Genomic DNA, 66,863 nt, shown 5'->3' on the forward strand with positions numbered 1-66,863 from the left:
ATATCTATTTATAAATGTATAGTAAAAGAAATGAATTTAGCAAATATAATATATCACACATAACCTATAAAATGTTAGGACTAGAATAGGATTTTATGATTTGTTTGAGTTAAAATATTATTTTGTTTTATAAAATGTAATAATTCAAACTCTTTTTACTTTTTTAGTTGCCAAATGATATGACTAATTATACAGAGTATCATATTATGGGTAAAGACACAAGTGCGTATGAAACCAGGTTGTATACCAACGAAGTTCGAATGCCAAGAAGATATATGTTGAAAAAACAAAGTTTGTCAATAATCGCAGAGTGTTTGAAAGATCCAGAACCAAGTAGTACCCCCAGTTTATCTGCCATAATGATAATTGATAGCAACAATGTAGCGTTCCGCGCTTGTTTCGCGAGGTGTGACGTCACGCGACTCTGATTGGTGTTTAATGTCACGTGATTAAATGCCTCATTTTGTCGATTTTATTTTCCAAAAATATAATTAATCTTTTATTATTTTTGTAGAAAAGTTGTTTTTTTATTTACTAATTATCATGATTTATCATTAGAAACTCAAAGCCATCCGATTTATGATTAGTGGAAACAAGCCTATTATGACTACTTTAATTTTACTCCCAAATTTTCGATTTCAACTTCGCCACCATTGCAAACGTAATTTTTTCACAAAATAATGAATACTAACGACTATTCGAGATTCGAGATTATATTTAAGATTTTAACCAATGATATCACGCCAATTTAATGACAAATTTGTTTGTCGTCTTTCTCTGTGTTTGCGATACGCTATCGAAGTCGGTATGTTATAACGCCATCTAGCGGCGAGTTTTAACAATGTGGATACTATAAAAACTTTCCCTATAAAAAAGTACATACATTTACCAGCATTCAACACGATCGGTCAATCGGCTTCACAACCGATTTATCTCAGACATACGAGTACATACCGAGACCCATTTTCATAAATCTTACATCATTATTATAAATGCAAGATAAACAGTAAGTACAATTTGTAAACACGAAAATGTTCTTTAAATTATATTGTAATTTGTATCTGAATCAGCAAATGGAAACGAAAGAATATCGTAAAATATCGTCGCTCCGGTAAATGCCGTCGTTTCTACGTTATTTATACGGCGCTTTTGAAACGGCGCCGCTTTTAACGGCACTTTTAAGTGCTACCCGTGGCCGGCCAGGATTGTTGATCGTAACACACGTTCTCATTTATGAGCTGACAGCGATTTTTATCTATTAACTATTTTCCGTCTGTAGATTCGACTGGATTAACTAAGGGTCTGATTAAGGGTCCCGAATTAGTTTTAACTTTGTCTAGACGTAATACGGGTCAAGTGAAACAAAATTAATGATAATTCATATCAAACTTAGCCGAGATGGCCCAGATCAATCTTAATCTTTCGTGGTTTTTACGTCTTCTTATCCTTAATTCGGTTTATAATTCAATTTTGATCTTGTTCTGAATTTCGTGCTCGACCGTTAAGTAAAACATTGTCAGAAAACCTAGATATATGAAAAAGGAGATGACGATTATATTTTGTAATTGAGATATCACCATTAATCGATCTACGTTGGATTAGTATGGTGGAATTAGCTCCGTTCTTTCTCCTTTAGAGTAGAGAAGCGGAAAATAATAAATTTTCAACTTATGTAAAATAGTACAAAATCAATACAAATCTATACTAATATTATAAATGTATCTCTGTCTGCTTGTCACTATTTTCACTGAACTGAATTTGTTGAAATTTGGAGCATGAACTTCAAGGAAGGACATAGGCTACTTAGGCTTTTATACCAAGCAATAAATAAAAAGCGAAACCGCAGGCGACAACTATCTCATATTTTATAAAAAAATCATAGTCTTGTTCGTTCATAGTCTACATTCTAGATACATTCCCGTATCGTTTATTCGGTTGAGTTGGTATTATACTTTTAACTAGATCTCCCGCGAAACTTCGCGTCCATTCAACAGATTGTTTACGAATTTCGAAACCTAGGAGAGGTTTTGTTTTGAATTAATTTCATTGTAAACTGCAAGTCACTCATCTACATTTGGCGCCAAAATGATAAAACCTCTTTTATATGTTTTTTTTTTTTTAATTTCAAATAATATACATTAGTTCAGTTAGAATTTTGTTCTTATACAGCCGTAGTACCATTGTCAAACCGGTCAGCTACTTTTTTGGCTGTGTAAAATTAATTCTTTGTTAAATCATAACAATTTAGTGAATTTCCATCAAGAGTCCTCTTTAATTTTCTGCACATCTACGGCTGGAAATCTTCAAAATAAGACTATAACCGATGTTTTGTGCAGCCATCGTTCCATAATCACTGGGACAAAAATCGGCTTACGCTATTATTATATAAGATATACAATAGGTAGCATAAGACTCCTATTGGATTATTGTTATACATTACATGATATACATAAGTTAGTCTATCTATAAAAACCATTATAAAGCTGATTTATTTATTTGTTATGGCTACAACATGCTAATCACATCTACCAGCCCGATTAAAAATAAATTTTCTGCGTTAGCTAGCCTATAGCCTTATTCAAATTATGAATTGAATTCATATTCAGGCTGTTGACTATACGTTATTATGTGAGAAAATTTATAGACTAAGTCTAGTCTCGTCAGTCTAGTAGTACCGTGACGCAGCGTTACGTGAGTTAAACCGCGCGGAGAAGCTAGGAGGTAAATAATTTTGCATTAAAGATAAGGTATTTAATATTATCGTTCATAAGATTTTAAATACTGACATTTGAATATTTTTATTTTATTTTAATTAACTTGACGAGTTCCAGCCCCCAGAGCAAGCCGGCTTTCGATCAGGCTACAGCACCGTAGACCACATCCATACTGTTCGGCAGATTGTGCAGAAGACCGAAGAGTACAATCAGCCGCTGTGTATGGCTTTTGTGGATTACGAGAAAGCCTTTGACTCCATCGAAACCTGGGCAGTGCTCGACTCATTGCAGAGATGTCATATCGATTGGAGATATATCGAGGTACTGAGGTGTCTGTACAACGCCGCTACAATGACTGTCCACATCCAGGACTGTAAGACGAAGGCGATCCAACTGCGCAGAGGGGTGAGACAGGGGGATGTAATATCCCCGAAACTGTTCACCAACGCGTTGGAAGACGTCTTCAAGACGCTGGATTGGACTGGATGTGGAGTCAATGTAAACGGCGAGTGCATCTCACACCTTCGATTTGCCGACGATATCGTCATCATAGCAGAGTCGCTGGAACAGCTAACCGAAATGCTGCGTAGCCTAAGCGATTCTTCCCGACGTGTCGGTCTCGGTATGAACTTGGACAAGACCAAGGTCATGTTCAATAGGCATGTCGTGCCGGGGCCGATATACGTCGAAGGGAAACCTCTCGAAGTTGTCAGTGAATATACCTACCTAGGACAGGTCATTCAAGTCGGTAGGAACAACTTCGAGAAGGAAGCCGATCGAAGAATTCGCTTGGGATGGGCAGCATTTGGCAACCTTCGTCAAGTCCTCACGTCGTCTATACCGCAAAGTTTGAAGACGAAAGTCTTCAACCAATGCGTCTTACCTGCCATGACATACGGTGCCGAAACGTGAACACTGACTGCGGGACTAGTCCACAAATTCAAAGTCGCTCAGCGGGCTATGGAGCGAGCTATGCTCGGAGTATCTTTGAAGGATAAGATCAGAAATGAGATTATCCGGAAAAGAACCGGAGTCACCGACATAGCTTGCAAAATTAGCAGGCTGAAGTGGCAGTGGGCTGGTCACGTATGTCGTAGGACCGATGGCCGTTGGAGCAGACGAGTCCTAGAGTGGAGACCGCGAATCGGCAAACGCAGCGTAGGGCGCCCTCCAGCCAGGTGGACCGATGACCTCATGAAGGTGGCGGGGACCGACTGGATGCGGAAGGCGGAGGACCGGGAGCTTTGGCGCACCTTGGGAGAGGCCTATGTTCAGCAGTGGACAACGATTGGCTTTTGATTGATTGATTGATTGAATAGTCTCACCAAGTTGTAAATACAACTTAATTTCACTTACTCTTCTTAAAAAAGAACACAATAATAACTTCCTTATTTAGTCGCTTAACTTTCATTTACGATTATGGGAAGGCATACGTTAAATTTTTCAGTAAAAAAACAAATACGAATTATTACAAGTGCACTTACTTAGTTATTTGAAAATAGATCAAATGAAAATAATTAATTTTAAACTTAGTAAAGAAATTATAAATCAGTTAATATTTTTATGAAAAGCATCTATTGGCGCGCTTTGGGGGTAAGACGAACTCGTATGCTGTGACGACAAACAGATTGACGCTCCCTTATGCCATCGTACCCCCTCCACCACCGCACCCTTATGCGTGGCGCGTATATGATATTCAATATAATTAAAATAATAAGAGAAATAATTTTTTTCATCAACAAATCTCGATATTTTCTTATATTTTATACAATATTTATTTATTGTCATTTTTTAATTATTAATTATATATTTCAATAGCTATCAATTTCAATGTTTATCATCTGCCCACCAGATGGCGCGACCGAGACCACACATTACAGGCATTTAAAGGAACAAGATAAATAACATCTTAGCGCACGAGGTAAGTGGTGATAACTAATCAGACAGTCGAGTAAATAATTAAATAATAATGTGAGCTTAGTGTAGTGAATTTAAATTTATTCGTGTGCATTTAGATTAAACTTAATATTCACGTAGTTGTCTGTGTTGAAAAAAACATAATCAAATATCTATATCAGCGAGCTCTCTAAGCGCTGAATCTTACTTCTTAACGAATTGCTTAACGAAAACTGAGCCGTTATTCAGTTGGATGACGATAGCAGCTATTTCACCATCTTTTTCTAATGCCTATTGGAGGATACATACTGGTTTCCTCCACCACGAGGATGAAAAGAATTATAAAAACAGACCAAGGATATGAAACGTCAATGGTCTGTCCTGGTTTGAACTTATTTCGGTTAAGACTCACCATCTAGGCTCTCACACGACTTGTAAACCATTATTAATTATACTTATCCAACGTGGTGGTATTGCATTGTGCCAGCCGTCTGGGTAGGTACCACAGTCTCATCATATATTGAACGGCCAAGCAGCAGTACTTAGTACTGTTATGTTCTGTTTTGAAGGTTAAGTGAACTAATGTAACAGCAGGCACAAGGGACATAGCATCGTAGATACCAAGGGTAGTGGCTCTTCGACATGATGTAAGGATTAGTTAATATTTCTTACAGCGCCAATTTCCATAGGCAGTGATGGCCCATTTGCTCATTTGCCCACCTTTAACATAAAAACTTAATCTAATACTACTACTACAACAACTAATCAGTAAACAGTTAATTATCAGTACATAATTAAATACGATATCTCCAGTGACTAAATAAATTATATTAAAACGAAAACATAAGACAGAAGACAAAAGCAACATTGAGTACTAATAAAGTTAACGTAGAGCTCTCATATTTCTACAAGATCATACGAATGTGTGTAACACATGTGCAGCAAAAGACGACGACGTCGGACGTCGGCACTTCGGGCCTCACTTCAACCCGTGTCCAACAAACTCGTTAAAAGTTGGCGAAACAACGGGAGCACCGTTACTTGGAGACACTTGCGACTCCAGACGTTAAGTAGAAAAGTATAACATGACAATAATATGGAACATTTTGTTGCCAGACAAAAACTAACTTCTTGATATTTAAGCTGGGTTCGTACACACGACTGAGAAACTTCAAGTTTTCAATATTCGTCGTTGAAAATATGGATTTAGTATATTATTATAATGAAAAACATGGACGAGCCTTGACAAGAGTATTTCTCTCAAGTTGGCTTATTTTGTTCTTATAAGTAAGTTTAGTATTGTTGTGTTTCGGTTTGAAGGATTAATGAGCCAGTGCAACTACAGGCACAAGGGACATTACATTTTAGCTCATAAGATTGGTTGCGCATGGCAATGTAATGAATGGTTAATATTGTAAAGATTTTATAATGAATGAATGAGGTAGCCTAATGGTTAGAACGCGTGCATCTTAATCGATGTTTGCATGTGCTTAATTTGTGTTTATAATTCATCTCGTGCTCGGCGGTGAAGGAAAACATGAGGAAACCTAAATGTTTCTAATTTCAACGAAAATCTGCCATATGTGTATCCACCAACCCGCATTGGAGCAGCGTAGAGGAATATGCTCCAAGCCTTCTCCTTAAAGGGAAAGGAAGCCCAGCAGTGGGAAATTTACAGACTGTGAATGTTAATGTTATACTGAATTTGGGAAAATTGGCCAATATTTTTCCATAAACATTGGCAGAGTAAATGAGTGAAAGTGAGAGTCAACGCGCTACCTATATCGTTGTGCATCACTCACCACCCAAACAAATTGAATAATTATTAATTAAGTAGTACCCACCTAGGCCGTCTAAGTAAAATACATACATTGGTATATTAAATTTAGAAAAAAAAGTATAAATGTAAATAAAATAACTTTACATTCATTATAATAAAGCTTAATTTAATTAAATAATACAAAAAGGAAGTGTATTCAGTGAACAATAGCGGTTTAGTGGAGGAGGCGAAAAAATTATAAATATCCGGGGCCTCGCTAACTGCCCCAGTATTCCGTTAAGAGGATTCCCGAAGCTGTAAATTGCGTGAGCGAAATATTTACGAGACAAGCGTTCGCAGCATTACAACGACTATGTGCATATATTGTGCTGCGCGATTGTTGAAAAAATTCAAACCGACTATGAACCCTTGCATACACTTACAACATCACAAATAATTACTATCTATTAAAATATTACACACATGGAAATTATTTAAATCTCATTTGACTCGCATGTCACTTTTTTTTTTATTCTGTCTAAACTTGCAGTTCATTATTTCTGTCACTTATAGAATTTTTTCGGTATATGGTCTAATGTTAGCTAAAGTGATTGAGCGTCCGCCTCGCTTTTAACCATCAGCTATGATGGTGTATTGTGTTAGTGCGCATAAAGTTAAGAAAAGCCGGGCAAGTGCAATTGTGAAATATCAACAGACGGACATACAGGGCCGGATCTACCATATAGCTTTTTGGGCTTCAGCCCAGGGCCAGATTCAGATATGTCTTAGGTGGGCCCCTAAGTAGTGTTAGCCCAGGGCCCCTTAAGCTTACGGTCCGGCCCTGCGGACATATTAATGAGTACATTCGCATTTATAATATTAATACAGACAATATGCTTACAAAACTTTGATCACAGTACCTATATTTACTAAAATATCATGTTTATCTAAAATAATTTTGATTATTTTAATAGAAACAATGACAAACATTGCATAAAGACGAGAAGTTGTAAAGCCAAGTTTACGTCTCCGCAAACTTCAGTCATTCTTCCTCGAACAAGGTGTTCGTTTCCATAATAGAATACCGCAAATTAGCTTCGCCTATTAAAAAATTAGATTATATTTCAAAAATGTTTTATTAAATAAGGCATATTGCTTCTAAACAGAACAAGGTTAGTATTTCTCGTATATTTTAATGCGATTAATCTAGCATAATTATTTTATAGGTATCCCTATACCGTTTAAAAACAAAAAAAAGAAACTGAGTTTCTTGTCAATCGAATCTACATTCCGAACCGATAGTAACTTATTCTTACCAATTTATTCTAATCTTGTAATATGACGATTCAAAAGCGTTCAAAGCTATTGCTTACTTGAATAAATTATATTATTTAATTGACTAATTCATTGATATGGACATGGACATCAATTTTTATACAAAATTTTACGAATAATAAAAAGACAATTTTTATACAAAACAAAAGGAAAACTGGGCCGACCACCAAACGAGAATAAATTGTTCGAATTTGTGGCGTAGGAAAACCATGGAAATCTCAGTCAGACTGTCCAACGCTAAACCAACATTTAAAAAAGTTACGACCAACTCACACTACCTACTCTTTTATTGACCAATTTGTAATCCTTATTCATTCGTTAATCATTTTGTTATATTCTGATGGTTATCTTCTGCATATAAAATTGGTTAGCTCTCTTTATATCTAAAATAATTCAACTATTTTATCTCAGCTTAAGCTCACATGCCACAATCCTGGTTACCTTGAAGTCTTTTTCTTCCTTCTTTTTATGCTCCTAAACAAATAACTATTCGTTCGCTAACACAACCTTGCTTAGTTTGATTATGTCTGCTACGACAATTATCATTAAGTGTCACATCCATCAATAGTCACTTCTAAATATTTTTAGGGCTATAAATAAATAATAATATAATATTAATAAGAAAAAATAATAATAATTATTATTTTTTCTTATTAATATTATTATTTATTTATAGCATTAAAATTTCTGATGCCTCTCGAAATTTCTGTTGCAGATCAATCGATAAATTTTTTTAGAGTATTCTGTAAACCATCTTGAAAAAGACCACATGAATATATGAAATATATTAAATGCCTATATTTTTAAGGTTTATGAAATATTTATAATAACTTTATAATAAAAAATATGGAACATCATTATGTTTAACTTAACACAAGAAAAAAATTGCCATCCGATCAGATAGAAGTTGTTTTATTTGTACCTCGTTCAATTCAGAGAGCAGACAAAGAAGATAATAATGACTAATATCGAGAAATCGTTTGAACTACCTATCTGATTTCCATAAACGGATAAAAACCAGACGTCTGTCTATTCCGAGCTTAAAGTTTAGCGCAGTGAAACTTTAATGAGACCTGTCAATTTAGTGTTTTAAGATGTGATTTACGACAGAATTTACCTAACTACTTAGCTCGTCTTGGCAGTGATGGAACGAAAGATATGCTTGACTTACGATTTCTGTTTAAGCTACTAAAATTATTTAATACTTATTTTACACACTTTATATTAGCTTCGTTTTACATAACTGACCAATTCCCTAAGTAACTAGATCTAGGAAGTCTATTTAAACTTCTAATTGTCGTATTTGAAGCTTTAAAAATATTTGTAATTCGGATGACAATACATTTTTTTTATCTTCTACCTGATCTAATAACCAGGAATTGAACATTGGGCTCTATAGTGGTTATTAGTAAGACGTAAGACCAAATACAAATATACCAAATACTGTCGGTCTTACGAATAATAAATAGGTACTAATACTAATTAAAAATAAACAAAAGTGTGTCTAATATTGTTTTTGGGAATGTGAAAACAAAATGTACACTTTCATTTATAGTATCAATTGTAATGTATTTTTTATGGCATCGGTAGGTAGACGAGCATATGGGACAATGTTATTGACATTATCGCATTTGGGAAATTTTAACCATTTCTTACAGAATCAATGCATTGCAACCATAAGAAGTAAAATGTTATGTCCCTTGAGCCTATAGTTACATTAGCTCACTAAACCGGTACACAGCAATACTGAGTATTACTGCTTTGTGGTTGAATATATTATAAGTGGATGATACCTACCCAGGCGGGTTTACACAAAGCACGACAACCAGGTTAATGAATCTCAAAATATTTTATCAAAATCTATTAAATTTATGGCCGGACCTAGTAGTGGTATAAGTTCTAAAGAAGACAAGAATCACTAACAAGCTGTTACTATCATAAATTTAAATATATATAACTAACGTTATTAATTAGTATTTATTACCTTTCATACGAAGGTAAAAAATCTATTCTTTAAATGAAGGTTCACTATAAATCGGTTTCATTCTTTTATTTGATTAAGGAATCTGCAAATAAAATTTAAGTTTTCAAACCTCCAAGGCTTCCTTCCTTCCTCACTGCCACCTTTTTTTTCACTTTGATTGCAATAAACTGAGTTCGATTTAACGTCAATGGAGAAACATTTCTGACTTGACTTTCAAGTATGGATTCAATCATTCCATTTGTTAATTTTTCTCTTGGAGAATCTTCTCCAAAACTTGCTAATCGGATTCTTATAAAACTTTGATATTGTTTTACTTTGTATTTTTAGATTGGACACATAATCCTTATATGATGTTCCATGTTCTATAATATGTCGGAGAGAACATTGTCGCTGTCGAGAAATGTAAGTATCAATCACACGGTTAATAGGTATATAATAATAACAATAAAAAACAAGTTTAGGGTATATTGTCAATTTAAAATATTTTTATTTATAATATTTTGACGTTTCATACTAGTTTCTTTTCTATTAGGTTATAATTTAAATAAAAAATCTTTCAATTACTTTTTTTTTTAAAATATGACACATAAATTCTAAAATACGGCAGGTTGCAGTTTGACCGTCTGGCTCCGTTTTTTGACAAAGCTTTTGTATCAGAGTCGGACCAATTTTCAAATTAATTTATAACAATAAATGAGCTTTAGTAGTATATTTAAACTACAGCTAGAACTAGTCGTCAACGAATTGTTCAATCATAATATTCATAATCAAGACAAATTTTGTGTTTTTTTTTAACCAGATAATTTCGTTATAATGTTTCGAATTTCATTAAATTCCCGATAAATATAAAGTAATTACGAAAATCAATCATTGCAACGAAACGAAATTCGTCGAAAAACACAATTGAAAATAAAGTAGTCTCATCTGTCGAAATACGTTTCTTATTGCAATGGCGACCAAATGGTAAGTGACAGCGACAAGCGGATGTAAAATCAAATTTTAGGCTATATTTGTATATTTGGAGTTGCAATGCTTTTGATTAACTTGTTAGAATTGCCATTTACCTAACAGAAAGACACAGATTGAGGAGGGTATTCTGAAATGGTCAACAACCGGTTTGGTATAGGTATAACCACCAAAAATGGTGATAGGCTATATCGATAGGGCAGATACCTCCCACTCATCAGATATTCTACCGCTGAACAGCAATACTTATTTTCATTGTTTTCCGGTTTGAAAAGTTAGTTAGCCAGTGTAACTACACTCACAGGGGATATAACATAACCTAATATTGGTGGCGCATTGGTTATGTAAGGTTAATCTTACAGTGCCAATGTCTATGGCAATGCCATCAGATGGCCTATTTGCCAGTTCATCTCCTATACTATAAAAAAAACTGATGTTCCATTTATCGTTACCTCTATTTTTACAATTGCACTGACTTGTAGCTTAATTAATTCACTTTACTAGCGCAAATCGCGAGAACCTACAAAAGGCCTTTCACAAATTTGGACTTATTGGAGGGAAAGCAAATCACCAGAATACTGCTGAACCCGAGCGCTTGTGATGGTTAAGACGGGGCATGAACATTTAATCTAAACTTAATATTATAATTACATTTAATTAAAGTTTACATGTATAATATGATACATCAAAATATTGTCATTAAAATATTTAAAACACAAATTAATTAATTATGGAGTCATGCGAGAAGTTACCTACAACGCATTCCAACCACAACAGTTTAATGAATGAGTGTTGTATTATAATATATAATCATGATATACCTATTACTTAAAAACTGTTACTAGTGCATAGCATAGCTGAGCTATTAGCAGATCGCATGGAATAAGTAAATATAAGGTTTGTTAGCCGTAGATAAGTGTTATAGTTTTTATATTAACTATCTAAACGCCGATTTGAATAGACAGCGTTGTATTATATGGATTATCCTGGTTTCGAGCATTATAATTGTTTGTATTATTTTTTCATTTAATTTACATCAACCCCTTGTATAATATTCGATAAGAAAATAATTACTAATCCAGTAATACAATATATACACAAAATTAATAAAAAATAGACGACTTATCCAGATCCATAGTGGGTTAAAATATAAAAGAAGATAACACAAAGAATATATCAAAATTATCGGTCAAATGACTTTGTTCCATAGCATTGTGTAATAATAGAAGTTTATATTCCATTATTTCAAAAAAAATGTATGGACAAAACCCTACTTATTTCGTCTATACGAGGTGGAAAACTGGTTAATAACAAAGTAAACAATTCACTGTTTGTACATGTGACATATAACAAAAAATATACACTAGTCGCCAAATCTCTGATTTGTTGGATGGATATGAACAAATCCAATTAATTGGTTATGCATCCCGTGGGAATGTATTCATTTATCGTGATAAAAAATATTCATGCTCCATACGTTATTAATGGCTGATGACACTATGACTTTAACGAAAATAGTTACAGTAGTTGAAACGTCAAAATTAATCGAATAAATAAACAATTTTATTTGTAATATCGGTTTGAGTGGTTACGAAATGTTTTTATCCGATTTTATACATTTATATCAATCAACTGTTAAGCCACTTTCATCTCCAGAGAATTAATTTATAAAAACAAAAGTAATATATATATTTATGTTGATATGGAAATCCGAATTCAAGAAGCGTTAGGTACACCGACTTATTTATCGTCAATTAAAATCTACGGATTCGGAAAGAAACGCCTCCGACCTGAGAAGAACCTAGAAAGAATAAAATAAGACTAAAAGATATTTCAAGAGAGAACCCTAGAATCTTGTGAATTTTAAATATCAAATAATTTAATATTTAAGTAAAAATATAACGTAGGGGCCATGATATACTTAGTAAGCGTCCAGTGTTTGCGTTTTTAACGATGAAGCTCATTATTTTATAGTAAAATGTTTTTTATTGATGAAACAATATCCCATTTTGATGGTTTTAATTCCGTATATAAATTTCTATGTATCAACAAACGCTTCCACCAAAAACGTTACAAGCACTGGAGAGTTGTTAGGATAACGCATAAGGTGTTTTATTTTCAGTTCACACACCTGGCTAGGTCATGACTACTTACGAAATATAGTTAACAGGCTGTGCTATTAATTTTTGAGGAGTTCGCTAGTTACGAGCCAACCTAGAGTGCAGCTAACTCTGGAGACACTTCGAAGGAGCTATCAAAATGGGGACTACCATTCTGGTGACACTAATTGTCAACAATCTTCTGTTTAATGTAAGCTTTAAATCATCATAGCACATCCATATATCATCCGTAAAACAATCTGTGTACCAGTCAGTTTATTTGGTGGTAAGTCTTTGTGTAAGCCCGTCGGTACGTACCACCCACTCATCAGACATTCTACCGCCAAACAGCAGTACTCAGTATTTTTGTGTCCCGGTTTGAAGGGTGAATGATCCAGTGTACCTTCAGGACATAACATCTTAGCTCCCAGTTTTATAGCACATTGTCTGTGGATGGTAGTGACTACTTACTATAAGGTGGTAAATTTGCTCGTCCGCCTACCTATATCAACAACACCTTCAATATTATATCTGTACTGACGGATTCAAAGTCCATCAAACTTCCGGCTTATTTTCGAATTAATATTTTTGATAAGTATGCAAAACTAAATAAATGTCAAAACTGACTATTGATCATTAAAAAAAATAGAACTGAATTAAAATATAAAATTGATTTTTCTTTTACTATTTATATTAATGTTACCAATAGTATTGATTATCAGTATTTTAAACCTAACAAAAGTTTCGACGACTGCAACCACCCGAAGTGACGACCGATATATTCGACTTAGAACGCTACGAAATCGTTTCCTAAGTCAGTAAGCATCAAAACAATGCAGAATGAAGTGCGTGGAGTAAGCGTGAGTGCACGAACAAGATGGAGTCTTAAGGAAACGGCAATCACCCCTTTTAGACCCGTAAATTATCCAAAGCTATCTGCAGCTCACAAACACTCGTTTGAGATTAAATAAATCAAAATATTCTTAATTCAAGTAGGCTCATTAAGTCATAATAGTACTTTTGAGTCGTCTCGTTAGTGTTTTAAAAATATTTAATTTTTTTTTTTTTTAAATAAACCAATTAAAACCAGTTTTTGTTATATTTATTGTTTCGGCTTAAAAAAAGTTAATTATTTTTACAGTTTAAAAACACACACTTAAGGTACTCTGAAGATAACGAACTTAACTATAATAGTTTTCAATTTAAATTTGTATAAAAAATTTGATTATTTAATTAAAATGCTTATTTCAAATGCGTCTTGAACATGGATGCGGTTTAAGAGTCAGTCAGTGTATTTGTATTGCATTATTACGTAAGTACATACTATCTCGTAATTTTCTTTAATGTTGACTGAACCTGTGGATCGGCGGCATCGAATTCTTAATTTAATAGTAGTTATATTATATTATATTGGATTCCGATACAGATATCGAAGATGCTGACAACCAACGCTATTATTTATAAGGCAGACCGTTTGGTACTTTAAAGAAAATAATATCGTAGCAATAATTTATGAATAATATAAGCATTAGACGAATATTTAATTTAGGTAAATTAATAATCGATAAGTCCTTGAATGAAATACTTTTATTATTACAAACATTTTATTTTCAACAAGTTACAGGATAATAAATCTAATCACAGGTTTATCAAATTACATTATTAAAAATATCTATCTAAACAATTAAAACTTGGCTTACATTATTCCGAGTCAAATATAGTCAAATGTTTTGGTCCATTGTCACTAAATAGTATTAATAGAATATTTTTATTCTAAGCGGTTCCAAATATTCAAGCAATGAACTTCAAATATACGGCATCGCAGCTTTTAATACAATAACTATATTAACATTAAAATCATGACACAACTTTGAATATAACTTATTCACGTTTTAATTTGAAACAGAGATTTATAAAACCTCGTCCGAAATAAGCAATACAACAGTTTTATATTACAAATAAATTAATCTAAAATAATATATTGGGCCCACAGACGCAAACTACACAAATATTACATAATACATACATCATTGATGTCGATAAAGAAAACAGGTATATAACTTTAAAAATATAGAAGTGCATTTTCCTGCAAGTTCGTGTAAGCCCACTAAAATGCCAGATAATTTTCAAACTCTAAAAAAATATGTCTCAAACGTTGTATGTTTATAATACATATATAAATAAAAATTGTCAATAACTTTCAAAGAAATCTCACAGTTATACAACTACGTCTAAAAGTTAAAATTAATCCTAATCAAACAAACAGGTACCTATAAGAAACCTTACATCAAAAACTCAGTCCATAATTATTGATTATAAATAATTATTAATACCACATTCAAGATACACAACTCATAACCGTGTACAAAACTTCCAACGTTAACATGAAGTGATTTTAGTTAACTCATATATCGCGTCTCCTTTCAACTGAGGTAGGCTGGACACCTTCGCAACCGTCGTGTCTGAATACATGTTGTACACCGCTTTATGTTTCGAATTCTCAACACTTATTACAATTTTAGCTATCTTCACCATAATGGGGACAATGTGCTCTAAACTATAACCAGAGTAATACGATAATGTAGGTGTCCAGACTTCGGATAGTTTTTTACTAGAAAGCAGGTACAACGAGAGGCAAATCGCGGAAGCAGCTAGTTCTGACGGCCTGTAATGAGCCATGGAGTACTCTACGAGACTCAGATCAACGAAGTACTTGGCCAAGTGGTGATTTTTGGATGTACCGTGCGCGGCTTTCACGAATCTGAAATTATATCGAAATATAACACACTGAACATCTTCTATGAGTTAAGTGAACTCCACAAAATCAATCACTCATAACTACAAGAAAACAATTATTTTTGAACAAAGTTCTTTTACGCGGCTTACAGTAATGAACTAGGAGAAATCTGTCCCATGACCTCTCTTTTTTCATAATAATATATTCAAGTAATAGAATGATATTTGCGACCATTAGCACCAAGTGTGACCGCGCCAACCATAATAACAAGAAAAAATTAACTATATTAAGCACCTTAAACATAACTTATGCTTTTCCTTGATAAATACCTATCATGTTCAAGTTATTAATATACAATTTACAAATATAACATTAATAATAATTTACTTACCGTCTCAAAAAGCTCAAAGGTATCGGTCTTGCAAGACAGAAGCCAAGCTTCGACATGATTTCCCTCTCACACTGGAAGACATCAGACTTTGAGTATGCATTGTCCGTCACATAGACAAAATCACTCACATCCGGAACATGGATCTCTTCATATTTACTAGCAATAAACATCGCTGTTACACCTACAAGTTGCAACTGATTCCTTTGCACATTCGGCACCACCTATACATGAAAAAGTAGCATTTTGGCTTTAGAATTGAGATACAAAATTTACTTTATAACAATCAAATTTTCAAAAATCACAAGTTAACATTTGCAAGGAATAAATGACTAAAATTTTATTATTAAAAATTTATATTCACTTACTAGTTATTTATATTTATTGATCAAGATATTACTTATGTTAAAAATAATTATTATCAATGTATAATGAGATGAACAAAATTGTTAGTTTTTAATATACTATAACACCACACTTACTAAACTGCTAAAGTAAATAATAAGATATAAAAGTAAATGATTACCTGTAAATAACGATCAATTATTCCAACAGTCAAATGGAATGTTTCTAACACAAACGAAAATTGTCTCTGAACCTCTGCCAGCCAGTCTATCAAAGTAGCCCTCATTTTACCGGTGATCACAGACTAAAATAAAAAAATAAACAAAATGATTGACAAACTCATTAAAAGTAAAGAAACAAGCTGATGAGCCACCTGATAGTAACATTAACCATTCCTTACACCTGCCTGCCTGTAGTAACACTAGCTTACTTACACTTCAAACTTGAAACAAACAGTATTCAATTGCTGTTTGTCTGTACAATATGGGATTAGATGAATCGGTACCAAATGGATACTATAAAATACAAACCTGCTTTCTTAAGTGATCTTCTTCAATTGGATATTTTTCCTCTAGATGTGTTAGGTACTTATAAATATCTTTGATATAAATTGACATGAGTAAGGGGCTGTTTTTGTCGCTGGCATCAATGTCTTCAATGTCCTCCGGTAATTTCGGTGGAGAAAGTATTTTAACATCAACATTTTCTTGCTTTCCCAATGATACATTGTCATCATTTTCACCTAATTTAAGCTTACCCAGAGACTCTGTAGGCTCTTTGGGGATTGATCTTAGCAAGCCTTTACTTTCCTTAACATTATCTTTAAGAGAAATCAACTTAGAAGGCTTTTTGATATCCTGAGTGACTTTCTTAGCTTGTAGTGGGTTTGATTCCTTTACATAATGAGGCTTATTTTGAACATCTTTCAGAGCAGCCTGTTAATAGCAAAGAAAACATAATTATTTGACAAAAAATTTAGAATTATACAAAACTAGTTACTCAATAACTATCAAACTTTTAAATACCTAAAAAAATATATTTAATTTTCGAGTAACTTAAAATGTCTAAAATTTCAGCAAGACAATGTCTAACTACTAAACTCGATCGAAATAAACCAAAGGCAGAGGACATGTCTAAGAAGATTAATTAGCTTAAAGAAAAAAACCTACTATAGGTAAAAATTTAAATATAAACCAACAGTTTAGTTGAATGGTATGTATCTGGGACTGATCACTTATAAAAGATGTGACAATAAATCCCTGCTTTAAGCACAAACCATTTTTCAGTTATTTATACCAATTCTCTAACCAAAATATAAGACAACAAACAACTTATTATCAAGCTATTTATTGTTAATGTTATATTAGTCTATACTAATTTTATAAATGCAAATGTAGCTCTATAACTGTCCGATGCTCTTTTACCCTTGCTCAACTACCGAACAGATTTTGTGATGAAGCGAAATAAGTCTTTGTTAGAACATAGTCTACTTTTTTATGCCAAACAGCCAACCCCAACCAATTGAAAATCAGACCGTCAATGCACCAATTGCTTAGTTATCATTACCCAAATATTATAAAATATCAATCTGGGGAACTAAGAAGTTATCTTCCTTGTGCCTTATGCTAGCTCACTCACCATTCAATCTGGAACTACTGATTATTACTGTATGGCAGTAGAATATATGATATGGGAACCCAGATGGGCTTGCACAAAGGCTACCCAGATAGCCTAGCATCAAGTGAGTTCAAAATATTTAAAATATTTATAATGACATGAATGTAACTTCGTTTTATATCCCTAATAAGTTTGTAGTATTAAAATTTTGCCCAAAACTCAATTCAATTATGAAATTAATAAAAATTAATGAAGTTTTATTTTATAATCCTCACCCTGGTCCTCACAACAGCACGGGCAGCCAATGCCGCAGTGCTTTCTTCGCGTCTCAATGGGGGTCTTGAAGAAGGCTGAATAACTGTTTTAGCAGCCAACCCAGTGTTCACTTTTGATTGCACATGACTGTAGTTACTGTAAAGGTATAATTAAAATAACACGCAACTATAAGAAAAATAATAAAATTCTACCTAGCAGTTTTTATTAAGAAAATTTAAAGAATACATGTATATTCTATTAGTAGTTCCTTAATATTATTCTCTTTAAAACTGTGGTATTCATTAAATAACAAATTATTGATAGACAAGTTGTGGGTAGATTTTTAATAATCAAGTATCGATCACTTACCTTCTTACAATACCACGGGTAGCTTTCTTCTCAAATTCGGCTGCAGCTACGGCTACTTTGCCAACATTTACATCGCGTTGTACTTGTACATTAGTATTCAGTTCTCCCAGAGCACCCCGAACAGCCAAACCTTGCCGTTTCGTTGGTATAACAACATTAATTTTTTTGGAATATACATTTTCTTGGTCCTGAATCTGCACCTATTTGATAACCATAATTAAGCCAACCACTTGCATAAAGTAATAACTATTATAAGAATCAAGAAATTTAAACTTACCATACGTTGCCTTCTGACCTGGATGTCCATTTCACAATTTTTTCTAAGCGGCTGAAAAGCCACAGTCAATTTACGATTTGGGATTAGCACGTATCAAACAATAATACAAAACGCAATTGCAACTCTTTAACTATCTGACTCTTATAAAAATCTTCAAAACTTGCTAAGAGTTACAAGATTGATGGTTGCTGGCTCCTCAGTTGCTTCTGGCTTGTTCAGATTGAAAATAACGGACGAATTCCTACTATGTCAAAGGAAGTTTACCCTATAGTGCCTGTGATTGGTTCCCACGGTGTAACCGGAGTCAACATAAATTTTATTAAGATAAGATAAAAATATAAAACAAACTATTGAAATGTATTTATTAAATAAATATTTTTATATTAAACATATACTAATTTTATATTTATTTTATTAAATAAAGAGAACCTGAAAGAAATATTAATAAATAGTTATCTTACTATTTTTCCTGTTAAACAGCTGAAAATATATCATAGATATTTTATAGTATTAAAAATGTATTTAATATAATACTAGAAAAATAATTAAAGCTATGTATATTTTATGATTCTATAATAAGACACTAAAAGATATAAATGAAAAGCCAGCAGCAGATATAAAAATTTATTTATCATATTACCGAGCGTTCAATATTAAAGTAAATATTTCATTGGATTTGATTTATAACTCTGGTTTTTCTATTTAGATGTTTAAAATATTTAGCATTTTTTTCTATTAAATATCTTTCACATAACTAAAGTATAACTAATAAGTACTCAAAAAATATCCATAATGGTACATAATATTATAGATATTTAAATATAACATATTCTCATATCTACGAATATTACAAATAAGTTTGAAACATTTGACTATGATATTTCAGAGAAATTATAAATAATGTGTAAACACTTATGGAAATTGGAATAGATATAATAGAATCTTTTGTCTATGGTCAAATATTGAAAAATACAAAAAATCTGCAGTGCCGAGTGCGCGAAATTTTGCGTGTAACTTCTAAGTGTAATTATCATTATTCTTAATGTAACAAATACCCGATATAATCTAGATTCTTGCACTACAATTACTGATAAAAATCAACTAAAACAGAGTAGTTGCCACGCATATAACCACGTACTTCATTAAATGTAACAATATTTTTAAATAAATAATATAGTTAACCTGTAATCGGCATGCACTAAAGAAATTTAATTGTTATTACAGTATTTAACATAATGGTGCATAAAGGCATTCGTCCTTTAGTTTTTTGCGGACCATCGGGATCAGGAAAAAGTACATTGCTGAAACGCCTTCTCAAAGAATTTCCCGATAAATTTGGATTCAGCGTGTCGCATACAACGAGAAAACCTCGACCTGGTGAAAAAGACGGTGTTCATTATCATTTCACAGTCAAAGATGAGATGGTTGCTGCTGTTGAGAGGGGAGAATTTATAGAAACGACTACATTCAGTGGAAATATGTATGGAACAAGGTGAGAAAATCAGTTGTTTTTAATTCACAACTATAAGCCATGTGCTTGTTGTGTAAAATTTAGGCAAAAGGCCAACAATGTAATTGCCCAAAATCAAGACAAGTCATTGTTTATGGTAATTTTGTTTACATTATAAATTTATTTACCATACTATATTTCAATCTATAAAAACTATAGTAACTACGTATTAGAAGTTAACATTCGCCTTTAATTTAATTATAAGAAACATGGAACAAATATATAGGGATAGAGAGAGTATAATTAGTGTAAATTTTTAATATAAATTTACATTTGCATTGCACAATTCATATGTAATAATAATTCGTTTGTTGTTTATTTTTAAATAATAATAATGTTTATAATCTTTCGTTTCTTCTATAAATATTGCATATACAGATAACTTGTAACATATACAAGTTACCAAAACATTATCATGAAAATAGTTGAAAGAATATACACTATTGAAATCTATTTTCTTCCTCCTCCTTCTTTTATGAAATAATCCTTTTGTAAAGTTGAAAATCATGGTATATATATAAATATATAATATTTTAAATTCTAGCAAACGAGCTATTGAAGATGTACACCGCACTGGGAAAACTTGCATACTTGATATTGATATTGAAGGTGTGAAACAAATAAAAACCACTGACTTGGAGCCATTGCTGGTTTTCGTGATGCCACCCTCTATTGAAGAACTAGAGCGACGTTTACGAGCTCGTAACACTGAACAAGAGGATGCTTTAAAGAAGCGATTGGAAGTTGCCCGTAAAGAGATTGAATTTGGTGCGTTTTAAAATATTATATCAAATTTATTTAGCTTGTACGACTGCAGATGATGAAGTACTTTAATATTGGGGTAATTCTCCTGATAAATTTGCAGTCACAGTAATAGTGGTAGTGCAGCACTGCCAATTTGTCAACCCAATAAGCAAAAGCAATTAGCAAGTTTGCAATCTTAACCATCTGCATCTCTTAAAGTATTGGTTCTGCACTGATTGTGTGGGATTAGCAACTATTGGATAATGAGGAAAAAAATACAATTAGTACAATAAATGCTATAATATTCGGTTACATATAATTTGTTACTATAATGAAATAAAAATAAAGTATCTATCAGACATCATCTTATTTAAGTAGGTCAAAGATTAAAAATAATCTGGACTCTTATCTGAAAACTATAGCAATATAAATTTTTTAATTTATTAATATTTGTAGGTGATTTCATCTGATAAACTATAACTTATTTAGGAGTTTATATTATAATTATGTAAGCATTCAAAAACAGTGTTTTAGCTACTTTGACCCAATCTCTCTAAACTCTCCTAACTTTTTTTGTTATTCTTTCCTCTGCCATAAGATACATCTTCCCTCACTGTATTCTATTTTTAAATATAATTTATGTAGATAAAGAGTATTTATATTGAATTGTTACTGCAAGACTATTATATTAATACAAATTTTATATTTGATCATATAATCTAAACTTTATTGAATTTTAAGTGAATCCCATAACAAAATAAATACTCAAATAAAGTATTAGCAACATGCATTTTTAAATTGTTATGATAGTGTATACAATATTGAGTGATTATTAGTCTGAAGAAGAAGTGAAATGTAAGAGTACATGTAGAATTTTTATATAAAAAAAAGCCATAGAAAATTATTATTGGTTTATGACAAGATTTAAAATCTGATATAAATGAGTCTGCATTATTGAATTGATTGGTGTAATAGAGCATAAAATAGTTGCTGGAATATAGTAATTCATTATAATCAATTTATTTATGCTATATTATAATTATAATGTATAATTCATAAATTTAGTAATAATTCAAATATTTGATAAGCAATACAATAAATTATTGTTTTATTTATACAAGAATGTTTGAATTAAAGCTATTGCTTAAAATTTAATTAGATATCAAAGTAAAAATTTATGCTATACAAAGATATTTGAAATTATCGATCACTATATCTTTATAATTTAATTTGGTGGGCTTGGTACAAACCCATCTGAGTAGGTACTTATTTTTTACTCAAAACAACACTACTATCTATCGTCTTGTTTCGGTTCTTAGGGTGAATGAGCCAGTGTAATGACAGGCACAAGGGACCTTATTTCTTAGTGCCTAAGTTTGGTGATGATGTAAAGAATTATTAATATATGACAACTTACAATCAGTATATTTACCTATTATCAGTCCCTCTACAATTAATAAACATGAATATTGTAAAAACTTTATTTTATTAGACTAATAGTTACTAATTTAAATTACTTTTCAATTTCAGGTCAAGACCCGAGAAACTGCCACATTATTATTGTCAATGACAATCTGATTAAAGCTTACGCTGAACTGCGGGAATTCGTTGTGAAGAATGTGAAGGATGACAAACCAGGTTTGTTTAAGAGCTTGTTCAATTTTGTTTATATTTTTTTTAAAGTTGATCCCAATGTTTGTAAAATCATTTAAAAAATTAGTTTAATAAATTTTGCAATAAATAATATAATAGCATGTGAATGCAGACACACATGAATACCAACCATATTTTGTAGCAATTTCACACTAATATTGAAAATATTTAATGCTGCTCAATAAGTATAAGAAAATAGATACTAAAAAAAATGAACACAATCTGAAATAAATGATTTATTATTATTATAATTAAAAAAATGCAGACACATTATAATAATAATCTCAAATTAACGATGAAGTTATAAAAAGTCATGGCCAGCATGTTAGCACATATGTATAATAAAAAAAAAGAATATAAAATAATAACCTGAACAACAATAGGTTGTGTTTATAATGAAATTGTGTATCACACATTATAATGAGTAGGTCTTGTTGACGAAACTTTCTTCAAACTAAACAAATTAACTGGCGATTGGAAAAAAGAAATGTAAGTGTTTAGTTCAGAACTAAATTTACTGTTTGTTTTTTATATAATGTCATAGAACATCACATCGCCTTAAGGTGTTAGGAAAATGTCGAAACAGCATAATCTGTAAGAATCTGCTGATATTATATATAATTCTTGATTGAAATTTTCTATTTGTAACATGCTCATCGTCAAAAAAAAAAGTATTCTTTGTTGTAACATTTTTCATGTCATTTATATGTTTGTATACATAATTAACATCACTAAATCATATTGAGTGTTATATTGTTACCAGCATCAAAAACATATGCAAATATCTGCCAAATCACTTGGATGTTTTGTTCTTATAAATGTGTTTTATGATGCTAGACATTAGGTGACTATACACATTATAGTCTAAGAAATCATGACACTAAACCTAGTTCAATAAGACTACTATATATAAAACAAAACTTGGTAGTCTTATAATACTAATAACCAGATTTATTGATATGTATTTTTATGGTGTTTTTTTGCATTGAAGCCTCACCATTTTGTGTTCCCCCATTAATGAAGTAACTAATACAAATACATACATATATCATGTGATCAGATAGTCTTATCGAACTAGGTTTAGTGTCGTAGGCTCCCTTACTATTATTGAAATTCCGGAATTGTCTTGGAATGACATTTTTGTAAAGTATTCTTAAATGAATTTCGAAAGTGCTTATAAAAATTGTGTAAATTGTAGTTTCTCATCTTACATTTGAAACAGGCGGCCCTGCTAATAGTACAGGAGCAGTTAGTCAAAATTTTAGTCACAACACACTACTTGAGACTACTACTTACTAAGAGACATGAAGTTAAATAAAAGCTTGTTTAAATTTAGAAATAATTGTTTGAGTTTTATTGCAAGGATTTTCTTTTGTGATTAATATCATAATCTGACCCTTCTATTTCAGAATCCAATCCATCACAGGAGTGAGCGAGCATGCTTGAAAACAACAAAAAAAAAATAACAAAGATTTATTTGTTACCTTGCCATTACTAAGAGTTTATTCTATGTTGACATATGTGTGGTTTGAATATTTTTTCTTAACATAGGAAATTATATGAATTCTATTTATCTAACTTATGAACACACTGCCTCATTAATATAACACAATGCTATAATGGGTCTTATGTATTGTATGTGAATGGTTCAAAGTTGTATATTGCATAAATAGTGCATGACATTGCACCCATTCTGAATGATATAATATATAACGTGTGACCTTGAAGAAAATATTTACAAATGGCGAAAAATACATAAGTATCAGGTATAAGGTCAGCAAATACACTTTTCTAATTAAATTCTACTCAAATTATCTAAAGTGAGTTGAATGAATTACATCGCCATTTTTATTATTTTAATGTTACTGGCAATATTTAAATTTGAATTTTTTTTGTTTTTTTAATTTGCCATGAAATTATTTGCCATTTATAAATCTATTCTTTATTGAAACGGGATATGAAATATCTAGAAGATTGTTAGTACTTATTACATATGACCCATTTTTATGAAAACAAAGATTAAATGGTTCACAATTATGGCTTTGAATTATGCACATTAAATGTGTAAGTATTACTGAAAATAGTGAATGATAATGGAAATTATTTTCCAAGATATATTTTAGCATAATAATTATAATACTTCTAAGAAGTATGTAGCCAATTTCTCTTGTAATGACTTTAAATTTTGACAGGTATTCATTTTTAATGTTTACCGATACAGATATTTAATAAATGACATGTATATAAATACTGACACGAGACTATTGAAATATATTCGGATATGCGTATTCCTATAATTAAAAGCCCCAATTTTAAGACATAGAAAAATTATTACATAGTACAAAAGAGTGACATATGCCTTATACTGTAACATATGATTAAATTATTCAATACAGTGATTTTGTCAGTGATAATATAAATTATTACATAACAGACTAACAACACTATTTATAATACCTTAAAAACTACAGGGAAAATATAAAGTTTTATCAAAAATTATAACCAAGATCGGTTATAGTAAAGGATAACATGTCTCTCAGTTGGTCTTTAACTAATAGCTCTACTTTATAAAAAAAATAAAGTATAATTATATACTCTTTGGTCTCAATTTTTAATGTATACATTTGTGAAAAATATATAGTGATGTCTCACCTATTTTTTAATTTATTTCGAGAATATGAAAACTGCAATATTTCAGCATAATAATCTTTAAATAAATTTATGAATAATAAGTTACCATTTCATGTTGTCTTTGCTAGACATTTGCGTTTAACAATTCATTATAATATTTATAATTATATGGTTGTGTGGATTCTTGTCACAATCGAATACTGCCTCTTGATGTCACACAGTGATAATTCTAAAGATTAACATCACATAGTCATACATTGAAATAACATTTAAAAACTAACAATTAAATTGTAATTGATATTGTATTTTGATTGAATTATCTAGTATTCATATAATGTTCGAGTAGATTTAGTGTAGATTGGTGTCCAATATAATTAATCAATTCATTAAATGAATCACTAGTAAATGTTGTAAAATGCTTGTGTGTATGTACATCGTATTTAGAGGCACCATACTTATTAAATCTTAATTTAAAATGGTTTAAAACTATTTTAATTGTAGATTGATTTTAATAATAATATTATGTAACTTTCTTATGCATTTTTTATTTAAAAAAGCGATGCATTTCTCGTAATTAATAAAATTTATTTAGCTTTTTAAATAATGTAAAGTTGTCACAATATTATGGAGTATAATATTTGTACTAGATGATATTGTACTGTATTTTTGTTCATATGTTATTTTATTACACATCCACGTAATTGTTATGTTAAGGTAACATTATATTATACTTATTCAATAATTGAAATAAACAAACTAAATAACATTCCTTTACAAAACTATTTTCATTTGTTAAATCAGTGCCAAATTATATACTGTTAGATATTAAGGTAGAAAATTAAACCGTTTCTATTACATAATAATTTATAATTAAAAAAATATATACTTCTAGTAACATTTTATTTTGAAATTAGCGTTTATGATTAAATATTTTCAAAAAGTTTTGTTAAAATTATGAATATTTAAAATCGTAATACTTATATAGAGTTTATAATATTTATTAATATGATGGCGGTAATTTGCTTGGCTTGGTGTGTTCGCGATGTTTGACACAATAGGCGTCGTATTTGCAAGCTTTACACTATCCACGCTTACTCATTACATAAATATATAAATTTGCATCTTTACAAAAGAATGAATGCAAGAGCAGTACAATACTAGTCTATGTTGAGTCGTCTCGCAAGCGACGAAGAGTCTCATGCTAAGGCCCGATACGACGCAATTTCGAAGGCGGAGTGCAGTATTCGCATTCACTTAATCATTAAAAAGACCTCATGTCGCCAGGACGGTCAATACAAATATTTGTTAAATATAAACCAACGTGTGGACGAAAACTTGTATTCGCGTTAGTTGTATTGATACATTTTTGGTATATAGAATAAGTGTATTATCTATGGCGAACACGCTAGGCTACGTGAAATTTGCTCATAAAACAGATATGTGGTTATTATTTTTACACGAAGGTCTCTTACATATGCGTTACTAATGGATAATATTTTTATTTTATATATAATGTATGTAGTGGTGTAAAAGTAATATAATTTTATAATAAAACTACTAATATTGTATTTAAAAAATAATTTGATCCATTGTTTAGATCGAAGGAGCTTGGTACTACTGCGCCGATGAAAATAAAAAAGGAAGATTATTGATTCCTAAATATAACTCACTTTTTGGTTATAATATCTCACCAACGAAAGAACACTTTGTTTCAAAATAGTACTTATAATTTTACAATATTAAATTTCTTTTTATAAATATTTTCTTTGTTAATTCTAAACCATTCCATCGATTATTGCAAAATTGTGATTATTTGCTTTATTTGTTATTAACTGGTAAATAGAATTGAAAATATAATAATTGATTAATGTATTTATTTACTTAATCTGTGTGAAATATATGTTGTAGAAAAGTTGACTTTTATTTCATTATATATCGATTCCCTAAATCACTATTAAGAGAAATTCAATTTATTTATTTTAACACACAAACGAAAATGATATATTTAATCTTGGTCTTGTTGTACAAAACTGAACCACAAAATAATGTAACTTTAATTTTCATTTTTTTTCATGTCTGTGAAACACAAATTTTTAACTAACCGTTGACCATTTCAAACAATATACATTATTATTAAGAATGGCAACACGATATTTTTAAATACTTTCAAGTTTCAAGAATTATCATGTTTTATTTTTGGTATATCTTTCAAGGTGTAAGAGCTGGCAAAACAGATCTCAGAATAACGCTTATGTTATTTAGTTTTCAAAGTAATAACACAAAATACATATACGTAATTAATATGTTAGATTTTTGAACAGTTTGATTTTGTTAGTATGATTAAGTTTTACTTTAGCAAGATAAGGCCTATGAGTTAGTTGGTTCATGTTTATATTCATGGATTTTTTATCTTACTTAACCAGCAAAATAAACAATAAATAAGTATAATTAATGGGTGGGTGAGAAAAATAAATAATTGTTGGAAATATTTATTGTCAATACAATTATAACTAAAACAATGTTCAATGTCACGATTTTGATATTACACATCACTTACATAGAATTTATCTAACATATCATACAATCACAAATTATCATGAATTATATGGATAATAATTAACATTAAAACAATTCAATAAAGAAAAATAAAATGCTGGTATAGGTATCTAACAAATGCGCCATTGCTAGATGAACTATTAAATATTGTAATATGGCAAAGCATATTAAAAACTCACAGAACAATACTATTGTCTTTGTCCCATCTATCACGATGCGAGTGGGGTGGTGTGTTTTCACAATCACCGCTAATAGCCGTTGTCTTCGAGATAGTTTTCAATGAAAGGCTACTTTCTGAACCAATGTAAGAAGACTGTTTCGTCAAGGATTTGAGTCTTGGAATGTGTGAAATTCTTTTCTGTGACTTAGTCACTTTTTGGTTTATAGAATCATAAAGTGTGTTAGTAGATTTGGATCTAGCATGTGTTGAGTCAGCTTTATTTTTCATGCAAGATAAAGGAGTTCTGGATCCACTGTTGCTAGCTGACTTTGATTTTTTTGGTGTCTTGTCAAGAGTGATGGATTCATCCTCATATATTAAAATTCCATCTTGTTCCTCATTCTGTTGGGGCTCTGATTTTGTAGTCTGCAATACTTTTAGGAGAGAGTCATCTGACATTTCTTCAACATTTTCTTCGCTTACATCTTCTTCAATTTTAGAGACTACTATAGGAGTTCGCTCTATACCAATACTTGGGGACCTAGGATCTTCTTGTAGAATCTTAAAGAGTGGAACATTTTTAACATCATAGTCTGGTGTTTCATAATCTTTGTTGTTAAACTCAATATGCTCTTCACTATCTTCAAATGTTTCGGTTCCAGTTTCTATGTATTCAAAGTCTGTTTCTAAAAGTTGTGGTGGCTCTGCACATTCCTTGGATATATTATTCTGAATAACTTCATTGGAAGCAGTAGAAGATCCTAAAGGCTCTTCAGTCTCATTTAGTGTTCCATTTAATGTCATGTCATAAAAACCATCACACAAGTTTTTGGGCACTGCTAAGCTTGGTTTAGCATCATTAATCTCAAAGGAAGAATCATAATTATTATTTTCCATGGTATCATTATTGAGGCAAGGACTCCCAAAGTTATTTTCTTTAATTAGTTTTTGATTGTCTTCAATTTTAGATGAAAGGACTATAGGTGTTCTTTCGAAATCTTGAGTTGGAGAACGTGGATCATAAGATTGCAAGTGATTTTTAATAACAGCTGATAAAATGGGATTGTTGTGTATAAGTTTTTCTTCTGTTTTACCGTTTTCAAAAGTCTTCCGCAAATCAACATTCTTCGTTATGTTATGTTTGGCTCCATTCTTATTCTGAAACATATGAGTTTAAAATATTACACCTACGGTAAAAATTAAACAAATGTTTTTTTTTTATAAATAGGTACATAGATATTTATAATACAACATTTATTAGTCTGTTTAAATGAGCGGCAAAACCGATAACCATGGTGTATAAAAAAACCAATATTGAAAGGAAGTACACATGTCTAGGAATTTGGTTATTAGACCGCAGATTTTCATTTATATTAGTTTAACATTATTTAGTTGTCTAAAATGAAAATAGACGTAATATTTATTTATTTAAAGAAATGTTCAATGTAAAACCGTTTCTTGGCAGTTAATTTAAGTGCTTCCTGTTGTATGCATACGTATAATTTCAAACCTGTAGAGGAGTCCGAGTTATTTCAGGCGTTGGAGATCGAGGATCGGAGTTATTACTAGTGTCCTTGTCCAAGTCGTTTTTTTGCGTGAGTGCAGCCGTCTCAGTGCTTGATTTACTTATGTTCCCTCCCATATTGTACCGTACAACAAATCCAGTAGTTTTGTAACAATTGAATAGAATTAAAGTTCCATATTCTACCTCAATAATAATTATGAAACACTTTACTAAGTTTAAAAATATTATAATATATTGATGCACCAAACTCAAAACATTTAACGGCTACAACTGTCAGATTTAGTTTCTAAATTTAAACGCAACGGTGTTGCAAGCTTGAAATGTTGTTTTCGAGTGCCACTTTTATAGGTAACTGAAATAGAGAGTATGCACCTCATTAAATAAAAGGTTCTATACACTTTTATATATAAAAATATAAGCGTTAAATGAAAATTTATTCAAAGTTTTTTATTTTAAGACCTTAAGTTCTAAAGGAAGGTTAAGCCTTAGTCTTAAAATGTAAATTTAAGGGGCATTAATAATGTATTTCACAATTGATCCTAATTACAAATTCAACGGTATAGCCACCATAAGCCACCTTAAGATTGTATATATATATATATATATATATATATTGATACATATATATAAATGTATTGAATAATCTAATTAACTGGAAAAGAAAACAAAAAATCTGTTTTTGGTATTTATTAAAAACTGTAATATTTTATATAATAAAAGTATAAGAATTAAAGATAAGAAATAGTTTTTGAATACAGATCTATTTTTGCTTTTCTTTTTTAGGTATGCACTTTAATATATTTGTCCAAGTTCCCCGTCGACAGACAGAAACAGCTTTGTCGTTCCATCGCCAGCCTAATGGACAGCGTATTCGACACCGGGCTCCCTCCACAAGACCCAAATATAGTTCTGCTGTATCACCTCTACAACTAATTTGTCCGTTATCCGGTGGCGGCAGAGGCTTACACCAGTTACGAGCTAAAATATGACATAATAAGAATTAAAGCATTTTTTTTAGTTTAACAATATTATAAATAGGTACATATTAAAAACATCGTCTTTGTTGATAGGATATTAATCTATTAGGTGACAGCACTGACAGCCTTGTGACCGATTTCGGACATGGCGTCGATTCTCAAGGTAAATATGATTTTATAGCGCACGAGTTAAGTAAAGTTATACTTTAGCACTGCAATCTCTACCACGAAATTCTCTAATAATAAAGTCACTGGTTTTGCGCATTACTCTTTTCGGATGCATTAGATTGATGATTTATGAGAGAGCATTTTTGTTTACAAATACAATTATGCACACTAAAATATTCTGCGCAGTTAATTAATTAATTGCTTTCGAGTCGATTTTGAAGACATCATTATTTTAATATGTTTAATTGGTCTACAAAATAATATCAAGATAATAGAAGTACCGCCTCTAGCAATTAGGAAATTTTTAATTATTATAGACATTTTGTAATATAGAAATGGAGAACTAAGAATGGAGAACTAAGGAATACTCGTTATGTACCTAAAAGTAATTATTTATTTTACCTCTACATTGCGGTAGAAAGCCTTCCCATTTCATATCTTCACCGCAAAATAAAGCGGACTCTCCTTGTAATTCTAATGTTTTGTCACGACATGTGAAATTGCATGGCTTGTATTCGTCTTCGCAATGCGATATCAAATACTTCGGTGTTGGACAAGTTTGAACGATAACATGCACCTGAATCTTGCAATGTTGGAGACTCTAAAATTAAATAAATTTATATTTTTCAATGATTTTACATTGCTTTCAAAATATGACGTGTATATTTAAATACATATATTAAATAAAATAATAACTAAATGTGCTCTTTATTTAAAAAATAAATAAAACTAAATAGCTTTTGAATAAAATAAATATTTTATTATTATAATAAATTTAAGCAACATTTAGTACACGCCCTACGTAGACACTAGGAACCATGACGGCACAGGACAGCGTTATGCCTTTTGCTGACACAGCATATGATTCAGTCTTATCTTAAAGGCGTGCCAATAGATGTTTCAAATCAAATCAAACCTGTACTTAATTCTTATTTAATGATAAACAGTTCTACCATTGGTCTGAATCTTTGCACCAAATGTATGTTCAAAGATTAGTTAGGAAGATAATACTCTCATAAATATTATTATAGATGAAGGTGAAATTAATCAATAAAAACTTGTAGCGTGTAACTCACTTGATTCTTGTACATGAGTCTGCCGAGTACCACGTGGGAACCCCGTTCAAGTAATGTTCCAAATTTAGCTCCGTACATGTGAACAAAGCGGACATTTGTAGGTGCTTTACGTCCTGAACATGTCTTTAGTGTAGGACTTTGAAAGAATACTCGGTCGGCTCCTACTTTGGCTACTAATGTTCTATCGCGGGGACACTGTATGCAAATTTTTTGTGCTGAAATGTGACAAAATAGCTTATGAAGGTACCTACTTAAATAATTGTTTATCGTTGTAATAATATTTGAAAAAATATAATTCTTAATTGATTATTTTTTTCGTCGGTTAATAATATACGGATAATAAGATTGTGATGAAATATTGTCAATTCTCTTAAGTGGGGTAGGATTTATTTTTATTTTTGTAGAATTATTTATCTATAGATAGATAGATGATATATTTTTATAATATTAGATGTCTATAAAGAAATTTTAGATAATAATGTAGCAACTTAGTGCTTGTATTTTATTAATTAATCTTAGAAATATTCGTATTTATATGCATATGGCATGCACATATGCATATAAATTTTATTTTATACTTTAATATATAATTGTTAATTAGGTATTATGATTCGTTTTAATTACTTTGAAAATATAAGTGATCGTTGTAAATCAGCTATTGTGACTGCGACTTTAGCTGCTTAAGGAAATTGTGAAATTGATTAATAGTAGGTAAAAAATTAAGCTACGACTAGTGTCTATGAAGTCAATTGTTATTTTAAAAGTAATCTCAGATACATATATATTACATTTCCAAAATGGAAGTACTGTGTACCTTCAAACAAAAACAAAAAAAAAGTGACAAATCTATACAACTACTCCGAAATCAAACTGCATTTGATAGAGACACGACGACACCCGAAACACGAAGATTACTGAGACCCATCAATACAATAGAAGCACTATATGGATAGTGCATACGTGTTTACATAAATAAAAAGAAATAGTTTGTTACGTACGTGGAGCGTAAGAATGATTTTCATAATAACTTCTTAGCAAATGTTTCGGCACGCGATATTTCTCATCAGCTCGAATGTATTGTCTTCCAGGGTATATGGATGCTACTTCTTGATTTATATTGCGGCCATTAATCTCCTCAAGATATACATCGGATTGATAGAAAAGTTTTGGATCTTCTCTTGGTTCGTGCACTTTGAGCGGGATTTTTTCGTCATATTGGGTAACGGTCTTCGGTGCATATGAAATTTGCAACGGTGATTGTCGTTTGGCGAATCTGATCCTATTATCATTGTAATCATTCGTTTGGTAAATCTGATTGGTTTCCAGAGACCGGCTGTTATGCGAAAAATATGGGCGATGTTCACGGAACGTGTATGTTGTTGGAATACTGTAAAAAAGTAGCAATTGTAGTTTTGTGGAAATATTTCTTTCCAATATGTAAAAAATACATTATAATGAAAACAAAGCTTTGCATAAAACGAGAAGCCAGGAAAACAGTTTTAGTTTTTTCAGTTAAAAACTTTAAATCTCTCGTTACAAAAAGACAATAACAAATAAAACGTACTACATAAAAAAAAATCTACAGGTAATAAGTTAGTATATTCTTTGAATTAATGCCGCATATATAATCATTTATAAGCATATTCTGCAACAGTGGTAAATTGAAATTTATATGATGTTGCAAATTTATCACTTAAGATATCACACTTGATAATAGCAAATTTGGTTTTTGATTTGCTTATATTTTAATTTAAGTAAAAGCATCAACTCATGGGCAAATCTTCTATTCAGTGAATGTTTTGGAGCTTATTCCACCACGCACCCGGTTGATATTGTGTATTTATTCACCCGACGCATGTTAACATCACAATAGTAACATTAACCGCTGCGCACGAAATGAATTACGACCATAAATACAAAATAAGTTTATGAAAATTCAGTCGGTCTTGTCCGGGTTAATATTCGCAATCATGGGTTAAGAATTAAAATCAAGGCTTTAAGGACAAAGGTTAGGGTTAAAAGTTACAACATAATATAATAATTAGTAATAATATATAAAAAGATTTATCAATGAAATTCATACATTCTGACACGAAGTACTAAAGAATAGAACCAATTAACGATTACTTTAGTTTCCTATATTTTTTCATAAAACATTTATTTATTATCAAAGTAAATAGTGTCATATTAATACATTTTCGAAACTATAAATCAGAGAGACATAAAAACTGTAGATTTCGAGCATATAATTTAGATGCGCACAGTTAATGGACATGTCTTGACGCTGTTTTAACCGAAAAGTAAAATTTAGATTGAATTAATATCGAAAAGTTAGTTGTATTATTGCCATATATGACTCTAGTCTTACAATTAATTTGATACTCTAAATAAATATTATTTACTGTGACGGTATTCGGCATTATCCAAAACACTAAGTTGATAAAATAGACAATTACTATTTTTATTAACCTACTAAGTGTCATTTTTTTCAGGAATGTTTGGGATAAGACGAGCGCATTTATTTATCAGCGCTGAAAAGGAGCAAATATATTTTTTAATATCCACCAATGAGGTATATGTAGAAACCTCATTCGTCTTGGTTGTCATGATGATAAATAATTCAAAAGCACATGTAGATGAAGAATTGATAGCGCTCGAATGAAGAAAAAGTGTACTAAGCTTTCCTAAATACATATTTTCGGAAATTCCAAAGTTTGTAAGTCGTAATAATAATGTTCGATTTCATACGCTTTGTATAAAGTGTTTTATGATGTACAATGACGCAGACACTGCTATTTTCGAGGGTATTTGTGATTGTATTTATAAATGCCTATTCCAGTGCATGCCAGTATACCTAACAACTGTAACGTAACTACAAAAATATGCGGAAATTATGATAGAGCATACATGAATTTCTAGAATAAAAATTTTTACTACGTTTTAAACATGTTTGTTAAAACAATAAAATAATGAGTTTTATTGGATTAAAATAATGTTAACGTCGCTATTCCAGTTTAAAATGGTGTTAATAATTCTTATAAAATGTGTAAACATAACATGTTGTGCGTCATCGCTAACCTGCCGATGTCTATGTCCGCTTGGCTTGGCGCAGCGATGCTTCCTAAAACAATTTTTAAATTTAAATTATTATATTTTAGCTGATGTTAATATATTATTAGTATGTCTACACGGTACATATACCTAAATAACATTTTTTACAATTTTTGTCTGTCTGTTTGTCTGTTTCTCCGGCTAATCTCTAGAACGGCTGGACCGATTTTGACGGGACTTTGTTGTAGATAGCTGATGTAATAAGGAGTAACTTAGGCTAGTTTTATTTTAGAATTATATGTAAAATAATAATAAAGTCACGCTTTTTTATTAAATACAGACGCGCACGAAGTGCTGCGGGCACGGCTAGTAAAATATATAAGTAATAGTAACACTACTAACAAAACAGATTAAAAAAGAACAATAACATAAAACTACTGGTATTTCGATTCAACACTAATTAATATAAAAAAAAATTCTCGTTTAAGAATAACGAAATGAATTTGTGACTTTATTTCCAATCCTTCGTAGGACTACTCTGTAAACTAATTCGAGTTTCATCAATGTTGAAATGTCAATGTAATATTCGATATTGACTTTTATAATATATTATTAAACATTTAAAGGATTCACACAGAATAGCGTATCACCGTAAGTATGTTTTCAATATTTCGAATTAGATGCGAAGTGAGTACTTACAGAATACCAATACCCTATTATTGGAAGTCTGTATTATCAGGTATATTATGCCAAGTGCAATATGAAAGAGTAGCCTGTAGTGTGGTTTATCTTACTTGTATTATAAATTCGACATTTTGGATGAATGTTTGTTATTTGATCACGTTCAAAAGGCTCAACGGATCCGAATCAAATTTGGCACAGGAATATATTATAGTCTGGAAAAGCTGTACCTATAGGTCATTTTTATCCCGATAAATGTACTTAATACCTGAACACTTGTATCCCCTCCACAACCTCCTTTAACATACTTTATTCGAAATCTGAGCCCTCGACAAGTGGAAATAATTAGTATTTATTTTTCCTTCATTACTTAGGAACTTGGTATGAGCCAGTCTGGGTAGGTATCATTCACTCTACCACTATACAACAATACTTAGTATTACTGTGTTCCAGTTTGAAGGATGAGTGAGCCAGTGTAATTACGGGCACAATGGACATAACCTTCGTTACCAAGGTTATGGCGTATCAACGACGTGAGAAATGGTTGAGATTTCTTTCAGTGCCAATGCCTTAGGCCAGTGGCGGCTGGCCCATTTGCCCGTCTGCTTACCTAAATCATAATAAAAAAACACTCGAAAAAAATCAAACATCTGTATCTCGAACATATAATAGTTTGATTACATTCTCTTAACATTTTAATTTTAAACAAATAACCTCGATAGCTGATATATGATGAGGAAGCAATCGATTTTAGATTAAATATTACTTTCTGTATAAATGTACATTCGTAAAAATATTTTTATATTTTTAAGAATGTACAATAAATAAGAGTAACGATTCTAGGAAAGGTTGTTTTTTTTTTTTATTTATTTTACACTTGTACGCATAATTTGGTAGGAAATCTAAGCTTTTGTAAGTCGAATATTTGCCTACAAAATTTCTAACTCGAAAATTTTTAAACGCGATTTTTTTGTCGCCTCCCTTTTGTTATATAAATACCTACTCCATGTATGTATTAATCAAGTTCGAAATCCGTTAAAATATTTGTAGCAAATGTTCACACAAATGTTTGCATTTATAACATAAAACACATCAGATAGGTATAGTTTCCATCCACGTTTCATACCAGTAAGCATACTTGTAGCTGTTAATAAATAGTTATATGTACATTCACAAAACGCCTGATGCAAATATAATGGCACACTTTCAAGCAATGACGCTTCCCACATACCTACTGATAATCTTACTCTGTGTTCTGATAGATTCCATATCAAATACATCTGCTATTGAAACATATTATGAAGAACAGATGCATGTTATTTATTTCAGTAGGTTAGTGGGCTGAGAACGGCTAATAATAATAATATTTTTGTGAAAGTGTAAACACATTAAAAATTAAACACCTAATAATTATTGTCCACGTAGTCGCCTGCCAATAACAAATGGCAATAAATAATTTATGATATCAGTTTAGAATCTTACTAATCATGTACAAACGACAAGCTGAACTATGTCATAGAAGCTCAAGTTCGAGCGTAAGATACGACGATAATTATGTTAGAGCCACACTTCCGTGGTATCTTTAGAAGTTTACGAAGAGACTGATGTTATGAAGGTATAAAAGGCCTTTTATAATACGATACCTGTTGACGAAGCTTCAAAATAAAGTTTAGCTATAATCTCAATACGAGTGCATTTACAGAATAGCGTAAATCTGGCAGGGGTGTCTGTTTAAATGGGTATAATTATCGCCCCTCAAGCCCAAGAAAGTTTTGATTCAGAGTGCAGGAGGTGCAAAAACCCCGACCATGTGTTGGACCATCGGTGAGGCTCAACGAGAAGGTCAAGTAAAACTCATATTTGACGGAAGGGGAGATCACCAGAATACTGCTTGCACTTGAGCACTTGTTATGCTTAAGACGTATAGTGGGTGCACTCATTATTCAACCCCTTCCCTTCCCTTTGGGTGCACCCAATGTTGCCATTTTCTTCTTGTATAGTTTTTTTTTTTTTTCGATTAATAATAATATCCACGCAGAAATTTCTTAATAACTGTGTCACATACCAAAGTTTGCAGTATGCGATTGAAGCACGGACTGTGTCACGCAGTTCCTGCATTTCTGTACGAGTATATATGTGTATTAAATATATTATTACATCACAAACATTTATAATGGATGATATAATTACCTACAAACTTGTAGTGATTCCACAGTTTGTAGCGAATGATTATTAAAAAATACTCTTCTATGTACATTTGCAAATAATGTCCATAAAATATGAATAATCTTAATGCAGAACTTGTTTTAGTGATGCGTAATTATGATATCATCGTGTTTGAAATAACATTGATAAATAATTTAATTAAAAAAACTTGCCTGAGAACTTTGTGGAGAACGTATGAGTCATTTCTTTGTGTGAAATAGTTTTTTACGCGAATAAAGTTTGCGACCACGACCGAAACAAAGCGTGTAGAGGTTCTAAGCAGTGTAAGTGGCAGAGCCCTCGTCTCTTAGATATGCAGGGGGAACGCAAGAAGATGATAACATTTAATGATTATATCAACAACAAATTTGAATATCTCGTTACTAATTTAGGTAACTAGGTAATGTAAAATAGTTGTTTTATGGAAATTGTTTATCCTTTTAAAATAAACTTTATTATATTATTTTACTTATTTTTAATATTGTACATACTTTATTTTATTTTTAAAGGGCGTGTGTCGCCTGGCTTATCACTCATAATTTTTACCCCTTGTGTCTGTCTGTCTGTTACGCTTTCACGGCCTAACCCCTGAACCGGATTTGATGAAACCGAGTATGAAACAAGCTTGAATTCTGAGAAAAGACATAGGCTACTTTTTATACTTAAAACCTACGACCCCAAAAGCTATAAAAATATATACAGCGATTGTCCGAGGACCTAATATAATACCCAAAAATGAATTGTTGACGACTGGGGAGCGATTATAATAATATTATAATTATTTGTTAATATATATTTTGTTTGCGTAAAACGCTAAATGCGTAGACAGGTGCTGCGTATTATCTAGTATTTATTAACCTGGACAAAGTGTACTCAAAGGATTTTGTTTATTGTTTTGTTTAAACAAATTCGCAGTGATTAAAAACCATAGTCAATTAATTTAATAAAAAAAGAAATTATTTGAATTACACTATAATTCGAAATTATTGTACAGATGTGCAATTTCGCAGGTAAATATTATTTTTTATTTACTTTAGAAATATTAACCCTTTCTCGCATCTTTCGAACATCGCCAATGCGCCACCAGCCTTGGGAACTAAGATATTTTGTCCCTTATACCTGGAGTTACACTGGGAAGCTCACCTTAAAACCGGAAAACAACAATACTGAGTACTTCTGTTTGGCGGTAGAAAATCTATCTTGTAGATTTTGAAATAAGCCTCTGTCAGGGATGAGCGTGCCTTTTCTACTCGTTCTAATTTATCATTGTCCATTGAACCTTTTTTTATGATATCGATAGGCGGACGAGCAAATAGGTCATCTGATGGTAAGTGGTCACTACCGCCCATAGACAATTGCGCTGTAAGAAATATTAACCATTCTTTACATCACCAAATCGCCACCAACCTAGGGAACTAAGATGTTATGGCATAAGGGATTGTGCCTGTAGATACACTGGCTCACTCACCCTTCAAAGTGGAACACAACAATACTGGGTACTTCTGTTTGGCGGTTGAATATCTGATGAGTGGGTGGTACCTAAACAGACGGGCTTGTTCAAAGCCCTACCACCAAGTAGACCTGTTTTGTTTTTGTATACAAAATAACGTTATACAAATAAAAAAAGACTTACCTATATCTACTATACATAAATAATACATAAATGCTTCTTTAACATGGAAGGGTATACAACGGGATAATTTGTTAAGGACTTGAATAATTTTATTCATAAAATGTATTGGATTTAATAAAGTACAGACACTTATTAGCAAAAACTACACAAGTGGGTGGACTGTCTCGTGTCTCGGACCTAAACAATATTTTAATTAGATCTTTGAACCACGGAACTAATGATAATAAGTCACATTACATACAATGACAACAACATAGAGATATACAGTAACGTATCTAGACGAAGGATAATAACTGAAGAAAAATTATTTGACGATTTTCGATAAGTGTTTACTAAAATAATAATTACTGTTTATTAAAATTATGAACTTATATTTTTATTAAATACATTAAAAAATATCTTAAAGTCTTACCAGAAAAACAAAATAATATTAATAAAAAACAACAAAGCATTATGCTGCACCAGACATTCGCGATTTAATTCGAAAACGATAGATGTTTGGTCGGTAATGTTTATTTTAATACACAATACGCGTAACTGATTGCACAAATACGAACGCAGCCAAAACGGATAAAGCCAACTGATCTCAAAAAGCGCTCTTAAACAACTGCTCACCGCTCGGGGGAACAGTATGTAGGCGGGAAGTGCTAGCAGAATAGCAATAACATTACTTACTACACAATACCCGACCCGACTTCGACTGAGGAATTTAAGGTTAAATCCCCAAAATTTTTCAAAAACCATTTTGTTTTAATTTCTATAAAAAAGGTGGATATGGTTAGTTTATAGTAAAATAACAGCTTGTAAATGACTCACTGCTACGTCTAAAGCCTGAGGTCTCTCCCTTTGGGGATAACGTTTTCCACCTCGCTGATCCAATGCGGGTGCATGTGGCAGAATTTTATTTAAATAATACACACGATGCCGAGCACGAGATGAATTATAAACACAAAATAAGCACATGAAAATTTATGCTCTTCAAATGTGGCATAATCATTCATATTTATATGTCTATTTTTTAGATAAGGTGGCCCATTTGCTAACTATATCATAAAATAATAAAAAAAGACCAATCAGATGAAATACATGTTGGAAGATGCACTATTCCTTCCACAAGTAAGTTGGAATAAGGTGGAACATAACCATTGCCTAGCCGAGTTGCTTTGACGAAACGTTATTGCAAAACAGTCGCATCAAACATCTACCTAGTTAAAATCCCAGAAATGTTATACAGTACATTTTGAACACATTTCATCGCTTGTTCTTGCATTTTTAATTCATGACTACAAAAGGAATTTGAATAATTTTGATAATGTATTAAATTATTAATACACGTAATAATGTAATAATAGGATAAGAGTTAGTGTGTTCTAAAAATTTAATTATGATAAAATTCTCATATTAAAAAAAAATACGAATTTATTATGCATTTGTAAGCAATATTAGGGTTCGCCAAATTAATTAGTAGAATGAATAAAATAAATAATAAGTCCATCATAAAACCTATATGTTTATATTTAATATATTAAAAAAAAGTCTTGATCATGATTTATACTTGCTTGATTTCGAGTGTCAGCACCCTATCCCAGTGTGATGAGGGTCTGTGGTAGAGTCAGTCATTACATGTAGAGCGTTTATTTATTTATTTATTTAATAAGTACACTAACAATATACATATTAATTGATGGTTTACACAACATCCAAAAAAAGAAAATCAACTTCTGATATGTACATCGATTACAAGTGTACATAACATTCACAGTGTATGGTGTCAACATGTAAAATAAAGTATTTTTATGCTGTATAGTATTTGAAGAAGGCGATAGTATCCGATTTGATGCGGAATTGGTCCAGTTTCTATTCACTAACGCTACGTAATTGAATTTTTTACAATTCTCATATTTTACAATTCCTTAGAATTTAATTTGTCCCACGGATTAAATTATTGATTTTTTTTTTATTTTAGTTGGATAATAATTAGAACAAATTGTAACAGAACATCCAGACCTCTAAATTGATTGATTGTTGTGATATGTACAGTACCGATTTGGTTTATTGTACAAACTGCGCATAATTATGAATTTGAAGTTCGACAATTCTTCACTCCGATAGTTTATGAAAAGGTTTTTCAATTGGAATGTGTAACATGGTCCCATGTCATGTCACATGTGTCTAATTTCCAACCTCAGAATGTACTCGATAGATATAAGCTTTTATTAACGTTAAATATAATAAATATTGTTTATTACATAATGTTAAACAGTATTTTTTTATAGTAATTGTATTTAAGACAAGTCAATTTGTATGACCCATTTAATAAATATTTTATTATGAATAGGACCTTGTCACATCAAGGCATTAATCAAACAAAAAATATCTTAAATCAATTGGCGACATTTATTACGACACCGTATACAAATCACATGCGACTTAAAACTTATATGGACGATGTTTGTAGTCGTTAAACAAACGGTTAACATCTTAGCATTTAAATAACGTTCCAATTTTAAACAAACTTATTGACCGTGGACACACAACAAGGGTGATATGGTGGATTAGGACAGGTGAAAGCTTGGCAAGGTGGCACCACCGGACAACACTCGCCTGGATACCAGACAGTCCTCGCGTATCTGCCGCTTGGCCTGGTGACTGCTCCGTGATTAAAACAATCCGCTTTGCATGGGTAATCGTAGCAACAGGGTCTGTATCCACAAAAAAATGTTTAGTAACTGATCTTTCAAAACTAACTAGTATTAAAAAAATATTCTGAGTCATTTTGATTGAATATGTATTAAATTAAATTATTAAAGAATAATTGGTCTAGCTTGTAAGGCTGCAAATCTGGAGGTTCTGAGTTTAGAATTCTAAGTTTAATCAGTAATATAGTAGAGTTATTAAGCAATTTCTATCGAGAAGTTTTAGTTCCAGTTCGAAGTTAGGAAGTTCGCAGTATCACTCGCGGCAATCACATAAAGTGGTTAGTCTTTGCTTGAACACTTTCCAAGCTCTCTTATTCTCTGTTATTCTGATGAGATTGCCATCCATCATCCATCATCATCGGAATAAGAGAGACTAGTGTTTACAAGTGTGTGCTTGTATATTGGTGACTAGTTACTGTTGAGTTTGACAACCATGGTCGCAGAAGTTGGGCTTAGAAGGTATTATTGGTAAGAAGAACATATATGTACTTTTTTATAGTAGAAAATAAGGAAATGTTAAAATTATGTGTATTTTAAATTACCTTTCTCTTGGTGCATTACTAGGTCCTCCACAGTACGGCGCGGTTTCTCTTTGAAATGGCTGTGGCCGAGGTTGCCCGTAACGTGGTCTCTTGTAGTAGATGCTATATTCTCCTTTCACGTATCCATATCTTGGTGCTGGTCGATGACATTCGTAACCACGAGGTAATACAGACATGGTCAGCCTAAAAAAATAGAACAGGACTTTGATTATGACATAACATATTAATTGTAAATGAGGGTCCTATATGGTTTTTCAGCTACATGGGTTTGGTAGTGGGAGTATGAACCCTTTCCCTGTAATGTTTCATACTTATTGTTTAATTATAGTACGAGTTTTTCGGATAGGTAACCTTTTAAGTTTCCAGCTAGAATTTGAGAGTCCAATCAGGCTCTGATTATGCACGTCCTAAAGGCGCCCATGCTGTTAGCCGAAGGATTTTGACGTTTACATCGACGGCAAGAACTAGTTTTAAGGAAATGTTAATCCTTCGAAGAAATAAAATAGTCTGCAGCTTCGAAAGATCGTTATACGCATAAAATTGTAAATTGAAAACTACATCTTAAGCTAAAGTAGATAAGAATTTATTTTAATTGGATTTTCATTTTGTAAATCAGATCAGATTTTGTTAATCAAAATGGATGACAGCTTATGATTTCTTTTCAATACGTTACGCTATTATAAAACATATATAATATTAACACAAATTAATTACCCTTAATCCTTTTCTAATGTATTTTGCAATTTTTATAATTTATATGATTTTTTTATATTTTTGAAACTTATCGTACGTTTTTTAACATAAAATTTTGATAAATGTTTTTTTTTTTAATTATTTTAATGTTTATACACCATTTATAACTGGCCAATATTTCTTAAAAAGCTATATATCCACAAGTAATGTTGTTGTTGTTGTTGTTTATTTTTAATTAAAACATATAGCTTAAAATACTGAATAAAAATAATCTACATATTGAACAAAGATTGTAAAATGAAGATAAATCATAAACATTCAAGTATTACCCAATAATGGTAGAACATTTCGAGCATAAATAGCGCAGATCTTTTTTTTTTAAATATTGGAGAACATCACATTACTCTGATCCCAATGTAAGTAGCTAAAGCACTTGTGTTAAGGAAAATCAGAAGTAACGAAGGTACCACTGACACCCAGACTCAAGACAACATAAAAAAACGAATGAACTTTTTCTACATCGATTCGGCCAGGAATCGAACTCGGGACATCGGAGTGGCATACCCATAAAAACCGGTGTAGGTACAAACTACTCGACCACGGAGGTCGCCATCTTGCCAGTTGTGAAAAATAGAAAATGCCAACTTTTATTGTATCGTGCGTGCATAATATTTTCATCACGTGAAGCATTTTTAGACGTAGTCCAAAGTTCTGAACACGTCTCCTATAATGTAATGATTTTATTTCGATATTCTATAACAGTTGAAGGAACACTTTCAATACAGTATGCGTCGTCCATTTTCAAAAGTCTAATGTGCGCCATTGTTGACTGCTCCTGTACAACTACAATTATTGCGATAGCACCCGTAATCTTAATCTCTTATCCACTTCTTTAAGCTGTTGACACTGAGAATTTGCCTGTATATTATGCTTTAAAAAAAAACCCAAAGATAAAAATTTTAATTACGTTACAGAACCGTCAATAATGATAAAATACTCAATTTTTATTATGTTACGTAAATCGATGTCAGTCAAACCAAAATAAGTCACATAATATCTTAAGGTATGTATGTATGTAAGGTATATAAAAAAACTCCTAAAAAAGGTAATTAATCTATACTAATATTAATATTATAAATGTCTCTGTCTGTCTGTCGCTCTTTCACAACTAAACCAATGAACCAAATTTGATGAAATTTGGTATGAAGCAGATTTACGCACATTTTTGGTTTTCCAGATTTACGAACAACATCCTACTCCGGAATAATTTTACTACATAGCTAGTTCCATAACTAGGGACATACGATTACTACACGTATTTTGAATTAGCTATCTAAACTATCTATATGAGATATAGTAAATAAGGAGTAATTTAAAAAAAAAATGTAATATTTTATTACAAATAGTTACACATTCCTGTTTTTTTTTCTTTTCATTATGATCTCTTTGATTGATTTATGAAAGGCAGGATCTCAATTAAGAAATTAAAAATTTAATCGAGACATTGACAGATTTTGACATAATATTAAAGATACAAAAAAAGTCGGCAAATATAAAAATATAAATTTTTAGTAATTAAGCATTTTAATTAAAAATATATTAAAAATATTGACATTGTAAGCGTCTATGTTATAAATCTTGATGTGTTCTATGGATTTTTGGCCAACCTGTCCAGCAATAATTCCATGTGGAACTGGACCATGTTCATTTTCTTGTTCGCCACCACCGCCTTGTTGTCAACCGTGCTGTCCTCCACCAGTTCCTTGCACTCCATGTCCCACCTGCAACTGTACACCAGTGTTTAGACCATGCCCTGCACCAGTCATACCAGATCTTGTACCACCCATAGTTCCTTTGTTACCACCTTGTAGACCTCGTAGGCAACCACCATGCGAGCCTTGTCCTCCACCGCCACCACTACCAGTTTGCTGCCCACCAGTATTACCTTGCTGCCCTCCTCCAGAACCTTGTGATCCACCGCCGGTAAGTCATTATTTTATTTAATAAATAAATAAATATTGGACAGCATCACATACATTACTCTAATCCCAATGTAAGTAGCTAAAGTACTTTATTTATTTTAGGATTACTAAAATATACAATTATAAAAATAATTTGTTGTGTTAATTAATATAATTTTTTTATTATTGTATTGTTTGCAGAATAAAATTAAAGAATGATAAAAATGTTACCAAATGTATGTTTCAGGTATGCCCGTGTCCAGAACCAACTCCTTGTTACCAACCAGTCCTTCCGTGTTATAACCCTCAATGTCCCCCACCCACTCTTCCAAAACAACGTCCGATTTGTCCAAGAGCACCGCCTTGTTCGGACACTTGTCTACCTATATCCCGTAGTTGCTGCCCATATTGCGAATTGGATCCTGTAACCCGAAGGCGACCTTTAATAGTACATGATAGTGTTTTTGCAAATAGGCCTTCAGGTTATCCCGCGGAATCATTCACAAGACGAAATCCCAACGTACGATATTACACATCTAATTACGTTAAACAGGTCAGTATACAAACTACTTCTAGATATAAAATCGAATCAGTGTCTTATAACATATGTAAAAGGATGTCTAATTTTAAAACCAACTCTTCTAAAACATGGTTGTTCGCAACCATACAAGGAGCGGAGGGCGCCTAAATACTCAACGGTATTTGAAATATTCTTACAATGACTAAATATACAGATAAAGTACTGATTACTCTGCTCTACTAAATACAGTTAACAGAATCAACCATTTTGTTAAAGTTCAAACTACCTATGTAAAAAAATATGGTTTTATTTTCAGGGTCCTCAATCCGGTTGCTGCTATCATGTCGATGTGCCTCTTATTTAACAGATTAGTGTCGTGAACAGATTTATCGTGTGTCATGTTACGTCTTGTTATTTATTCGATTAAAATGGAATTAAACCGTTTTTATTAAGTTTAATGTGTTTCACTATCTACAGCAGTTTCTAATGAGTACAATTAAGCAAAATTAAATAAAAAACGAGTTGAGTTGTTAGAGTAGTTCGAACAGGTGCATGCTTGGACAAAATAACCGATATAAACACAACCAAACCAAGCAGCTAAATTTTTATGCCATTAATTAGTTTTTTTTATTAAATATATTATTTTTAATAATATAAAATTGATTTTGCTTTGTAAATATAAATGCAATGAATACCAATATTTTCATGTAACCGAATAACAGTAACAGTTTTTAGTAGATCGTAAGGAAAATATAATTAATGACATGCTGGAATTATGGGCAGTTTGAAAGTAAATATTTTTAAACATATCGTTAATTACAATTTGCTGTTAATTCAGACGTTTAAATTACGTAATTAAAAATCAGATTATATTTTAAAATCGGATACCGATTGCATAAATAAAAAGTTACATAGGTCTCTCGTCATAGGTGTAAACTGCCACTGAAACTTTTGTGACCGAACAACTGCTGTATTGCTCCGATCATAAGAGAGATTCTCAGAATTTCAGAAGTAGATCTCAGATCTAAAAGCTAGATAATAAACAAATGATGTAGTAAAAATATATATGTATAATATCATATTCATACTTGTTTATTTTTCTTAATGCCTAACTGAAAAAACTACTAACTCAAAGCCGATGATGTTAAGTGTTTTCGAGAAGGTTTTTCGATATGATATTACATATATATGTAAGTCGCTGCGATTCCCAATTCCATCCTTTTTATTTCTGTACGCGTGTGAAATCTGTTATTAGGAGTAAAAATAAAACAACAAATGTTACAACGTTCAATATAAATCTTTATTTAATGAACTGAGAATATGAGGGTTTTCCATGACTGGGTGAAATATCTTCGTCAGATTTTCCGAATGTAAAATATCATTTACTCATTGGCTATCTTTAATATTGTCACACACTTCGACGTCTGATGCTATGTGTATCTAACCGCGTCCCATGTAATGCCCCGCTTCTTTATTTTTGGCGATTGTTCGCAAGGCGGGAGCATTTGACCACAGTTTTTGCTACCGTTTTAATTGTGTGTATCCATCAGTTAGGTACCATATCGTATAAAATTCCACTTTAACAAATTTTCGTACACTTTATATTTCTGGTTCACTTGTTTTTCTTGCATTACATTATTTGAGTGTAACAGCTGTAAATATTGATGCAGGGATTCACAGGATAACATCGCATCGCCGGCGGTATATTGTTTTGACACTTACTAGAACCGGAGCTGCAAGAGCTGGGAAAAGATGCACAAATTGGAGGAGGGCAGATGGAATTAGGTACACATCCAGACATATTGCAGTCTTTTGTTTTCACTTTTGTTTAAAATTTTGATATGTAATAATGGTTAACAAATGGTAGACCAAACGTAGGTCGAGCCTTTTTATAGGTATGGATACGCCTACTCGATTTTGACTTTCGCATACCTACTTATTAATAATTTAAATAATTGATTCTATAAGGCTATGATTATTTTATTATAATTTAAAGGTTTTTTATAAATAACAAGTAATAGTATTCTACATTTTTATACTGTGTAATGATACTAAATGACTCTCGTTTCGGAAACTATTTTTATTATTATATTTTATTCTTAGTAAGGGGCTAACGACATTAAACCTAAACGCCATAAAAAAGTACGGTTTCATGTATGATAAGACACCCATGTTTTGTTTGTTTTTGTCATCGAAACATTTTTTTTTAGACAATTGCGCTGTAAGATATATTAACCATTCCTTACATCACCAATGCGCCACCAACCTTGGGAACTAAGATGTTACGTCCCTTGTAGTTACACTGGCTCACTCATCCTCCAAACCGGAACACAACAATACTGAGTACTGCTATTTGACGGTAGAATATCTGATGATGATGATGTACCTACTCTGACGGGCTTGCACAAAGCCCTACTACCAAGTAAGCAGGAGAGAGATGGGATTATACGATTATGCAGTGCAGCAAACCCCCCGATTGTCCAAATCAGTAGCAGCAGCATTGTTTCTTAGTATCTAGTATGATAAATCTCCTCAAAAAATCTGTATGTTTTCTGCCTAAGAAAAGCCACTGCTGTATTATACTGTAAACCATTTCCAAACATCGGAAAAAGTGGTATTCCCAGCGATTGCAAGTAACCCCCTGGGCAGCTGCATTCGGCGTTTCAACTTGGTTTTGTTAGCAATCACCCAGTTCCTTTCGATTTAAACTTATTGAATACGCGTGCTGCGGCCACGTACAAATAATTTTACGTATCCTTGATTATTTAAACAAATTAAAGTATGAGTTCAGAGTCAGTCAGTGCAATAGAAACCGCTTTTGATTTCATTGCCTGAGCAAACCTAGTAAAGAAAAATCAAAAATCCTGGCTGAAAATAAGCGAAAAGTTTTTATATTAATTATTATGACAAAATTTTAAATGTCAATATATACATAGTACGTCTTTAGGCCTCTCTAAAATTTCCTTTCCAAAATTATCAAGTTAATTGGATTAAAAAATAATTTACACTCGTTGGTAAATATTTAAAAATGTGCAGTCCCGTACTTCATTTGCCGAGTTACAAAGAACCTCCAGAATATATTCCATGCTATCCTGTACAGGTAAATTTTCTATTACCAAAAGTCAAAAGTTTACATGATATATTATGGTCGAATTTATGGTATGGTCTATAACTACCCACTAGCTTAACGAAGCCTTTAACCAACTAATATTGATTTCGTAAATCCTATCAAATTTTTTTTATTTTTATAGGGACCACCGTGTCTCCCTTGTGGAATGGACTCTGTGACTCTGAGGAGGCCTTTGATAGTTGGTGACAGCACTTTCGACTATCGACCTACAAGTTGGCCCGGGATGGTCCTCAACAATCAAGATAAAAAAGTCAGATATCAACTAATTAATTACGAGCGTCCGGTTAGTACAAAATAAATCGATACGAGTAAATATATCGACAATTATGACATCTATTATAGTCTGTTGAAGTTTTGGCTTTTTTTGACTATAAAACGCTATAATGCACTCGCGACTGTATGTAACGATTAATCTTTTAAAACAAAAAAAAAACGTTTGTGCTGAAATTTTAAACTTCTTTTTTATAGTATGAGTAGTTAAAGCTTTTCCTGTAAATTAACTAACTCCTGTTTTATATCCTAACTGTTTGTGTTTTGTCAACAGGTTCGACCTCACTATCCATCATGTGCGCCGTCGGCTAACTAAATGAATATACGTAATCTAAATGAAACATTATATATATATTTTATATTGTCGTCTGTAAATGAAAATGTAGAAAAGTTAATAAATCGACCGTTCGTAATATTAATACTGTATATTTTTCTACTACTAATACAAGTCCTAAAACATATCGCTTAGATTAGCTAGTGTCGCACTACAAAAGAACTAAAAAAAACGGACCGACATTATTATCTAGGCGTGCGTGACAGCTACGCTTGACAGTCGCCAAACGTCATACTTTGCTAGCGTGCCTGTACTTTGGGGGCCACCATTTTTTTTCGGTGCGTTCTCTGCATTGGCAGTCATAAATCTAGACATAAATGTACATAATTTTCCAATAAGCTGTTAATAAAATTATTTTCACTTTACTACTTTAACTGTATAGGTAATTATTTAAAAATAATACTTTGAATAAGTGGTTAAAAAGTTTATAAGGTTTTTATAAAATTAATTGTAATGGATATATTATGAGGTGAGCAGAAAAGAGGTTGTAAATGGAGAATAGTGGGTTGTTGCGGTGAGATGAGGTGAACTGAGTTAAGACGAAGCGAAGAAAGGCTTTAAAGGGTTGTAAAAATATATTTAAATTATCTTGTTAGCGGAGGTGTGAGTTACTTAAGAAAATGTTTATTAATATAAAATAATTAATTTAAGTTGTATTGCATTATTATAGTAAACTTATTGTTAAAAGATATTAGATAACTGTATAGGTAATTATTTAAATAAAATTAATTTATCAATTATATTTGAAGTACTTGCAAGAACAGTAAGCCTTTATTTAGGTAGACTATTATAAACATCTTATTTTCCTTCATACTTCCATTAATTCAGAATATTTTTATGATTATTGAAAAGGCATTGGAAGAAAACCAATTAGTCCTATTACAATTTACAAAAATAAAACGACAATAAGCATGACCCAGATTTATCCGTTGTTTCGTTTGATTTCAGTCGGTCTCGTTTATTCAGCACACCATTTGAAATAATTTACATGCCATGTCTAATATAATATATGCCGAAACTCATAATTACAGTAAAAAAGTAAAAAAAATAAAATCGAACTAATAAACTTAAGATAGTTTGATTTTAATAAAATAGGTTTTAACTTTTTTCTTTCCTGTAGTAGTCATCTTAGGCAAAAATAAAGATTTGTTTTGTATCTTAGAAACTTTAGAATATTATAATAGAGAATAATTTTATTTAAGGAAAATAATTTATTTTACTGTTACGGAAATTCGGAAAAAGATGGCTACAAAAATGCTGTAAAACTTGTACGAGGCACTCTTGTAACGCTTAAACTCGATTACAAAATAGTTATTACTGATGATATAACAGGATACTACAAATTTAACAAAGAGTTTTTAATAAGTACCAGTCATACGTCAAATAATTTTCAAATAAAGAATACTTCAAATATGAAACATGACGACAAGACGACATTCAAATCATTACCAGGCATCGTAATCAAAATTGTGGCAAGTAATTTTTACCCACCGACCAACTTCAAATAAATTTCACAATGTGTAACCGAATGGGAATAATCAATCAATTACAATCTATTATGTCATCGATTCAGTAAGTTACGTTTTTCGTATAAAATGTAAAATTCATTTCGTTATATCTAGTATTTTATTAAAAAAATATATTTATTCGAATAATTATACCAGAGGATATCATTGTAAAGAGTTTTCACTCAGTATTAGCACGTTTGTAAGACTTGCCTCACGGTTTCGTCAATGGTCGATTCATGCTTTTTCATTCAATTTATCATATTGACGGATGTGTCTTTCATTCATACTTACTTGACAATAGGACTTTGTACAAGCATAAGTATGTGTTACTTACTCATCGCCAAACAACAATACTTATTTTTGTTGAGTTTTTGAAGAGCAAGTGAGCCAGCGTTGACAGGAATATCTTAGCCCCTAAGGTTTTTGGTACAATGACCATTTATGGAATGTTTAATATTTTTAGGACCTAGCTATTTAAATTGTAAGAAATGTTCCGAATCTATTCTAATGGTTATATTATTTTCAGATGTAATTGCAGCGGCTATTCTGCCCCTTGCTGTGCCCCCAAATGTGCACCCTCGTGCTGCAACGGAAGCGGATCATTAGTCACAGTTTACAGTCAAGTAGCACATATCCAGTGACAATAGATTCATACACGTTTGTATGGGCATATAATAGTTGTATAGCCTATTCCAGTGGAAACAGGAGAAAAGATAAACAAAACTTAGTTTTACGTATTTCATGCGATATTGTGCAAAATATATTTATTTATAATACAACACTATTGCACTTAACTACTTATTTCTGCTTTAATTTTACTTCCAAAATTCCGATATGTTTCGTTGACATTAAAAACGCCATTTTTTCGCAAATCCATATTGAATATCATAGATTAATCAAGCTCTCGATCAATTATATCGCGTCAATTTGCTGTAAAATGTTGTTTATTTGGCTTTTTTCCTGTTATGGTTGGAATAGAGTATAGAAAACAAAAGTTTATAAGCCAGCTTTAATTCCCGAGCCAAATTTCATTAAATTTTGGTTGACTGAGTTACGTCCATTTTTTTTTTGTATTAAAATTATATTTATAGCTCATTTTGTGATCACGGTAGAGGAATTAGTTGCTAGGAAACCGGTATGATTCGGATGCAATTGTTCCGTATCCAACTCAATTTTTAGGAATAAGCTTTGTCCGGCTGTAAAACAAGATAGAAATTTACTACTTTAATTTAATAGTTAAGTATATTTATGAAACTTATTTTATAATGTCTTTTTCTTATCTATACAGATGCAATCCTCGCTGTAGGCCAGCCTCCGCGACCGATAGCGGCGTTCGACAAAGCAACAATAGCATTGGGCCATCACGATGTTACTTGTGTACAAAATTTCTGATATTCTGAATATTTTAAGAAATTATAGTATTTATTTCAATTTTTATCGTGAAGTAATTGTTTTTGAGCATAACGATATGGAAAATTAATCTTACTAGCTTAACTTTGAAGAAAAAAAAATGTGATTATGTAAATGATTGTGTTTATATAATTTTAACATTTGTCATGCAAAACGTAGCTAAAGTGAAGATTAAGTAAATAATATTGATGGTTACCTGATTGTAAAATATTCAAAATGTTTTCACAAATTAATATATAACAAAGTTTAATGTCTTAACTTATATAATACGCTATCAATGTGTAAGTGTAATAGAAATAAATTTTGTAAATAATGATTGCGTGCTATTTTTCGTGTCTAAACTAATTTTTCCATAACTTCAAATATTAATAAGAATTGAATTAAAAATATATATATTATAATACAGTATTTATTACATAGAACGAGAAAAGGTATCAGAGCATAGTTTTTGGAGATATTATTTTCGAAGTTTATGCATTAGACCGGATCCAACTGGTGTATCTTGAAACTCTTGCAAATCCCCCAGGGAATTGTGCTTGTCCACACCTGCCGCCAAACGAGACAACACCCACGATGACGTTATTGTGAAGTAGTGGCCCTCCTGAGTCCTGGGTGCATATGCCACCTGCCACTCTTGGTGCCGCGCATAATACATTTTGCGTTACTACTGAACCATAAATATTTTGACAAGTGTTCTGGTTCATTGTCCAAAGCTGAATGTGACGAAGGTTTTCAGATGGACTTCCATTGAACTAAAAAATAATGAAGACGTCTTAAAATATTCCATATGTGTTATGTCATTGTTGTGTTTATGGTGTGAGCTTCTTATATATAGTAGTTGAAATCCTAAATGTTATTTCATATAAACATAATATACCATACGAAATTCTCAGTAAAACCTAAATTGGAAATTGGAAGTTACATTTCCGTGAGGACGACGTGAGGACCACCTGAGGAGGTGACGCGAAAAGCCATTGGCACTGTACCTAAAACCTTTCCATTTATTTTGGATTTGTTGTCTCGATAAGAGAGGAAATAGAACTCGTGTTTGCGCACACACTTTTGCTTTTAATATTGTGTTCTGTGCAGTTGAGAAGTCTCAGAATAGCTGTGATAAAAAGCGGCCAGAAGACTTGATACAGAAAATTTCGATTTATTTTATTAATTAATGTTAATTATATTTTAAAGGGCAATACTTTACATATATTAGGAAAATAATCCAAGTATCCAAGGAATTAAAACGCGACGGAAATGACAATGGCAACAGCGTTGTAAGTATCGCACCAATGAGATGTTAAAAAAAATATTTTGAATCGCGCATCCTGTATTGCCTATTATTAATATAAGCAGTCGCTTATCTCTTCTAGTAAATACACGATATTCTTTAAAGAATACTCAATTATACCAATATACATTTGTTAATAGTTCGTCCGTTTAATGTGTATGTATCTTCTATTGCGTTCTAAAACTTTATTAATGTATGCTGTGTACGCTTGTTATAGATATTGTATGAATATGTATATGATGTAGGTTTTGATATGCGTATTGTAAGTGTACTTTAAAAAAAAGTTCTGTATTTTTCATCAATATCATTAAAGATTAGAAGAAAAAATAGCAACTTACTGATGTGAGACCCCATCCTGCAGCCCAAACACTTTGGTTATCGCCAAGATTGTAATTTGCGCCAGCAATGCTTCCAACCCGCACGTTACTTCCAAAAGAAAATTGTGACGACAGTCTCAAAACGGCGATGTCATTGTTTAGCGTGAATTCGTTGTAATTAGGATGAATGATTATCCTATTAGCGTTGTGAACTGTACCACCGCTGCTTGCAGTACTCGACCCAGCACGAACTCGAAATTGATTAACTGAACCTCTAACAAATAAAACAAAGCATTTTTATGGTTTATATCACATCTCCTCGACAATCACCTATATAATATATTTATTTTGGAAGACCAACAGATTCTAGAACATATGTATACTTGTCGATTTTGATATATATTATTATTATTAGATATTGATATGACAAATCTATTGGTATAAAAATTTACATAATATATGAGGCACGCGGACGGTGAACAAGTAAAGTGCAGCGACAGAGAAGGCATGACGGTATAGGGAAAAGCCAAGCCGTTTACCGTCACGACATACGAGCCTTATCCCCAAGGTACGGCAATAGATGTATCACATCAATACGCTTCTTGAATTTGTAGCTCTTATAAGCAACAGCTATGACTTACCTGAGACAATGGGCAGCAGTAAGAACTGATCTATTGTTGATAATAGACGCTCCACATGATTGACGATAATTCACACCATCTCTTGCTGCTAACAGCGCAACTAGAAACGGGTACCTACTTATATTCACCGTTGAGCCGCCAGCAATTCTTTGTTGACTCGGCAGCGCTGAAATAAAAGGTTGAATCATTATTAAATAAATCATTTTCATGTGAGCATCGAGCGATCTTTTCATAATAATAATTCAAAACGCATTTTTTTTATTTGCTTAATGGGCAAATTAATAAAACTACATTTTTTCTGCACAAACGTAAGGTAAACTTGTACGATTCATATCTTACCAAGTAAGCGAGTGATTCGTTAGTTAAGGATTTGCTGTTAATTGTAGAACCAATAAGATATTAATGGTAATAATTAATTTTGAACTTTTAACAAACTATTCATCACATCGCATCACCACAATATAAAATATAAGCTTTTATTATTTAATAGCTACATATGTGTATTGTGGGATACAGCGCGATTTTAATTCAGATAATAGAAGGTAAATCATATGTAATAGCTTATTACAGTAAGCGCACGACAGACACAGAGTAAGTACCACTCCTGTAAGCTTGAGACTTTTGCCAATGCCATCAAACAATTTCGACATTTCGAAAATTTCACGTGGTAACTGTAGACCTACCATCCTGTACGCACAGATGATAGGCGTTCCTGCAATTATTCGATGTCTATATCGCTCAGCGGTAAGCAAATAACTCATGTTGATTTTTTCTCCAGAAACGTCATCAACCAACTAGGTTATTTCTATGGTATATCTTTACATAGTATAAAACAAAGTCGCTCTCTCTGTCCCCATGTCCCTTTGTATGCTTAAATCTTTAAAACTACGAAAAGGATTTTGATGCGGATTTTTTAAATAGATAGAGTGATTCGAGAGGAAGGGTTTTGTATATAATACATAGACAATATAGTTAAGTAACACTGATAATTTTAAAAGTTTCTAAAGTGTTGTCGTAAATTTATACATTTTTTGCGCTTACATTGTAAACACTGGTTGAATCCTACTAGATAGATCAAAATAATGTACTACAGAACTGTACACCACAAAAATGTCTACAAAAAAGTTCGCGATGGTATATGTCTATCTCTTAAAGATAACCCACAATAAACAATTTTTTATCGTTTACTTTTTACGAGAAATTTAAGCAATATAGCATTAATCCTTATCCAATTAGGTACCTTAAATAAATTGTGAATTCAATATAGATCAAGATGGCCCTGTACAGCATGTAATTTAAATGAATATTTTCGAAGATATTACAGTTTTAAAACGCAGGGACATAACGGTTTGTATTTCCAATGAGTGAAAACCGTGTACGTTATACCTATTTGTTATCACTACATAGTATAAAACAAAATTGCTTCCCGCTGACTGTCTTTTCCTGTCTATGTCTAGGTTTTTTTAATAGATAGTGTGATTTAAAGTGAATGATTTTGAATGTATAATACGTGGACAATATAATAGATAAACACTGATAATTTTAGGTTTTAATATTATAAATGCGAAAGTAACTCTGTCTGTCTGTCTGTCTCGCTTTCACGCGAGCCTGAGAAAGGACATAGCTGTAAAGGGTTTGATAAGGGGTTGAAAGGTTGTAAGTTATTTATAGTAAGAAGTCCGTCATTTTTAAGATAGAAACATGAAACTTTATTTTTGGGATACTGATCAAAAATGAGTAGATACTTATTTAAGCGTTTCTAGATAATCTACCAGTAAGGGGGAAATAAGGATTGAAAGTTTTGATGGGAGTTAATCATTTTTTAGGTAACAAACATGTAATTTTATTTTTAGGATACTGATTAAAAATGAGTAAATACGTATTTAAGAGTTTTTTTATATTCAACCACTAAGGGGGTGAAATAAGGGTTGAAAGTTTTTATGGAAGTCGTCATTTTTAAAATTAAAAACAAAAAATGTTTCTGGATATTTTACGCCCAAGGGGAGATATAGGGTTAACACTCCGTATACAGGTTAGTCTGGAAGTCTGTAATTTTTATAGATAGAAGCATGAAATTTTATTTTTGGGCTACCGATTAAAAGTGATGCGTATTTAAGCGTTTCTGAATATTTTACGCCAAAGGGGAGAAATAGAGTTTGACATTTCGTATATAGGATATTTTGGAAGACCGTCATTTTTGAAGTTAGAAGCATGAAACTTTATTTTTGAGCTACTGATTAAAAATGAGTAGATACGTATTTGAGCGTTTCTTGATATTTTAGGCCTAAAGGGAAAAATAGGTTTTAAAATTTCGTATTCAGGTTAGTCTGGAAGTCTGTAATTTTGAAGTTATAAAGCTCGAAATTTTATTTTTGGGATACCGATTAAAATTGAGTTGATTCGCATTTATGCGTTTCTGGATATTCTACTCTAAGGGCTGAAATACACACCAATATGTTATACAAAGAGGTATTTCATTAACGTAACATTTTAAGTTTTTAAGTGTAATAGAAATAAATTTTGTAAATAATGATTGTGTGTCTATTTTTTGTGTCTAAACAAATTTTTCCATAACTTAAAATATTAGTAGGCATTGAATTAAAAAAAAATATTATAATTCAGTATTTATTACATATAACGAGAAAAGGTATCAGAGCATGGTTTTTGGAGATATTATTTTCGAAGTTTATGCATTAGACTGGATCCAACTGGTGTATCTTGAGACTCTTGCAAATCCCCCAGGGAATTGTGCTTCTCCACACCTGCCTCCAAACGAGACAACACCCACGATGACGTTATTGTGAAGTAGTGGCCCTCCTGAGTCCTGGGTGCATATGCCACCTGCCACTCTTGGTGCCGCGCATAATACATTTTGCGTTACTACCATACCATAAAGATTTTGACAAGTGTTCTGGTTTATTGTCCACAGCTGAATGTGACGAAGGTTTTCAGATGGACTTCCATTGAACTAAAAAATAATGAAGACGTCTTAAGATATTCCATATGTGTTTTGTCATTATTGTGTTTATGGTGTGAGCTTCTAATATATAGTAGTTGAAATCCTAAATGTTACTTCATATAAACACAATATACCATACGAAATTCTCAGCAAAACCCAAATTGGAAATTGGAAGTTACATTTCCGTGAGGACGACGTGAGGACCACCTGAGGAGGTGACGCGAAAAGCCATTGGCACTGTACCTAAAACCTTTCCATTTATTTTGGATTTGTTGTCTCGATAAGAGAGGAAATAGAACTCGTGTTTGCGCACACAGTTTTGCCCTTTGTGTACGCTTGTTATAGATATTCATATGATGTAGGTTTTGATATGCATATTGTGTGTGTACTTTAAAAAAAAAAGTCTTGTATTGTTCATCAATATCAGTAAAAATTAGAAGTAAAAATAGCAACTTACTGATGTGAGACCCCATCCTGCAGCCCAAACACTTTGGTTATCGCCAAGATTGTAATTTGCGCCAGCAATGCTTCCAGCCCGCACGTTGCTTCCAAAAGAAAATTGTGTCGACAGTCTCAAAACGGCGATGTCATTGTTTAGCGGGAATTCTTTGTAATTAGGATGAATGATTATCCTATTAGCGTTGTGAACTGTACCACCGCTGCTTGCAGTACTCGACCCAGCACGAACTCGAAATTGATTAACTGAACCTCTAACAAATAACTCAAAGCATTTTTATGGTTTATATCACATCTCCTCGACAATCACCTATATAATATATTTATTTTGGAAGACGAACAGATTATAGGACATATATATACTTGTCGATTTTGATTTATATTACTATTAGATATTGATATGACAAATCTATTAGTATAAAAAATTACATAATATATGTGGCACGCGTACGGTGAACAAGTAGAGTGCAGCGACTGAGAGGGCATGACGGTATAGGGAAAAACCAAGCCGCTTACCGTCACGACATACGAGCCTTATCACCAAGGTACGGCAATAGATGTATCACATTAATACGCTTCAAACTTGAATTTGTAGCTCTTATAAGCAACAGCTATGACTTACCTGAGACAATGGGCAGCAGTAAGAACCGATCTATTGTTGATGATGGACGCTCCACATGATTGACGATAATACACACCATCTCTTGCTGTTAACAGCGCAACTAGAAACGGGTACCTACTTATATTCACCGTTGAGCCGCCAGCAATTCTTTGTTGGCTCGGCAGCGCTGAAATAAAAGGTTGAATCAATATTAAATAAATCATTTTCATGTGAGCATCGAGCGATCTTTTCATAATAATGATCCAAAACACATTTTTTTTATTTGCTTAATGGGCAAATTAATAAAACTACATTTTTTCTGCACAAACGTAAGGTAAACTTGTACGATTCATATCTTACCAAGTAAGCTAGTGATTCGTTAGTGAAGGATTTTGCTGTTAATTGTAGAACCAATAAGATATTAATGGTAATAATTAATTTTGAACATTTAATAAACTATTCATCACATCGCATAACCACAATATAAAATATAAGCTTTTATTATTTAACAATAAAATGTTTAGATAAAAATACTTTGAAACTCGTGTTGAGCAACTTACCTACAACGGCGGTGACGCAAAGAGCCAAAAGGTAAATAATTTTAGCCATTCTATCGGAGGAATAGGATTTTACAAATATGTCATGTCTATTTATAATACACACATATCAATGAATAGATTAATTCATTTAAACTCTGATAAATATTTAATTGATAAGTGATTGAAATAAATATATATTGTTCCGGTGCTTTAGCGTTAAATAAAAGAATGAGTCAAGTGCGAGTTTGACACGCATGCAGAGGGTTTTTTACTATTATCGTAGAAAATGAAAAGGAAAAATAATTAATATTATAATCCTATATCCGTCAATCGGTTATACTTCGATTTTTTTCACCTGATGAAAAGTGACTACCACCGTACATGGGCATTTGCAGCACCGGGGGGCTTGCAGATGCGTTGCCGGCTTTTAAGGAAGGAGTACGCTTTTCTTGGAGGTTTCCAAGTCGTATTGGTTTGGAAAAACCGCCGACGTAAGCTAGTTCGACAGAGTGGTTGTGCGAGGCAGAAAATGTCTTAAACGAGTGAGATACCAAACGAAACATAATAAATATAAACTTTATATGAGGAGCCGTACAAGCCAGTTAATAAGTTCGAAAACAGCGTAAATAACACCAGGCATCAATTTCTATTTTCAAAAACTCACCATGACTATTAGTAAACATTAATTTCAACACAGAGTATATTTAAGCGCAAGTGATGTCAAATAATACTCAATACCGAGATGAGTGGTGAATTGATGTCACTATAACGCGGCTACAATGACTGTCAAAAATCGGTGATCGTTAGGCGAAGGCGATTCAACAGTGCAGTGACATGAGGAAGGGGCGAAGAAAACCCAACGTACGTCTTAGTTTGGGCTGGCCAACATTTGGCCACCTTCGCCGAGCCTTTTCGTCGCTTGGACCGCAATGCATCTCAAATTTCAAGGTCGCTTAACGTGTAATATAATAAAACTAACAACGCTCCAAGTATCAAGAGTCAATGTATATGTATTAATTGTAACAAAATTTAACTAGGAATAAAACTGCACTTTTTCGACAAATTATTATTTTCCGTATTTCATACAAAAAAAATTAATTTAGTTCCTAAAAATATTAATCCTTCCTGTGTTGTTTGCCTGATTAGTGAAAGGATTAATATTATTATTATTTTTAAATCGTTCTACTGATATAGATAACTCTTTCTTGTTCTGGTAGCAATGCTACCACTTAATACTTAAACTTAATAACGGAATAGTGCTTGTATTACGGATTTTTTTTAATAAAGAATATTGAGCCAATACTTATGATCTACGATTCGACTCTTGAAACGGAGCTGCATATGTGTGTTGTGGGATACAGCGCATTTTAAATCAAATAATAGAAGGTAAATCATATATATATATAATATTATTCATTAATTTATTTATTTCTTTATTTATAACCCACACATGTAGTATAACAAAAAAACACAATAGACCAAAAGTCATCATAAGTAATTGGGTAATTGCCTACTTTTTTACAGGTGTTCTAAAATTACTTGAAAATTGAAATATAAGTCAACATTGTAAAAATTATAAAAAGTTAATTGATAAAATAAAAAAATTAAAAAAAAAGTACTTAATCAAAATTAAATCTAAATACAGTTTTTGTAGTAAGAAATATTAAAAATAAGTTACCTAAATAAAATAAAAGATTGTGAATTTAAATACATTGTTAGAATTTGTAAAATGTCATAATGGAAATGGCTGAATGGTTATGAATTATTATTTATATATGACGGAGAAGTTCCTCCAGGGTTATTTTTAAAAAGCGTGACGTCAGCATTGCTGACGTCACTTTCACCAACATGATCTTGATGGCTCATTTTGCAATGAAATAATAAAACTATTTCAGCAAAATAATAGGTTTATTCAACAATCGATCAGGACACAACGTTCGTCTGAACAGTCCGACGGCTCGAATGAGAATGAACCTCGAGCAACTGTCGCACTGCTTTTTATAGCAAACATCATAATAACAACACAAATTAATTAGAAATAACTTGATTAAATAATCAATTTAAAGCGTTTGCGCCGACACGGCCATTCTGACAGGCGGTGCGTGCTCTGCACCTGCCTGCCTGCGTTGTGCGATTTGAAATCTGAGAATCAAGAAAATGATTTTTGAAGCAGGTATCTGTAAGCCACACATGTTGGTCTTTGAAATAGTTTTGTAAAAGCAGTACACAAAGAAATCTCTCATGCACCTGTTTTGTAATAAATATGGGCAGATTTTATGAGTACCACTCATAACTGTCATAATGTCTAGGTCATTTAATAATGTAAAAGATTCTGGTAGATCTGTGGTGAATACATGTCTATCACGGCTCCACAAGGCTTCCCAACGGTATCTCATGGTTCTCTGTGGATACATCAAGGATCCGTGGTTAGCTCGAGGGTAACACGTGGTTAGCTCAGAGGTATCACTCTCCAGATTATGTTGTGCACATGTCTGGTTGTGATTCCACCAGGTATTTCAACGGTATCTCAGGGTTCTCTGTGGATACATCAAGGATCCGTGATTTTGGCCAGTGGAAACACAACCAGCTCAGAGGTACCAATCTAAAGCCGGTGTGTAAGTGTCTAGTTACAGTTGCATGAGGAATCTCAATGGTATTGAATTGTCGTGGTTTATAGCACAGTGGTAGCACATTACTAGCTCAAAGGTACCACTTTCGTAGATATTGAGAGGTAAAGTAAGTAAATTTTGCCTCACAGTTTTAATGCGATGATGAGTGCTCGTCGTTGTAGACTACTGGATCGGAATCAGTTGTGGCAGCACTGAAGAATCTCACCATCTTCTTCCGCCGACACGGTACCTTGGTTGCCCGGCTGCGATGCACGACGAAGCTGATCACGAGAAGCCTGTCAGAGACGCCCTCTGCCGACCACCGTCTGCACTTTCGTCTTTTTTATGAAACCTGAAAATCTCAAAAGGCTCACTGAATTAGTCAGATCAAGTAATGGTTAATTACGTGGATTCTTAATCTTCATGCTGAAAATAATAATTTTTAGCTTTGTGAGAATTGAAACGTTGTCCGTTATATTCCGAGTCATTCGTTGCTGAACTTGTGTTGTTAGCGGTTCAATGTCGACCGTTTGATTATTGATGACGACCAGGAAGCTCAAATGCTACGCAATGTATTCTTTACGTAATAAATATGAGCGGCGCAACTCCAGCTACTCGATGCACGGTGCAATTCATTGCCAACTGTAGTTAGTCCAGTACACTGTGCCACTTAATTATTAAAGCGTTTTTTAGTGTAGCGACAACTCTTTCCACATAGCCATTTGCTCGGCTGATTCCTGGCGTATTGGTCATCTTGAGTGTACTATTTCCCCGTGATATCTATGTGAATCATCTGGAAAGCTTCCGATGGTTTTTCAATTGGATAAAGAAGTGCTCACATGATGAACCTTCGGTTGGTGCTTCAGTTTGGTACTATCTGATGTTATTAATATGCTGAGATTTGTACTATGAACCACAAAGAACAGTATTTGTACCCTGATGGAATCAATGCTATAAATCGTCTTCAACTCGATCAATGATATGACTGGATATTGGCCAAACCCCTTTAGTTGGTTGATTCTATGAAGATGTGGCTATTAACCAATCATCAATCCACATCTTGGCACGTCCTTTCATTGGTCTTGGGTCTTGGAGCCGATGAATGATTTATTGGAGCCATGGCTTCCGGCATTTCCACCAGGCAGGTGTGTGGTGCTTAGAGATACAGCACGTCGTAATATGGTTCTGTCTTGTAGTGATAATGATGTGACAGGTGGAACCGTAGCTGATGAGGAATTGGCTGAGATCGGAGCTTGTTCCGATCCCACTTCTGATGACGGAGAAGTTCCTCCAGGGTTATTTTTAAAAAGCGTGACGTCAGCATTGCTGACGTCACTTTCACCAACATGATCTTGATGGCTCATTTTGCAATGAAATAATAAAACTATTTCAGCAAAATAATAGGTTTATTCAACAATCGATCAGGACACAACGTTCGTCTGAACAGTCCGACGGCTCGAATGAGAATGAACCTCGAGCAACTGTCGCACTGCTTTTTATAGCAAACATCATAATAACAACACAAATTAATTAGAAATAACTTGATTAAATAATCAATTTAAAGCGTTTGCGCCGACATATACATTATTGTTTTTTTCTCAAAATTACGTCATTAATTTCCGTCATTACGTTGTTATTGTCATTAAAAATGTCAATGTCAGGATAATCCGTTGAATTATTTTTGTCCTTCTTTTAATAATGTAAGGAATTTGCAATTTTACATATGCTATTGTAGTTAATAATTAATCTATTCATTGGGAAGTAGATGCTCTGAAGGATCTCATAGATGATCGTCTATTATTAATAACGTACATGAGAGTTTGGGATGAGAGAAAACCCTAGAAAAAGTTTATAAACTTTATTGGCATATCATATATCCTATCCCAAAAGTAGCAATATAATGGCATACGATACACGTCGACGCTACTAAAAAAAGAAGTGGTAAGAACAATCAAAAGGAATACGTATTTGTACTTATTGACTTCAGAGACTTGTTATTTGGTCAATATAAAGGTACATTTGAAATCCACGCGCGCGCCAATGGTCAAATTGTGCTTTAGATTGAGTTACAAAGTTTGATCCACTATTAGAACTATTTTTTTAAAAAACAAATATTTTTACTAAAATATATATTAAAAACAAGTATTTATTAGCTGCATGTTGTTTAAAATAAAATGATTTGTTTGAGTAAGGGTATTTCATTTTCTCTATCTCAACTTTGGTCAGGTAGACAGAGCGAAGGCCGTTTTACTGCGCAAATATTATTTTTATTTAAAATGTTAGACACGAGGTCGTGTGAGTTGAGAGTAAATCATTTTTAAATTGGGCTACCGATTAAAAATGAGTTGATTCGCATTTGAGCGTTTTCTGGATATTCTACCCTACGGGCTGAAATACACACCAATGTGGTATACAAAGAGGTATTTCATTAACGTAACATTTTAAGTTTTTAAGTGTAATACAAATAAATTTTGTAAATAATGATTGTGTGCTATTTTTCGTGTCTAAACAAATTTTTCCATAACTTAAAATATTATTAGGCATTGAATTAAAAAAAATAATATTATAATTCAGTATTTATTACATATAACGAGATAAGGTATCAGAGCATGGTTTTTGGGGATATTATTTTCGAAGTTTATGCATTAGACCGGATCCAACTGGTGTATCTTGAAACTCGCGCGAATACTCCGGGGTATTGTGGTTGGCCACAATTGCCGCCAAACGAGACGATACCTACGATGACATTATTGTGAAGTAGTGGTCCTCCAGAGTCCTGGGTGCATACACCATTACCTGCCGCTCTTGATCCCGCACATAGCATGTTTTGCGTGATTTGCGATGTACCATAAACATTTTGACACGTGTTCTGGTTCACTGTCCAAAGCTGAACGTGACGAAGGTTTTCAGATGGTCTTCCATTGAACTAAAACATAATGAAGATACCTTAAAATATTCCATAAGTGTTCATGTTATTCTTGTTATTACGGCGCGAGCTTCTTATATTTAGTGGTTGAAATCATAAATGTTACTTCATATAAACACAATATATCATACGAAATTCTCATTAAAACGCAAATTGGAAATTGGCAGTTAGATTTCCGTACCTCAGGTGACGCGAATAGCCATTGGTACCGCACCTAAAACCTTCCATATAAATGGATTGATATTTTGGATTTTCTGTCTCGTTAAATTATATGAGAGTTTTGCACTTTATACTGTGCAGTTGACAAGTCTCAGAATGGCTGTGAGAATACTAATTAAAGAAATTATCTATTTGAGGAAAGGAATTCAAAGTATCCGAAAACGCGATGAGGACGACAATATACAGTGCTGTAAATATCTCACGAGTGAGATGTTAAAAACTGACTTTTGGCGCGTTATTTTGAATGACGTATTCTGTATTACCTATCTGTACATATAATAAAATTGGAGTGTCTGTTTGTGTAATATTAAAATAACCGCTTTTTACTAAATGCATGTGTATATATACACGGTACATGTACCAAAAAAATACATTGGTAAATATTATTCAATTAAAGATTATACAGATGATAAAAAAAGCGTGGAGTTAAAACCTGTTGACTTCCAGGCAGGATATATTACATACATATATAATTGTATTTAACTAACATGAAAGTCTTGAAATATTGAAAAAGAGTTCTTGCCGGTTCTTCTCGGTAGAATCTACATTCCGAACCTGTGGTAGCTTAATATAGTTTTACGATTCAAAAGTGCTTGTAAAAGCCTACTTGAATAACGTATATTTTGATTTTTAAAATAAACATTTTTTTTAATTTTTGTCTGTCTGTTTGTTCTAGCTAATCTCTGGAACACCTGGACCGATTTTGACGGGACTTTCACATACATATATACATATTCATATGATGTAGGTTTTGATATGTGTATTGTAAATGTATTTTAATAAATAAAATAAAAAAAAACTTCCGTATTTTTCATCAATGTCATTACAAAATTGAAGAAAAAATAACAACTTACTGATGTAAAACCCCATCCTGCTACCCAAACACTTTGGTTATCGCCAGTATTGTAATTTGCACCAGCAATGCTTCCAACCCGCACGTTGCTTCCAAAAGAAAATTGTGTCGACAGTCTCAAAACAGCGATGTCATTGTTTATCGTGAATTGGTTGTAATTGGGATGAATGATTATCCTATTGGCGTTGTGAACTGCACCACCGCTGCTTGCAGTACTCGACCCAGCACGAACTCGATACTGATTAAATCTATGACTAATAAATCAAACAAAGTATTTCTTATAGTTTATATCACATCTCCTCGACAATCACCTGTATTATATATTTATACTGGAAGACAAATAGATTCTAGAATATATATTTGTCGATATTTATATAATATTATTAGATATAGATATGACAAATCTATTGGTATATACCAATACGTTTATATGTATTATAAATGTATGTGACACGAACACGGGAGGGAGGGGAACAGGAAGAGGGGAAAGGCAGCAACAGAGAGCACAGGCGTACGAGCCGTACCCCCTAGGTAAGCCAAAAGATGTATCACATTAATACATTTCAAACTTGAATTTGTAGCTCTTATAAGCAATAGTTATGACTTACCTGAGACAATGGGCAGCAGTAAGAACTGATCTATTGTTGATGATAGACGCACCACATATTTGACGATAACTCACACCATCTGGTGCGAATAAAAGCGCAACTAGAAACGGGTAATTACTTATATTCACCGTTGAGCCGCCAACTATCCTTTGTTGGCTCGGCAGCGCTGAAATAAAACGTTGATTTAGTAATGATATACCTTATTTTGTTTTTAATTAAATCATTTTCATGTGAATGCTCACATCTAGTGAGAGATTTTTTTATACTAATAATCGAAAACGCATTTTTTTTTCTTCAAAATAGAAAATATCAAATCTGTTTGATTCATAGCTTACTAAGAGAGCGAGTGATTCATTCATTCATTCATTCATTTTTTAGTTGTAGAACCAATAAGATATTCATGGTAAGTACGTATTTACGTACGTGTAATTTTACGTATTTTTTTGTAAGTCGTGAAATGATTTCCAATTTA

General features: G+C 32.2%; 9 protein-coding genes and 1 long non-coding RNA gene across 13 annotated transcripts in view; 3 read left to right on the plus strand and 7 right to left on the minus strand.

The window, feature by feature from the left end:
• Window positions 1–14,322: 14,322 nt before the first annotated feature.
• LOC125064165 (G2/mitotic-specific cyclin-B) lies at window positions 14,323–18,980 on the minus strand. The gene is made up of 7 exons (XM_047671028.1): window positions 18,742–18,980; window positions 18,465–18,664; window positions 18,116–18,251; window positions 16,754–17,158; window positions 16,405–16,527; window positions 15,882–16,102; window positions 14,323–15,514 (listed from the first exon to the last, which is right to left on the minus strand). The coding sequence occupies exons 1-7, from the start codon at window positions 18,769–18,771 to the stop codon at window positions 15,133–15,135; spliced, it is 1,497 nt and encodes a 498-aa protein (XP_047526984.1). The 5' UTR covers window positions 18,772–18,980; the 3' UTR covers window positions 14,323–15,132.
• A 696-nt stretch (window positions 18,981–19,676) lies between these two features.
• On the plus strand, window positions 19,677–27,110 carry LOC125065508 (guanylate kinase). Of its 3 annotated transcripts, none has more exons than XM_047673183.1 (5): window positions 19,677–19,764; window positions 19,966–20,233; window positions 20,796–21,019; window positions 22,526–22,633; window positions 26,877–27,110. In XM_047673183.1, the coding sequence occupies exons 2-5, from the start codon at window positions 19,977–19,979 to the stop codon at window positions 26,906–26,908; spliced, it is 621 nt and encodes a 206-aa protein (XP_047529139.1). In that variant the 5' UTR covers window positions 19,677–19,764; window positions 19,966–19,976; the 3' UTR covers window positions 26,909–27,110. The 3 variants fall into 3 exon arrangements, with proteins under 3 accessions (XP_047529139.1, XP_047529129.1, XP_047529148.1); XM_047673173.1 differs by having other exon boundaries at window positions 19,702–19,889; XM_047673192.1 differs by lacking the exon at window positions 26,877–27,110 and adding an exon at window positions 24,058–24,097 and having other exon boundaries at window positions 19,702–19,889.
• A 646-nt stretch (window positions 27,111–27,756) lies between these two features.
• Window positions 27,757–29,817, minus strand: LOC125064547. Its single transcript, XM_047671652.1, has 2 exons — window positions 29,506–29,817; window positions 27,757–29,153 (listed from the first exon to the last, which is right to left on the minus strand). The coding sequence occupies exons 1-2, from the start codon at window positions 29,635–29,637 to the stop codon at window positions 28,011–28,013; spliced, it is 1,275 nt and encodes a 424-aa protein (XP_047527608.1). The 5' UTR covers window positions 29,638–29,817; the 3' UTR covers window positions 27,757–28,010.
• Window positions 29,818–30,219: 402 nt separating this feature from the next.
• Window positions 30,220–39,886, minus strand: LOC125063866. 2 transcript variants are annotated; one of them, XM_047670556.1, is made up of 6 exons: window positions 39,724–39,886; window positions 34,820–34,862; window positions 32,740–33,128; window positions 31,742–31,956; window positions 31,068–31,266; window positions 30,220–30,498 (listed from the first exon to the last, which is right to left on the minus strand). In XM_047670556.1, the coding sequence occupies exons 1-6, from the start codon at window positions 39,761–39,763 to the stop codon at window positions 30,281–30,283; spliced, it is 1,104 nt and encodes a 367-aa protein (XP_047526512.1). In that variant the 5' UTR covers window positions 39,764–39,886; the 3' UTR covers window positions 30,220–30,280. The 2 variants fall into 2 exon arrangements, with proteins under 2 accessions (XP_047526512.1, XP_047526508.1); XM_047670552.1 differs by having other exon boundaries at window positions 34,799–34,862.
• A 1,799-nt stretch (window positions 39,887–41,685) lies between these two features.
• LOC125066130 lies at window positions 41,686–43,319 on the minus strand. The gene is made up of 3 exons (XM_047674058.1): window positions 43,267–43,319; window positions 42,553–42,735; window positions 41,686–42,013 (listed from the first exon to the last, which is right to left on the minus strand). The coding sequence occupies exons 2-3, from the start codon at window positions 42,726–42,728 to the stop codon at window positions 41,818–41,820; spliced, it is 372 nt and encodes a 123-aa protein (XP_047530014.1). The 5' UTR covers window positions 42,729–42,735; window positions 43,267–43,319; the 3' UTR covers window positions 41,686–41,817.
• Window positions 43,320–44,820: 1,501 nt separating this feature from the next.
• On the plus strand, window positions 44,821–46,181 carry LOC125065502 (unconventional myosin-XVI-like). The gene is made up of 3 exons (XM_047673161.1): window positions 44,821–45,228; window positions 45,454–45,759; window positions 46,043–46,181. Exons 1-3 carry the CDS (start codon window positions 44,887–44,889, stop codon window positions 46,088–46,090), a joined length of 696 nt encoding a protein of 231 aa, XP_047529117.1. The 5' UTR covers window positions 44,821–44,886; the 3' UTR covers window positions 46,091–46,181.
• A 4,708-nt stretch (window positions 46,182–50,889) lies between these two features.
• Window positions 50,890–52,571, plus strand: LOC125066085. Its single transcript, XR_007119656.1, has 3 exons — window positions 50,890–51,032; window positions 51,495–51,625; window positions 52,257–52,571. It is a non-coding gene; the product is annotated as an uncharacterized LOC125066085 (long non-coding RNA).
• Window positions 52,572–52,821: 250 nt separating this feature from the next.
• On the minus strand, window positions 52,822–54,830 carry LOC125068840 (trypsin, alkaline B-like). Its single transcript, XM_047678214.1, has 3 exons — window positions 54,622–54,830; window positions 54,002–54,254; window positions 52,822–53,130 (listed from the first exon to the last, which is right to left on the minus strand). Exons 1-3 carry the CDS (start codon window positions 54,828–54,830, stop codon window positions 52,849–52,851), a joined length of 744 nt encoding a protein of 247 aa, XP_047534170.1. The 3' UTR covers window positions 52,822–52,848.
• A 2,477-nt stretch (window positions 54,831–57,307) lies between these two features.
• Window positions 57,308–59,246, minus strand: LOC125077892 (trypsin, alkaline C-like). Its single transcript, XM_047690008.1, has 4 exons — window positions 59,198–59,246; window positions 58,659–58,824; window positions 58,038–58,290; window positions 57,308–57,589 (listed from the first exon to the last, which is right to left on the minus strand). Exons 1-4 carry the CDS (start codon window positions 59,244–59,246, stop codon window positions 57,308–57,310), a joined length of 750 nt encoding a protein of 249 aa, XP_047545964.1.
• A 5,177-nt stretch (window positions 59,247–64,423) lies between these two features.
• Window positions 64,424–66,863, minus strand: part of LOC125077903 (trypsin, alkaline B-like) — a 2,632-nt gene continuing 192 nt past the window's right edge. Inside the window, exons 2-4 of the mRNA XM_047690018.1 lie at window positions 66,392–66,557; window positions 65,785–66,037; window positions 64,424–64,711 (exon numbers count right to left, since the gene is read on the minus strand). Coding sequence (XP_047545974.1) covers window positions 64,424–64,711; window positions 65,785–66,037; window positions 66,392–66,557 — 707 coding nt within the window. The remainder of the gene's footprint in view (window positions 64,712–65,784; window positions 66,038–66,391; window positions 66,558–66,863) is intronic.

This window comes from Vanessa atalanta, chromosome 1, assembly GCF_905147765.1.
Source record: "Vanessa atalanta chromosome 1, ilVanAtal1.2, whole genome shotgun sequence".
NCBI classification, from domain to species: domain Eukaryota; kingdom Metazoa; phylum Arthropoda; class Insecta; order Lepidoptera; family Nymphalidae; genus Vanessa; species Vanessa atalanta.

Bases quoted from the DNA above. Each gene is read 5' to 3' on its own strand.
- LOC125064165 (XM_047671028.1), bottom strand. From the start codon at position 18,771: ATGGACATCCAGGTCAGAAGGCAACGTATG. The intron at 18,665-18,741 runs GTAAGTTTAAAT...GTTATCAAATAG, and splicing joins AGGTCAGAAGGCAACGTATG to GTGCAGATTCAGGACCAAGA. The intron at 16,103-16,404 runs GTAATCATTTAC...TTTCATGTATAG, and splicing joins TAATTGATCGTTATTTACAG to GTGGTGCCGAATGTGCAAAG.
- LOC125065502 (XM_047673161.1), top strand. From the start codon at position 44,887: ATGTGTTCTATGGATTTTTGGCCAACCTGTCCAGCAATAATTCCATGT. The intron at 45,229-45,453 runs GTAAGTCATTAT...TGTATGTTTCAG, and splicing joins AACCTTGTGATCCACCGCCG to GTATGCCCGTGTCCAGAACC. The intron at 45,760-46,042 runs GTCAGTATACAA...TTTTATTTTCAG, and splicing joins CATCTAATTACGTTAAACAG to GGTCCTCAATCCGGTTGCTG.
- LOC125068840 (XM_047678214.1), bottom strand. From the start codon at position 54,830: ATGAAAATGATTTATTTAATAATGATTCAACCTTTTATTTCAGCGCTG. The intron at 54,255-54,621 runs GTAAGTCATAGC...TTTATTTGTTAG, and splicing joins ACTGCTGCCCATTGTCTCAG to AGGTTCAGTTAATCAATTTC. The intron at 53,131-54,001 runs GTAAGTTGCTAT...ATTATTTTTTAG, and splicing joins CAGGATGGGGTCTCACATCA to TTCAATGGAAGTCCATCTGA.
- LOC125065508 (XM_047673183.1), top strand. From the start codon at position 19,977: ATGGTGCATAAAGGCATTCGTCCTTTAGTTTTTTGCGGACCATCGGGA. The intron at 20,234-20,795 runs GTGAGAAAATCA...TTTAAATTCTAG, and splicing joins GGAAATATGTATGGAACAAG to CAAACGAGCTATTGAAGATG. The intron at 21,020-22,525 runs GTGCGTTTTAAA...TTTCAATTTCAG, and splicing joins CCGTAAAGAGATTGAATTTG to GTCAAGACCCGAGAAACTGC.
- LOC125064547 (XM_047671652.1), bottom strand. From the start codon at position 29,637: ATGGGAGGGAACATAAGTAAATCAAGCACTGAGACGGCTGCACTCACG. The intron at 29,154-29,505 runs GTTTGAAATTAT...CATATGTTTCAG, and splicing joins TAACTCGGACTCCTCTACAG to AATAAGAATGGAGCCAAACA.
- LOC125063866 (XM_047670552.1), bottom strand. From the start codon at position 39,763: ATGCTTTGTTGTTTTTTATTAATATTATTTTGTTTTTCTG. The intron at 33,129-34,798 runs GTTATGTTTACA...ACTTTTTTACAG, and splicing joins TTAGCGATGACGCACAACAT to TATTCCAACAACATACACGT. The intron at 31,957-32,739 runs GTACGTAACAAA...GTCACATTTCAG, and splicing joins AAATCATTCTTACGCTCCAC to CACAAAAAATTTGCATACAG.
- LOC125066130 (XM_047674058.1), bottom strand. From the start codon at position 42,728: ATGTCTGTATTACCTCGTGGTTACGAATGTCATCGACCAGCACCAAGA. The intron at 42,014-42,552 runs GTAATTTAAAAT...TTGTGGATACAG, and splicing joins AGTAATGCACCAAGAGAAAG to ACCCTGTTGCTACGATTACC.
- LOC125077892 (XM_047690008.1), bottom strand. From the start codon at position 59,246: ATGGCTAAAATTATTTACCTTTTGGCTCTTTGCGTCACCGCCGTTGTA. The intron at 58,825-59,197 runs GTAAGTTGCTCA...CTTTTATTTCAG, and splicing joins TTGCGTCACCGCCGTTGTAG to CGCTGCCGAGCCAACAAAGA. The intron at 58,291-58,658 runs GTAAGTCATAGC...GTTATTTGTTAG, and splicing joins ACTGCTGCCCATTGTCTCAG to AGGTTCAGTTAATCAATTTC.